This window comes from Dama dama, chromosome 10 (assembly GCF_033118175.1).
Source record: "Dama dama isolate Ldn47 chromosome 10, ASM3311817v1, whole genome shotgun sequence".
In the NCBI taxonomy this organism is placed as follows: Eukaryota; Metazoa; Chordata; class Mammalia; order Artiodactyla; family Cervidae; genus Dama; species Dama dama.
In genome coordinates, this window is record NC_083690.1 from 26,768,951 (window position 1) to 26,837,963 (window position 69,013).

Here is a 69,013-nt window from a genome sequence, read left to right on the forward strand (position 1 = left end):
GAGTTTGGGGGGCACAGACAAGGGGTTATGCGTGCTGGGGGTCACATCACCAGGCGCCTCCACCTGGCCGAGCACCCACCCACCTTCTTAGGCCAGTATCAAGCCTTTCAGAGCTGGCTGGCCTGACCCTGCCACCACCTGGAGGAGTGACAGGGCCACTGTCTTAAAGGAGCAGGAATGCCCAAACATGGAGAAGGGGGAGAAGACTGGACAGGTCGCAGCTTCAAGGGACTCAGAACATGAGGCTGAGGGAAGGACACAGGCTTTACAGGGCACCGCTGCCAACGAGGCCCTTTAAGGTTATTCACTTCTGCCTCCCCCAACTTCTCAGAGGGGAAACGGCAGCCAGGAAGGGAAAGCCACCAGCCAAGAGCTGCAAAAGGATCACCGTCAGGGAGGCTGGGTGTGAACTGGGATGGAGGCGCATCTCTTGGAGCACCACCCCCACACACACACCACTACGCTAGGGTCTCCAGGCCCAGAGTTGGAAGGTGTTCATCCCATCCTGAGGGCTGGGGCTGAGAATGGGAGCGGTGGATTTCTGAGGGACCACTGAGGCACAGCCTGGCCATTCCCCATCAGTTCAGAACTTCGGCCAAAACATCCGTAGACAGGCTTAGAGGGAAACAGTTTCCTAGGCTCCTCCAGCCAAGACTTGCACATCTTGGGGGGGTGGGGGAGGGGGAGCTCAGGGGTCCTGGTACCCTTTGCCCACCCCTCTTCAGAAAGCAAGGCCCTGAAGGCTGGCAGGGTTTGGGGGGGGGGGGGGGGAGCCTCGCAGCACCAGTTGCTGCTAGATTAAGGGAGGATGAGTTCCTGCTTACCCTGGGGCGCCACAGCCTTCTCTCGCCACCTCACTCTGAGAACACAGCATCCAGATCCCCAATCCATCCCCCTCCCTCTGCAAGGCCAATTCTATCCCTAGGCTCCAGAGGCCCAGGTTTGGGGGAGCCCCAGGGATGAGACCAAACCAGAAGAGCTTCCCTCGGCGAGCCCCCAGGCTGGGTGGCCCGTGAGCCCAGCTGTCTCCTGTCCATCTCCCAACAGGACGCAAAGCCCAGAATAGCAAGGTCATGAGCATGGGTAGGGCCTCCTGGAGGTGGGGGCAGAGGCTGAGGGGCGTGAGCGTGGAGCCTCCACACTGCCCGGGAGGGAGGGGAAGTGGGAGGCAGAATGGGAAGGGGTCCAGCCGGATGGAGGTGGGGGAGGGAGAGGGCCAACAGAACAGGTGGGATTCTCCAGAACCTGGCTCCTCCTTGTTGGCACCTGCGGAGCTGGGAAGCCCGGGATGCCCTCAGTTGGAGGAGGGCACAGCCACAATTCAGTCCAGAGACCAGAGAGCAGAGACTAGGTGCTGTGGGGGGAGGGGTACAGTGAGCAGAGGGAGACGTCGCAAATTCAAACGCTCACAGACAGCCATGTGCCTCCTGTGAGTAAAGTGGGCCGGTGGGCATGGAGTAGATGTGGAAGGCGGGTACCAGGTGAGGCTGGATCTTCTGACTTTTGGGAAGAACCAGTGATCTGAACTTTCATGTGAAGTTCCAATGGAAACACCATCCAGACCAAGTAAACCATGTCAGCGGCTTCAACCTAGATGAACCTTCCCATTTTACAGATGAGGCTACTGAGGTCTGGAGAGGTTACACCTTGCCCAGGACACACCGCAAATGAGAAGCAAAGGCAAGAGTGGAAGCCAGCACTCTTGTATCATCCAGCCTTCAGCTTTCCAGCTTGGCTCTGAGAAGGGGGACGGGTCAGGCTGCCCCTGGGCCCCTCTGCAGCTAGGCTGTGGTGGCCACGTTCAACCTCTCCCAACACAGCCATCGTGCCCCTTGCCCAGCCCCTCACAATCTCTCCCAGCCTGCTTTCTCCCCAGGGTAGGAAGCCTCAACTGAAGAATTCAGAGCAGGAAGGTCTGAACTGATTGGAGATCATCGATCATGCTGTTGACGGTCCTGTCCCATTAAGCGAACTTGGCTGGAGACCCCAAGAAGCACCATTTGGCTCTGCACTTAACCCTCAAGAAACAGGACAGTCCCTTGGGGAGCAGTGGGTCAAAAGCTCAAGTCTGGGAGCAACAGGGACTCAAGCTGACCCAAGCCTCTGGCCTCTCAGCTCTGACTTTGGCAACACTGAGTGGGCTACCTTCCTGACCCACCTGTTCCAGCCCCTCACTGCAAACACTGGCCACAGCCGTCACAATGGAACTGAGATAAACCCTTTTATTTATTTATGCTTCTCCATTTTGTTTAAAACAACAAGAACAACAACCTTAACATAACTGACAGCCCTTCCCCCTCACCCTTCCTTGGGCTGAGGGGTGGTTAATGGGGAAATGGCCCCCAGGGATGGGGCTGACCATAAGAGCCCCTTCGGGAGGTAATGGCGCCTGAATCCCCTGCCCAGGGGATGGGGCACCTGTAGTGTACGAACTGGGGAGTTAGGGCTCTTGAACCTTTTTGTACCAACAAACATGCCCTTGGCCGTCAAGGGTCAGGAAGCATGTGGGGAGGGGATTCCCACCACTCCTGTGTCTCGGCCCAGCCCCGATCTCACCAACCGAGGGCTGGGGAGCAAGAGGAGAGAGGGTGGGGTAGGGCATCTCACACAAAGGAGTACTGGTTATTTATGGCTCTGGGATGGCCCCCTTCTTCTCCGTCGCCCCCTAGTGGTAACTGCTGGAGCTGCACCATCAGGGTCGCCCCAGGGGCCCCAGCAGATCCAGCGACTCCCTGGGCCTCTGTGCCTGGGGCTACGGCCTCTTCCAATTCAACCACGGGGACCAGCTCAACCACGGGGACCAGCTCTTCCTGGATCCCTCCACTGCCCGCTTTCTCTTTCTCTTGCCTCTCTTTGGCTGCTGCGGCTGCTGCTGCCGCCACTTCTGGCGCCCCCGACGCCTCTTCTGCCCCAGGATGTGGGGGATCTGTCCATGAAGGGGGTTCAGGGGGCTGGGGTGGGTCATGGGAGGTGCTCGATTCTGGATAGGAATGGTAAGAAGACAGACTGATGGTGGAGGGAGGCAAGCTCTTGGAGCAGCCTCCCCTTCGCTCATCCCCTCCCCGGAGCCATGTGCTATCTCCCCCAGATCCCGTCTCCTGAGCAATACCCCCATCCATGGAAGATGGATCATGGGCGGTGGTGAGAGGAGGACCACACTTACACACAGTCACTCGCTCCGAAGGGCATGAGGGTGGAGGAGGCATCGGGGTAGCATCGATCTCCCTCGCACACCCCTGCATGGTTCCCGGCCTGCTCCCGGCCTGGGGGGGTAGGGGAGGGGCAACGTGGGGACAGATGGGACATTGGGGGTGGGGAAAAGGGAGAGATCAGACAGGGACATCAGACATCAAGGGAGAAGGGAGGGGGATCAGACCGAGCACCCCCAAGAAGGGCAGGCCCAAGGCGAGGCTGTGATGGAGGGCAAAGACAAGGCCAGGGAGGACGCGTCTAGGAGACAGACAGACGATGGAACAGACGGGCCGATGGAATGGGAATGCACGAAACCCAGCTCTCCACTTCCTCCCGGCTCCAGCACGGAGCCCACTGCCTTCCTACGTCCCCATGGGCTCCTTTCCCCCGAGAGACCCAACACACAGGCACCTCCTCTGCCCCCGCTCTCCTCCTTGGGCCCCCCACCCCGTCTTGCTGGCACACACACCTCCTCACTTCTTGGGTGCACGGGCACCTCCTCCCCTGCAGACCTGCTCTGCTCACCCTGCTGTCGCTGGGAGGACACGACATAGCTGACAAGGACAACGTCACTGGAGCCTCCAGACTCCAGAGGGATGGGGTGCATCCGGAAATGCTCGAGCATATCAAAGATGGACTGGAACCACAGGTGCTGGACCCGGCACTGACCTTCCTCATTCAGTGACAGACGCAGGTGCTGAGGGCGGGAAGAGTGGGATAAAACGGGAGCCTGAGCCCTACCAGTCATAGAACCCTCCTCCCCGATGGCAGCACTCTCCCACTCGACCCGCAGGCCCGCTGCCTGCAATGGAGCCTCCTCGTCAGGCACTCACCTTGGCCTTGCCCTGGAAGTTGAAAGTGAGGACATATTCACCCCGCCTCGTCTCACTCTGACGTACCAGGAAAACCCCGTGGGAGCCAGGGCCTCCAGCCAGCACTAGCTGGGCGGCCTTGAGTCGAGAGAGCATCCCGTGGAACCAAGGATACCCTGAAAGGGGCTGGTCCCCCTCACCTCCCTCTGGCTCTCCTTGGAACAGTAAGGACCCTTCAGGAAAGAGAGAGGGAAGGAAACTGGGTGTCAGGGAAGCCATCCCAATCCCAAGGAGAAGAGAAGCCTTACTTTTCCCTCATGGGTCACTCCTGAGACCCCCTGGTCGGACCCCTGAGGATCCCAAGACGAGGCGGGTGGGCACCAGGCCTGAAAGCACACACACTCACACCTCTGGTACCTGTGGCTGTTTCCGGAGTGTCCAGGGGTGGGTAAGGGGCTGCGAGGGGATGAACGGTCCCTGCTGGGGGTCCCTCTTCAATGGGGATCCGGGGGGGCAACTCTGGGGGAAGTAGTTCCATTGAGTCAAAATGGGAGGCGGCGATGGAAGCGGAACTGGGGGAGATGGATGCTGAGGGGCGATCTGACAGGCCCCCGTAGGCCCCTGGAAGAAAAAGGGGAGAGCAAAACTGAGAACTTGAAGCTTCTTTTTGGGAGGACTGGTCTGCCAGACCCACTTCCCCAGCAGCCAGGCTACCCTGTGGGCACTGACGTCAGCTGGCCGAAATGCTGGCTCTTTCTTCAGCCACTGAGCCTGATGGCTTTCGTTGGTGGCTCCTAACTTATGCTTCACACACTGCTGAAAGGGCTGCAGTGATTCCAACAAGGTCTTAGAATCCAAATGTGCCCACATCTCTTCTGAATCAACAGTTGAAATTACAGCAACTCTCTAGTTGCAGAATTGTGGGGGGCAGAACCTCTCAAATACTTTCACATTAAAAATAGGTACTTTCTTTGCCTATAGCACAAAGCCCTCAACTCTCAGGGGCATCAAAGATTCTCCTTCTGTGAATTCTCTCAACCTAACCAACCTGATCTTCATGTTAACCTGTATTCCTGTGTCCTCTGATTTAGCCCAATTATCCCCCCTAACTTTTTCAATGTCCAGGGCTCTCCCCACCTCAGGTCTCTGCTCTTGCCATCTCCTTTCTCCAAGACACATTCTCTTCTCCTCCCCTGTGCGGGATTCCCCATCTATCCCACCTCCCCTGATTCTCTTCCTCTTGAGTTCCCAAGGCCTCCTGCTGGTGCTGCTCAGGCTCACCAGGTGGGAGCCCAGCTTTTGAGGAGTGATGTCAACTCAGCTAGACCGTGGGCCCACAGGGCAGCTCTGAGCTCCTCATCCCGCCCAGAGCCGAGCACAGGGTCAAGGATGTACTAGGAGAGTTGCTGAGTGTCTGCTGAGCAGCAGGCAGGAGCCTATAGGCGTGTCGTACATATCAGTGCTCAGAGGACAGGAATATGCGGGGTGCAGGGCACTGTGGCTCAGGAACAAGCTGGCATAGCCTGTGTCAGTGATCCTCGGATGACCTCAGAAAAGCCATTTCTCTTCTCTGCTCTTAGCTGCTTGAGAAATGAGGAGATCAGAATTGATGACCCGGTAAGGTCCATTCTAGCCCCTAGATTCTTTAATCCATTTGTTTACTCACTGCACACAGGATGTGTGCAAGGCACAGTGAAACTGAAGCTCGGAATGGAGGATCAGAAGAGTGTAGTGGAGTCTAGAAAGGTGAGCTGGGGCCAGGTAGATACATCCTTTTGTGTTTATGTGTGCGGGCAGCGTATGTATGTGTTTAAAAGTTGGGACTCAAAAGAAATCCTAGTACCATCAACATATGTATGGGATGCAGAGTAAGAATACAACAAAGATGTGCACAGTGTTCTGCGAGCCTGGAGAAGAGAACCATTATCTCCAGCCAGAGCGGTGGCCAGCACAAGGCTTATGGAAAAGGTGACAGGGCGGGGATAGAAGGCTGGAGAAGGGCTGGCTTGGGGCTTGGGTCGGGGTGGTGATGACGACAGTTCTAACTGGTAAACCGTGGCTGGGCCTGTTCAGGGACAAAAGTCAGATGTTTGGTGGGTGGCAGCTGAGGTGCACAGCGGAACCTGGAGAGCGGGCTAGGGCCTGGGCCTGCCGGCCGGGGGGCTTATATAACAGATCCCAGGGTCCTCAGCTCTCTAAGGCCCCACCCTTACCCTGCGAAAGGCGGTTGCTGCTCTCACTGGGCCCCAGCAGCAGGCCCTGGCTGGGCAGACTCTCCGAGTGGTTCAGGCAGGGCGGCTCCAGGCTGTCTGTGTTCTCCCGTGTCAGGAAGGAGGTCCCAGGGGCCAGGGGGAGGGTCATGGGGCGTGGACTGGTAGCAGGGTAGGGTCTGCACAGACAGGGAAAACGGTGCTGGGAGGACAAGTCACGGCGGACAGGCAGACAGCTGCTCCCCACCCCCACCCCTGGGCCCCTCAGTGGCAGAAGTCAGGCTCCTCACCCCGGGCTCAGGCATTCTTGGATGTCAGACACCCAGGCCTTCACGTGTAGCGCATCGGCTGTCTCCAGGATGTACTCCAAGGGGCCTTCCACCTATGGGGACGAGAGGAGGCCCACAGGCCACTTCCAGGTCTCGAGGCCTTAATGCACCCCTAACAGCAGCAAGGACATCCTCCTGCTCACCCCTCCTCCCAGAAAAGCCGCCGCCCTGGGGACACATTCTCAAGGCACCTGGCATCCGTGCCCCTCCTTGCACATGTATCCCTTGCTTCAATGTCCGAAAAGAGCTTTCTCTCTAACATGAGTGCTCTGAGAAGGCAGGGAGCCCAGGCCTCCTACCTTAACCACAAAGGTGTTCTCCCGGTCAGGCATCTCCAGGGCTGTGGTTGTCCGCACGTCGGTGATGGTGGAGCAGGGAATGCTCAGTCGAGGCCGAGACGCCTAGGTCGCAAGAGAGAACAAGACCCAGACTGTTGGTGTTGGAGAGACAACCCTTCCCCACCCTCCAGAGATTCGGCCTTCCTTCCACACCCAAAGGGAGTTAGACAAATAACACTGCTTTCTTTGTCCTGCCCATGGCGACTAACCCAGAGTCAGGAGCTAGCTTTAAGAAACCCAGGCCCTCCCGGATGGCTCAGTGGTAAAGAATCCGCCTGCCAGTGCAGGAGACACAGGTTCGATCCCTGGTCCGGGAGGATCCCACATGCTGCGGGACAACTCAGTCCATGCGCCACAACTACTAAGTCTGTGCTCTAGAGCCCACAAGCCAACACTACGGAAGCCAGAGCGCTCTAGAGCCGCGTGCTCTGCAATGAGAAAAGCCACTGCAGTGAGAAGCCTGCAAACCACAACGAGAGTAGCCCCCATTTGCCGCAACCAGAGGAAAGTCCACGCAGCAACGAAGACCCAGCACAGCCAAATAAATAAATAAAAATTATTAAAAAACAAACAAACAAACAACAAAATAAGTAAGCAAAGCTCGGTATGGGGGCCAAGCCACCACCCTGGTTGCTCAACCCCTTGTTCCCAGCCGCCCCACCTCCGCTGGGCCTCACCTTGGGGGGTACAAAGAACTCCAGCCAACTTCCTCCTCCTTCTCCTTCACTTCGAAGCAGCAAGCGACACTTCTGCCACTGAGGCTGCCCCCCGCCCCCTGAGGTAGGCCCCGCTGCCCCTCCTCCCCGGCCCACTCCGGCGGGGTCAGGGGCGGCCTCTTCAGCCCCCATGAAACTCAGCAGCTCTTCCCGCTGCACCACGCCTGTGCCATCCTTCAAGGCCCCCCCTCCCCGACTGAGTCTCAGCCTCTCGAAACGGTGAGTCCATCTGTCCCCGGGGGACGTCCCGTCGCTGACCAGTCCCCTGCTGACGGTCCCAGCCCCGCCAGAGGAGTTGGAGTTGCTGTTCCCACCTAACGCCGGGGGCCCCGAAGCCGTCTCCAGGGGCCCCGCTGGAGAGGGCGGGTCAACGGTCCCCCGCCACTGCAGGATGCCGCGGACGGAACCGCGGACCGAGCGACCCACTGAGCGGAGGGAGAAGCGCTTCTTGAGCTTCGGCTTCGAGGAGGTTGCAGAAGAGGAAGAGACCGAGGAAGGGAGGGGGCCGGCCAGGTCCTCAGATGAGCGAGAAGGGCCCAGCACAGCCAGGGGCCCGCCCGCCCTGCAGCTCTCAAGGGACAGGTCGTGTGGCGGGACCTCCACACCAGGACTCAGAGGAGCCCGGAGGGGTGGCGACAGGAAGCCGGAGGCCCGGGCCACCTCTGCTTCAAAGTGCTGCAGGAAGAGCTCGGCAAAACGGCGGGAGAAGGCGGCCTCGGCCCCTGGCCCCGCGTACTGGGGGTGAGAGGCCAGGTAGAGGCGAAAACGGCAGGCAAAATCCAGGGCGGCTGCCCGGGCGTGGGACTCGCAGAACTCCCGCCAACACGGGGGAGGCGGTGGAGGCAACGAGGGAGGGGAGGGCGAGGCCCCATCCTCCGGGGAAGGGGCATCATTCATGATGGCCCCCAGGAGGTGGAGATGGGGAGCCTGTGGGGAGGGGTGGCAAAGAGGGAAGCGGCCAGAAGACACGGGGTGAGCGGCAGCAGCTGCAGAAGGAAGAGGCACATATATGGAGTCACTGCTGAGGTGGGACGGGGCCAGACCCCCTCCTCTGGTCTAGACTCCTTAGAGCGCACCTGGGACACACACCACACTGTCTCCCTGCCCTTCCCCAGGTCCTTGCGCCCCACAAGCCCCAGCCAATCAACCACCCCCCACTCCAATGTCTAGCCTGCACCCCTCCTCCTGCTACCTCCCCAATCCACATTCCCTGGTTTCAACTCCAGGTGTGATGAACGGCTGGACAGCGCCTTCCTCTAAACAGGAATCTCTTCCACGTTCCCTCCCTTCTCTAAAATGATCCTTTGATATTTATCACCTGCTTTCCAACTGCCGTTCTTACCTTTCCCTGCGGGAGGTTTTAACCTCTGTTAACAGAAGAGGAACCCGGAGCTCAGAAAGTTTCAGAACTCCAAGTCTCCTGTTTTTCCCACCGCACAGTCCTCGTCCCCAGGCACTGACTGTGCCAGTCTCAAGTCACTGCCCCTCACTGCCCCAGCTCGCAGGGGAGCCAGCCCTGCAGAGCTTAAGAGACCCTGCCTCCCATGGCCCATCACTGAGGACAGAGGTTGCTCACTAACGCCAGATCAATGAAAGCCAACCCCAGGGACCAGTACCCAAGCACTGCGTGAAGGAGGCTTGGAAGGGCCAGAGCCCCCTTCTTGGGTGGCCCTCCAGTCTGGGGCCCAGAGGCAGCAGCAGAGTGTGGGCTGGGTCTGGGCCAGTCTTTGCTGGCCACAAAGTAAAACAAAACAGGGAGCTGGGGCCTTGGGTTTCTCACCTTCCTCTTCTCTCACAGAGGAATGTGCCCTAAAGGCTGGTTAGCTTGGTGGTTAAGGCCATAGGTTCTGGAGTTAGACTTAGGACGAAATTCCATCACTGCCACTTATTAGCTGGGTGATCTTGAACAAATTACACGTCCTCTATGAACTTTGGTTTTCGTATTTATAAAACAGGACTAATGATCCCTAACCTCTAGAACTGTTGGGAGAATTAAACCGGACGTGTCCCGGCTTGACACAAAGTAAGCACACAACAAATGACAGTCGTTATTACTATCTTTATGGGGTTCTGATTTTCTCAAAGAGAAATCAGCAAAAGGAAGAGCCTTCCCAAGGTCTTACAACTAGCAAGTGGCAAAGCTGGGCAGGGAATTTACACACCCATGGCTCGTCTGTTAGTGTTCCTCCCCCATGTTATACTTGAAGATGACTGGCACCAAGAAGGGGGTGAAGGCAGTTCAGGCAAATCTCCCCAAACCCCAGACTCCTGTTCAGACCCAGGTCAGCGCCCCCTCCCCTTTCTCTTCGGCTTAGACCTACACACTCAGATGGCTCCAACCATAGGGGCAATTCCAAACCAAAGAAAAGACGCTAGGAGATGAAAGAGTCATGGAGCACGGGGGAACCGAGCCAAGAGGTGTAGACACAGCAGAGAGCCCAATCTCCAGGCAGAGGCCACCTCAGCTCACACCGGCCCACCCAACCCTCTGCACCACAGGCAGACCCAGCCCCCTGCAGGCCCGCTGACCCGCGGGTCCTAAGCTGGTGACTCAGTTTCTCTTTCGCCAAGCGGGACTCAGACACATTTTCCCACTGCACCTGCCTCTTGGCTCAGTTCTGATATTTCCCGAAGGGCGGGTGGTGGAGGGTGCAGGCTCCGCTCCCGGCTCGAACCCTCCGGACCCGGTGATCAATCCACTCCGACCCGACCCTCCTCCCCGGACACCCTCTACCCGCCCATTCCCTGGGGCCGCAGCCCCCAGGGAAGCAGCCCTGTCTGCTGCACTCTCCGGGGCCGGACGCCCCTCCTGCCTCTAGCCCCCACGCCCGCCCCCACCCAGGGATCCTCGCAAACGCCGGGGCCGGGTCGCGGAGAGGGAAGAGGGACTTGAAGAGGGGGGTTCCGGTTCCGGTCCCACCTGCATCTCGGTCCCCGCGGTTAGCTCCGGCGGCGGCGGCAGCTCCCGCTCCCTGCCCCACCCCCCCTCCGCGACTAGCTCCCAGCCCGGTTCTGCGCAGGCGCCGGGACCCCCTTTTTCCCGTCACCGTAGGAAGCGACCATAGAGAAGAGCGGGGAGAAGGAAGGGCACCTTCACACTCACTTCCGCCATCCTCCCACTCCGTGCAGCCCTTTCAGAGCTGAGAGTATGTGAGTCTCGGAGGGCTCAGTGACTTCTCCAGTTGCGCCTACCAGGGTCGGCAGGAGCAGCCATAAGAAAGGGTTGGGTCCTACCAGAACATCCTCCCGGAGGAAAGTCGGGACAAAGGGGAGCTGTTAACCATAGAGAAGGAACTTTAGGGGAGTAGTCTCGAGGGCCTGACGGAGGCTAGAGGAGCCAGGTACCGGAAACCAGCGAGTTGAGAAGGCTTTTTGAAGGGCCCGCCGCAGCCTAGAGCGCCGTCCTGGGCCGCTGAGGGATTCGAGGACACCGCCCCCAAGGAGCTGGGGGAGGGAAAATGCGGGTGACCTTGGTGAGGCCCTGGGAGGAGGCGGAGCCTGAACTTACGACCTTGGTGGTTTCTTTGACGAAAGTACTGGAGGTTCCAGGAGATTCCATCTCTGAGCTTGGGAAATGGATGTGGGGGCGGTAGGAATAATGAGGTCAGTTTTGGGCGTGTTTGTGGGACGTCAGGAGACAGGTGGACACAGTCTGGAGCGCAGGAGAGACATCAAGGCCAAATATAGAAATTGAGACGGTATTAAGGTGTAGTTGAGGGCAGTTGAAATCATGAGCACGAGAGTCTAGTCACTCAGCTCTGTCATTGACCCAGCTCCACTGGCCTAAGCAATAAGGGACTCTGGACTCAAGCCATTGAAAAGAATAGATCAAGTTTCCTCAGGAACAGCTGAATAAACAGGCCAAAAGCTATCAGGAACCTGTGGTTTACCTCTAGATTGAGCTCTCCCCGTGCTTCTCTTAGTGGCAAAATAGATTTCTACAGCTCCAAACTTAAGTCCTAATAGCCTAGAAACTGTTAGGGGCATGTTTTTCCTCTGAGATTTGCAGTAAAATTTCCAGAACTGACTTCAGTTGATTGGCTTGGATCACTTGCTATTCCTGAAACACAAAGTCTTGGCCTAGCCAGTCTTAGTCCCCATCTCTCCCCCAGCTCTAACCGAATTAGCATCAGCTCACCAGATGGCCTTTGTTAAGGTCTTCATCACCATCTTTGTCCATCCATCTTTCCAGTTCAGAAGATGTCAGTGGAAAGGACTCTAGTTCTGTGATCAACCCCCTCCTCCCTGACAGGTTCACACACCCATTCTCTGTAGTTGGCCCACTGTTGTCCAGAAGAGAGACAAGGTGAGGAATACAGAAAGGGGCTGGTGATGAAGAACTAGGTTTGGAAGTATTGTCTAAACTGTCCAATAAACTGTGCAGTGACTGAAGTGCTGTCTATCAGGACTGCCTAGTATGGTAGCCACTAGCCACATGTGGGTTTTGAGCACTTGTAATGTGGCTAGTGTGACTAAGGAACTGAAGTTTTCTTTTTAGTTAATTAAAGTAGTCACATGTGCCTAGTGACTTACTGTATTGATGTAAGAGATGTCTGAGGACAACTAGGTGGAGCTGTCCAGCAAAGACGGATCTAACAGTCTCAGCAGTGTGGTCGTGATCAGACACAAGTAGTGGTTAAAGCCATGGACATGAATTAGATTGTCCTGGTAATACCTGTAGAGAGAAGAGGGCCTAGAACTTAATTTTGGGAAACAAACCACATTTAACGGGCAGGCAAAAAAAAAAAGAGAGTAGAAAGTGCCGGGATGATGTCTTGGATCAGGTTTTCCAGAAGCACACCCAGAGATGAGAATTTGTGTGCAAATGATTTTTTTTTTGTTTTAAGTGCTACCAGGAGAAATTAGTAAAGGAGTGGGAGGGGCAGGAGAGGAAACTAAGAGAACATGTGATCTCAGAGAACTTGTGACAGTAGTTCAGCTTGATTCCTCAGGGAAGTTCTGGATGTAAGTTGTGACTCAGATTTATCCAGAAACAAGGGAGCTGGGCCTTTCCTGTAGCAACATTCTTCAGCTGTTAACTAGGGCTTCCCCTGGGAGATGTCAATTCTCAGGCACTTCATCAAGGCAAAGCTTCCAGTAGCCTGAGGACAGGACAGTTCTCAAAAAAAAGAAAAAACATCTAGAAGGTCTAATTGTTTGAAAAAACAACACACACCAAAGACCAGGGGGTGTGGTAATAGAGCATGTGTATGTATGCATGAGCATAATTGGGTGGGGTGGGGTGGTTTGGGCAAACACTTCATACACAAATGATAAGGGATCCATGGGACTCGGCATTGCTATTGTCTCCTATAGAAAACATTGACTTAGATTGCTTAGTGACTTTGTTGAGAGTCATTTTTAGGGAAGTGAAAGAAGCAGAAGCCAATGGTAGCAGACTGAGGGATGAATGGAAGGTGAACAAGTGGGGGTAGGAATGTGAAGAGTTGTCCTACACAGTTTGGCCAAAAAGGGAAGGAGAGATGGAGGGTTGTAGAGGATGGAAAGGTTTGCTTGTTTGTTTATATCCTGAGGGAAGCCGGATTTTATGTTTGAAGTCATAGGAGAAAGGAGCCAGTAGAAGGGATGGTAATTGAAGGAGTGAAGTTTCAATTACCATCCCAGGGGAAGGATGGGTCCAAAGCCCAAGTTAAGCAAGTTGTTAATGTGAAAAGCAAAACACTTCTTCCTTCTTACGAACAAGGGATGTAATATTCAGGATGCTTTCAGCTACAAGTAATAGGACCACCGCCTCCCCTACTCTATTTAAGGTCCTAAAAGAGGGGGAGTTTGTTGGTTCACAAAATTAAAAAGTAAGAGGTATGGACTTCCCTGGCAGTCCAGCGGTTAAGACTCCGTGCTTCCACTGCAGGGGGCACGGTTCCATCCCTGGTCTAGGAAGACCTCATGTGGCATGGCCAAAATATATATATATATATATATCAGAGATAGAATGACATGAGGTATGGCAGGAGCCAGAGCCTCAAACAGGGTCCATGTGAACTTGCTCTGTCTCTTAGCTCTGCTTTCCTCTAGGTTATCTTCCTTCTCAAGCAGACTGTTCCCTTCTAGGGAGCAAGATGGCCACCAGAGTTCCAAGCTTACATTCTACTCGCTTCATGATCCCAGCAGAGATAGATCATAGCTTTTCCAATAATTTTAGCTCAAGTGCAATAGGGCTGCATCTCATCAGCTCAGCTTGGGTCACCCAGTACCCATCTTTTGTATAATAAAGAATCTGTCTGGTCTTTGTTGCAGGTTCCTAGCACAGAGCTTTTAAAATTCTTGGAATTTCCTGAGTGACAGAAGTGTCTGTTACTTATGAGCCCATTCAATCACACCTGAGTCTTTGCTGATGAAATGACTAATGGCAAGCCTCTACATAGCTTCAAGATGGGGGCTTGTCAGCAGAAGCCCCAACTTTATGTTTAGAGGGTTGGGATTTTGAGCCAGTTTGATCTCCAAGGAGGGAAGGGGACTTGAAGATTGAGTTCAGTCACACGGCAGTGATTTACTCCATCGTGCCTAAGTGATGAAACCCCTAATAAACACTTTGGACACTGAAGCTCAGTGGGGCTTCTGTTGGTGAATACACTGATGTGTGGGGAGAGTGATATGCCCCAGGTCTATGTGGACCCTCAGGACTTCTCCCTATGCAGCTCTTCATTTAGCTGTTCCTGATGTATCCTTAATTATAAAATGTAATTGTAATTGTACTAAAATGTAAATATAGTGCTTTCCTGTATTCTATGAATTGTTCTAGCAAATTATCAAACCTTAGGGGGCTCATGGACACTCCCGGATCTGTAGGCACTTGGCATGAAGGATAGATGGCCAGGGGACCCCACTTGCAGCTGGCATCTGAAGTGGGGGCAGTCTTGTGGAGTGAGCCCTTACCTTGTGCTAACTCTGGGCAGTTAAGTGCCAGAACTGAGCTTCGGGTCACCACTGGGGGCTGAAACACAATACTGATCCTGAATGGACAACTGTGACTGTGAAGGATAGATTAGGTGGATCGGTAAACACTGGATCATGGACCAATCAATCATCTGAGTTTGGAATGGGCTGAGCTGCAATCAAACTCCATGGGCTGAGCACAGCAGAGGGTGGCTCTTCAAAGGAAAACCAGAGTCTGTCACTGAGGGGGAAGTGGTTGCTTATGGGCTTCTTCTGGAGGTCATCTGGACCCTCCCCCACCCCAAGAGATGAAGATGTTTCATTTTTCTGAGATGTCAAATTCAGCCTTGGTGTTTTGGCCAGAACTTCCTGCCCCTCCAAGCAAATCATGCTTTGCTTAATCAGAACATTCTGACAGCAAAAATATTCCACCTTCACTTAGGTTTGTCTCTGATATTACACACGCAATTTCCCCCAGTTCTGCCAGTCTTCCTCCCTCTGGTTTCAGGCTCCAAAGTATAGCCTCCTCTAGGAAGCTATGCAAGGCCAATGCACCTAAGCGGCCTCTCAAGTGCCTTTTATTTAGTAGCTTTTGTGTGACCTTCACAGAGTGTTTCCAACTGGAATGTCTCCAGTCACATCTGAGTGACATGAGTGTGATCGGAGTTCTGTGTTTGGAAGGATATTCAGGGCCAGTAGGGGAGTGTTGAGACGACATAGAGAGGAGATGGGTGCAGTGGTCCAGGAGGGGCGAGATGCTGACCTGGCCAAGGCAGTGCAGCAGGGTTAATCCCAAGGAGAATATCCAGAGGGATTTCTGAGGAGACACTGCCAGGCTGGCTGGTGGTGGAAAGAGTGAAGGATGCCCCTGAGCTTCCAATAAGTCTGTTGAGTGGTACCAAGGACAAGGCTCTAAGTCCTAGTCCCCAATTTGCCACTAAGTTATAGGTCAGCCCAGAACCCATTTCAATTACAGCAGACCCCACCTCCTTTTAGAAGTTACAGCTACAAAAAATCCTTACAGGTCATAAAGTTTAACCTCTTCACTCACCCCCATTTTATAAAGCAGAGGCCCCCGAAGTTACAGTGACTCACTTGTATTTTTTAGATGAATGTGAATACAAAATTTGCTTTCCACTGAAAAACACTTAAAAACTTAAGCCCAACACAATGCTTCACTGAATGATCAACTGAAAGGATTCAGCAAATTCTTCCTTCAACAAATGTTTCTTGCCCTAAGTGTTAGGCACTATTCCTAAAATGAAAAATAAGCTCTTAGTGTCATGAGCTGGTGAGAGAGAAAAAAATAACAAAAAACAAAACCCAACAAACAAGCAAACTACTAAGATAATTTTGGATATTTAGGTGCTCTGAAGAAAATAAGAAGGCCATTGGTAAGAGGGTATCTGAAGAGGTGACATGTGAGGTTGGAGGATGAGAAGGAACAAGCCGTGGGGAAAGCTCCAGGGAAGAACATTCCAGGAAGACAGAAGCACATTTGCAAAGACCCTGAGGTAAAAGCAATCGTGGGGTGTTTGTAGAGCAGAAGGATGCCCAGTGTGGCTGGAGAGAGGGAGAGGAAAGTACCAGATGGGGATCAGAGAGGTGGGCAGGGGCTAGATCATGCCCATGCCAGATCACAGGCCACAGGGAGAACATCGGATTTTTTTTTTTAATAATAGGTTTACTGAGATATAAATTACCTGCCATACAATTCACCCATTTAAAGTAGGAGGCTGGATTTTATTCCACGTGTACTAAGGAGTCATTGAGGGAGGATTCATTTCCGATTCACATTTTAAAGACTGATCTGGTTGTGTGGAAGATGGATTTGACAGATATTGGGAATAAGGACAGAAGTTGGAGGACCCACTGGAGAGGTCATGAGGTAACTTAGGCAAGAGATGATCCCAGTTTGAACCACAGTGTTGACAGCGGAGAGAGAGAAGCGGTCACATTGAGATTTATTTTGGAGAGAGAACCAGTGGGACTGGGTAATGGATTGATGTGGGGATGGGTAGAAAGGAAAAGGTGGTGCCATTTATTCAGATGTGTAAGAAGAATGTGGGAGAAACAAAGTGTCCTGTTTGGGATATGTTAGGTTCATAGCATCACAGAGGTAGCACCCTTCAATTTGGAAGGCTCATGAACAGTTCAACTGCAAACATTCATACAGGCCTGCTGTGGCAAGGCACAGAGTATATGGAGATAAAAGAAGCCCAGTCCTCACCCGACTCAAGTCACTTAGTCTCAGACAAGTGACACCAAGAAATACATCCAAGTGCTGTAAGGCAGACTTATCTGTTAGGGTATATTTGGTTGCAAGTAACAGACAACTCTGACACCATCTGGCTTAAACAATAAAGATACTTGTCATCTCACACTATGTAGAGTCCAGGCTTCTAAGATCCTCTTCGCTTTGCCCACTTCTGGATTTTGGCTTCACCATGGATGGGGAGCATTATGGGCATGGTAGTTCCAGGCTTCCCATCCTGAACAACAACTCCCAGAGTCAGAAGGTGGTCTGTCTCCTCGGTGTCTCCTTCTTCTTTTTAAAGTATTTATTCATTTATGGCTGTGTCGGGTCTTAGTTGTGGCACATGGGATCCTTGTTGTGGCTTACAGGCTCCAGAGCACTCCACTGGCTCAGTAGTTGTAGCACATGGGCCCAGTTGCCCTGCGGCATGTAGGATCTTAGTTCCCCAACCAGGGATTGAACTCAAGTCCCCTGCACTGGAAGTCAGATTCTTAACCACTGGGCCACCAGGAAGTCCCAAAGATCACTTTCTTGATGTAGAAGTAGCTTCAGGACCCTGAGCAGTCGCTGTTGCAGACAAGTCTAAGTCCTGGCATTTAGTGTCTGGTGGCGGTGGCGGTAGAAGCAGTTTTCTTATCAGGTCAGATCAGACCTATGGCTTAGGATCCATTTCTCCAGCCCACCCCACAATTCTGTAAGCTGCCTACCACCTTGACACAAATCCCCTCTTTTCCAACCAGCCCATGTAAATTCTGTTATCTGCAAATCAAGACATAGGGTGCAACAGTCAACAGCTCTACAAAAAATTCTCTCCCTCTGGGCTCTTTTCTGAGCACTGTATTTTGCAAATTTCAGTTATTCATGTACACCTTTCCCCAGATTTGTCATATATTCATATCACCCATTTTATCTACCAAGTGTTGTTTTTTTAAACTGACTCATTTTTAAAAACACATTTACAATGCCAACCTTTCTTTCAAACTGATACACATTAAAATAAATATAGCACCACTAAAAAAGAAAGCATTAATTTAAGTACCAGCCCCCAATATTTCATATCCTGGTCGTGGCTGATAGTGTCTTAGGATAAATTTCTAGAAGTGGAATGACTAAGGTTCAGGTTGGGGACAAGGAGAACCCTTTCATATTGTACAAGCCCTTCCTTGTCAAAGCTGATGGGTTTAGAGGGCCAAGAAGACAGAAGTCTTAGCAAGTTTCTCATTATAAAATGACAGTTAAATTACAGTATGGTGAAGTGGCTAAGTGCACACTTTTTTGGAGTTTAGCTGTGTTGGGTTCCTTGTTTACCTTAATGCTCAGTTTTCTCACTAATAAAATGGGGTCCTATCACACAGGATAACACTGAATGTGACAATATTGAATGTGAAGCAATATGAAGCACAAGGCCTGAACTATAAAAAGCTCTGAGTTCCCCAAACTCCTCTGAGTTTAAGAAGAGTGTTTGTTAAAAATAAATATGGTTTCCTTGTCTGTACCCAGACACTACTGAATCATAATCTCCAAGGGAGGAATTAAGGAATCTATTTGAAACAGACACCATCAACTGAGTCTTAGGAGCTGGAGCTGATGAGTTTCGGAAACATTAATCAAGGTTAAGCAGCTGCTATTATCATCCCAGGGTGATGAGATGATGGATGTGAAAGTTAAAGGTCATTTACTATCCTTGCACTCATTCATTCAGTCAACAGACATTTATTGAGCACTCACTGAGTGCCCCGCCCTGTGGCAGGTGCCAGGGACACAGCGGGAACAAGGAAGACTCAGGCTGCCCTTAAAGGCACAAGAAGTTGGTCCCTCACCTGGTCATCTGTAAAACTGGGTGGGGAGAACGACGATCGAGAGAATTACTCTCTGGCCTGCTGAGGGGCTACAGGGGTGGACGGGAAACTCTGTCCCCGCAGGCTGTGAGCCAGCGGGGAGGGCATTTGAGCCAGGGGAGGGTCCCAAAGACTGTGGGACCCGGAAGGCTTTTGGACCCCTTTTCTGTCTCTTGCCCAGCTCATTTCCTCTCAGAGCCAGATGTCAGGGTCTTCCTGTGAAGTAGATACTATTCTCACTTTACAGACAAGAAAACAAAGGCTCAGAAGAGAGATGGGTCACACTAGAGACCCACCCCCAACAGGTTCCCGGGAGAGTCTTCCTCAGCCTGGCCGCAGCGGCTGGTCCTACCTCCAGCTGCGACACAAGGCCGCCAGATCTGTCGCCAGACCCGCCCGGCGGGTCGGACTGGACTTCAAATGGTTCGGGGCCAAGATGTTCCGGAGTCATCCACGCCGGGGCCGCTGCCTCTGCTTCAAGAAGGCCTGGACCGTCCCTCCGGACCTGGCCTCGCCTTCCCACGATACGTGCCAGCACAGCTCGCAGCCCTGGGAACTACAACGCCCATGAGCCTCGGGGGCGTAGGCGCGCTATGAGATGCTCCACATCGCCCCCCGGCGCCACCAGAGAGAACTGCGTGGCTCCTGAGCCCGCGAGATCGGAGTGCTTTTTGGAAAGCTTCCCCACCCTTAGCACCCTCAGCACTTTCCTGGACGTGTTCCGTCCCGCGCCCGGAAGTTGACAGGGCCATAGAAATTGGAGGCTAGAGGCGCCCCGACTTGCCCTCTCGGCCCTAACTTCCGCCGGAAGCGCCGTCCATCCGCAATTGCCCTTTCGCTACTGCACGCGCCGGCGCCCGTGCCCGGTGCACCTCTCTACGGGCGCCAGTACGACCACAATGGCGGCCGCTACCCTGCTGCGCGCGACGCCCCTTTTCAGCGGTGAGGGGGCGGGGAGGGCTATGGCAGCCCGGGTTCACGTGGGGGTCGTCGGGAGCGGCCGGGCTCAGACCCGCGCCGTGACTCCAGGCATCTGCCCCGGCAGGTCTCGGCGCCGGCCCGGCACCACTATTGCAAGGTCTTTTGCGGCCGCTGAAGGCCCCGGCGCTGCCCATCTTGTGCCGCGGCCTGGCTGTGGAGGCCAAGAAGGCCTATGTGCGTGACAAGCCCCATGTGAACGTGGGCACCATCGGCCATGTAGACCATGGCAAGACCACCCTGACCGCGGCCATCACGAAAAGTAAGGGGGGTTGGGGTGGGGGGCTTCCGGCAGCGCCTGCTCTGCTGGCGGGACTTGCAGCCAGGGAGGCGGGGCCCGCGGAGCAACTGCTTAGGTGTTTAGTGCGGCCCCACGGGGACAGGTGGCTTCCCAGGTGGCGCTAGTGGTAAAGAACCCGCTTGCCAATGCAGGTTAGGCGTAAGAGACGCCGGTTCGATCCCTGGGGTCGGGGAGATCCCCTGGAGAAGGGAATGGCAGTCTACTCCAGTATTCTTGCCTGGAGAATCCCACGGACAGAGGAGCCGGTCCATAGACTGTCCTTTTCTAAAGTGGAAAGGGCCTTGCTGAAAAGTTTGTTCACTTCCTTCCCTTAGTTTTAGCAGGCTACAGTCCATAGGGTTGCACAGAGTCGGACACGACTGAAGCGACTTAGCAGGGCACAAGGCGCCAGAAATTGGCCGGACAGTACACTGCAGGATGCAGAAGACAGATTTCCCGTGAACACGAAGTTTTTGATGCATAAGTTGGGGGATTCGCCCCCCCCCCCCAACCAGTGGCCTCCCTCCAGCCCTGGGAAGGTGCCCTGTAAGCAGAACTGTTAGCCTAGAGAAGTCACAGGGCTAGCCCTTGAGGCTCTATAACCCTTCTTTCTGACCTGAAGTTACTAGCCCCAGGAGTTGAAGGAGGGTGTCTTGGAAGGTTGCTTCTCCTAGACTGTCCTTTTCTAAAGTAGAAAGGGCCTTGCTGAAAAGTGTGTTCCCTTCCTTCCCTTAGTTTTAGCAGAGGGAGGTGGGGCCAAGTTTAAGAAGTACGAAGAGATTGACAACGCCCCAGAGGAGCGAGCCCGAGGTATCACAATCAACGCAGCTCATGTGGAGTACAGCACAGCCGCCCGCCACTATGCCCACACGGACTGCCCCGGTCATGCAGATTACGTGAAGGTGAGAGCCGCTGGGGCGGGGCTTGGGAACCGCCCCGCTCAGGAAAAACGTTAGAGTTGTGGGGAGCAGGTTAAGATACTTGAGGTGTATGGGTTGGAGATCCTGGCTTTGTGGGCCTGGCCAGCCACAGCAGGTGGTAAAGAAGTGTCTGTGCTTAGCTAGGTGACTGGGGAGCGGAGGAGGTCATGGAATTACACTACTTCCTTTCCTGTCTCTCCCCAGAATATGATCACAGGCACTGCCCCCCTCGACGGCTGCATCCTGGTGGTGGCAGCCAATGATGGCCCCATGCCCCAGACCCGAGAACACTTACTGCTAGCCAGACAGGTACTCAAGAGCCTGGGAAAGGGTGGAAGGGGGCGGAGGGTGTTGGGCCATTTAGGACACCATCTGTGTCTCCTTCTCACCTGCAGATTGGCGTCGAGCATGTGGTGGTGTATGTGAACAAGGCGGACGCCGTGCAGGACTCTGAGATGGTGGAGCTGGTGGAGCTGGAGATCAGGGAACTGCTGACTGAGTTTGGCTACAAAGGGGAGGAGACTCCGATCATCGTTGGCTCTGCTCTCTGTGCCCTTGAGGTAAAGGCGGGGTCAGGCTGGGGATGGGGCTGGATGGACACCCAGAGCTCTGCTCTGAGTCCGGGGCCTGGCTCTGGGCAAGTAAGAGGAGCAGAATGGAAGTTTCAGAGTCCTGTCACCTCCCACTCATAGCAACGTGACCCCGAGCTAGGCCTGAAGTCCGTGCAGAAGCTGCTGGATGCTGTGGACACGTACATCCCTGTACCCACCCGGGACCTGGAGAAGCCTTTCCTCCTGCCCGTGGAGTCGGTGTACTCGATCCCCGGTGAGGACTCGGCTCACACGCACTCCCTTCCCCTCACTGCCGCTTCATCCGGCATCCCTGATGTCCTGTCCTGTTCCCTCCCAGGCCGGGGCACAGTGGTGACAGGCACGCTCGAACGTGGTATTTTGAAGAAGGGAGATGAGTGTGAATTCCTGGGACATAGCAAGAATATTCGCACTGTGGTGACAGGTACAGGAGGCGGCCTTGGGACCCAGAGCCTCCAGGATGACATCTCCTCCCCGCAGACCCCCCATTCCTTCCCTCTGCCCACACCCTTCTCTCGCGTGTCTCCCCTCTCTTAGGCATTGAGATGTTCCACAAGAGCCTGGATAGGGCAGAGGCGGGTGACAACCTTGGGGCCCTGGTCCGAGGCTTGAAGCGGGAGGACCTGAGACGTGGCCTGGTCATGGCCAAGCCAGGTTCAATCCAGCCTCACCAGAAGGTGGAGGCACAGGTGAGGGCTCCAGGTGATGATGGGCAGGCGCTGTGGAGGGTCGGTGCTTCCAGCCAGGCCCAGCTCCACCCATGTTCTCGTACCCTCTCATAGGTGTACATACTCAGCAAGGAAGAGGGTGGCCGCCACAAGCCTTTTGTATCCCACTTCATGCCTGTCATGTTCTCCCTGACTTGGGACATGGCCTGTCGGATTATCTTGCCTCCAGGGAAGGTATGATGTATGTGACAGCGGGGGTGACCTTTCCCTGGTAAAGAAAGCCTGGCTGATGGTGTAGGGAGAGAGCTGGTGATGGAAGGGTCGGATCAGTGGGTTCAGGTGGAACGAATCCTCATCCGGGGTTTCTTAGCTGTGTTAGCGTTGACCCACAAAGATTCCCCAGCAGGGTTCCTATAGTAGAGAGTTCCACTGTATTTTACATAAAGGCTCAAAAGAAGTCTTGAGCCCAAGACCTGCATTACCCAAAATTTTATAAACATTTTTTTCTCAAGAAAAACTTTATAGAGACGCTAATCGCTAGTCCTTTTTTATTTTTATCTGTATAATTTACTTGTTTATTGGCTGCCCTGGTCTTCGTTGCACTGCACAGGCTTTCTTGTTGGGAGAGTGGGGGCTCCTCATTTCGGTGGCGTCTCCTATTGCAGAGCACAGGCTCCAGGGCACATGGGCTTTAGTAGTTGTGGCACGGGGGCTTAGTTGCCCCGCGGCATGTGGGATCTTGTTTCCCAGATCAGGGATCAAATCCATGTCCCCTACATTGACAGGCGGATTCCTAACCACTGGAACCCCAAGGAAGTCCAGTCAGTCCTTTTCTGCCTTTGCATATGCTGTTTGCATGCGCCTAACAGCTGGGACAGAAGTTTCCCCAGAAAGAATCACCCTGCTGCATTTTCCCATAACCTTTAACCTTGGTAACCAACAGTTAGGAAGTGAAGGTTCCCTGAATCATGCATGATCTTAGTCTCTGCCTTTCAGGAGCTTGCCATGCCCGGGGAGGACCTGAAGCTCACTCTCATCTTGCGGCAGCCAATGATCTTAGAGAAAGGCCAGCGTTTCACCCTGCGGGATGGCAACCGGACCATCGGCACCGGCCTCGTCACTGACACGCCAGCCATGACCGAGGAGGACAAGAACATCAAGTGGAGTTGAGTCTGGACCTCTGCTGGGGCTCTCTTGTGCTCAGGGCCGCACTGGCCAGCGTTCTCTCCTGCCTCTGTGGCCCTCTTTGCAGGGCAGAGGCTGTGGCCCAGCCAAATTACAGCTAGACTGATACTTCCCCTGGCCCAAGGGCCGTGTGGCCGGCCAGGTGAGGTAGGTCAGTAAACTGTTCTGTGAATAGAAAGCTAGCCTGCGTGTCTTGTGTCATTTGTACTCTGAGAGAGTGGGGGATATAGAAATGGAGCTGAAGTCCAGGATACGTGAGCTTGGGAGTGATCCCTGAGCCATTTGAACTGACAGTACTTTTCTAGCCTCAAGAGTTCATCACTGGTACATGGTGGAAGAGCTCTTGCCTTAAAGCAGTGCTGTGGTAACATGAGGAAGGTAGAGAAGCTAAAGGCCTGAAAGCTATCCCCGTGAGCTTTGCATGATTGCTTCAGTTCAGTTCAGTGTGTTGCTCAGTGGTGTCTGACTCTGCGACCCCACGGACTGCAGCACACCAGGCTTCCCTGTTCACCAACTCCCAGAGCTTGCTCAGACTCGTGTCTGTCGAGTCGGTGATGTCATCCAACCATCTCATCCTCTGTCGTCCCCTTGTCCTCCTGCCCTCAATCTTTCCCAGCATCAGCGTTTTTTCCAGGGTGTCAGCTCTTCCCATCAAGTGGCCAAAGTATTGGAGCTTCAGTATCAGTCCTTCCAATGAATATTCAGGACTGATTTCCTTGAGGATTGACTGGTTTGATCTTGCTGTCCAAGGGACATAGTTCAAAAGCATCAATTCTTCGGTGCTCAGCTTTCTTTATGGTCCAACTCTCACATCCATACATGACTACTGGAAAAACCATAGCTTTGACTATATGGACCTGTAAAGTCAAGTCTGCTTTTTAATATGCTGTCTAGGCTTGTCATAGCTTTTCTTCCCAAGGAGTGTCTCTTAATTTTGATTGCTTAGCAAAATGCTACATATAACAGGCTAAATGTTGGATATTCCTAGAGATACTGGTCAAACGGTTATAGCTTGGGCCCAGTTTAGGTGCCTGGTCTCTGAGTAGTCACCAGGCTGTTCATGTCTAGCTACCCTTATTTAAAGTTGATACTGGGCATTCTATTTCGCTTTTAGACCCAGCACATAGATTATACTTGGTAAATAATTTGTAGGCTTGGTGGGTTATCCCCACCATATCACTAAGTCCAAACAGGAGTGAGAAATTGTAGAATGAAAGTTTCATTTTTAATGTCAATTACTGAGATTTAAAATGAAAAGGTCTGTTTATCAAATACACAGGGAGTAAAATGCTGAGATTTTGGGATGACCCCCAGTAACAGGTAGCATTCAGCAGGGATCAATGGCACCCTTTCAAATATTAAGAGGGCTACCCAGGAACACCTGCAATCACCTATGTCTCCAGCACTACAGAAACCGGTCTCCATCTGCACTGCAGACATCCAGAGCCCACCTGAAGGCTTTCCTGCTGCTACTTCCATCAAGGCCTCCCAGCCCCAGTTGGAGCTTGATCACTTGGGACCGCAAGTCTTTTTTAAAACGTTTGGCTGCACCGGGTCTTAGTTGCAGCATGTGGGATCTAGTTCCCTGACCAGGGATCGAACCCAGGGCCTCCTGCATTGGAAACAGTCTTAGCCACTGGACCACCAGAAAAGTCCCAAACCTGTCCCCTTTCAACAACCAATTAAGAGGCTACCGATCAGTCCCATCCTCTACCAGTGAAATCTCCACTTTACAGGTAAGAAACCAATGTCAGGTCTTACTAGTAAAGAATTACAAACTGTTTTTAAAAAACACCTCCTGAAGCCTGTTTCTCCATCCCATCCTGGCCCGCATCTTTCTAAGCCCCTGCTTCCCTCAGGCTGGCTCAATCCAGCCCTCCCCCCTTTCACTAGCAGCTTCATCCTACAGCTCTCACCCACACCCAAGACTTCTCAGCTGTGCACCACCCTGGCCCTTATTTCAGGTGGCCCAAAACACAATTGTACTTTTTAGTGCAAAGAGCTAGACATCATTCACGAAGTACTTATATTAGAAATGAAAACCTCATTACATCTCACAATGAGGCCCGTTTTGAGGTGAGAAAACAGCCTTTGAGACAATGGTGGGCCTGCATGGCAGAGCGCCAAAAAGGGCATCTCTGGATATTCTGGATGGGCACCTACAGTGCCCCACCTTGGAAACCTCATAAAACCAACCGCTCCCGTCTTACTATTCTTCAAAGAGAAAACTACAGGCAGGTTAAGTTAGTTTAAAATTTTATTTTTTTTAAATTTTTTTAAATATTTTTATGTAATAAAAAGTAAAAGTCCTTGTCCAACCATCCTTGCGGGGCATGTCTGTTTCTCTTACGCAGGTGACTCAAGTTAATGGGAAAGAAAGAACAGGGGGCCCAAGGTTATAAATAATAGAAAATAAAAGATCTTCGTCTCCAGCGGGGGCGGGGGGGGGAGGATAGATGAGAGGACGGGAGGGCAAGATGGGGTGGGATGGGCAGGGGCAGAGCAGGAACCCCCCCACCCCCGCTGGACCCTGGCCCTACCCACTTTGAGGCCCTTCCCATTCAAGGTGCTTGGCAGGAATTCCCCAGCTCCCCAGGGGCGGGGAAAGGGGGTGGGGGGCTGGGACTGGTCCGAGCTGCTGGGGGAAGAGACATAGATCACTCTTCCCTCCACTCATGGAGGTCTCAGGTCGCGGCCAGGACAATCTTCAGTTCCCCGGGGGGTGGAAGGGGAGCTGCTGGGAGGGATGAGATTGAACTGGTTGGAGGGGAAAGAGAAGAGAGCAGGAGCATTAGAACCCAAGCAGCTGTCCCTTCATCCAATGCCGTCCAGTGTGGGGTGTGGGGGGAGTGTTGGTAGGAGCGGCCGCCTCGAGGTGTCTCACGGGGCTGTCAGAAGCACAGATCAATCGCCGTTTCCCCGTGAGCCAAAGCCCTTCCTCACGTGCCCAGCTCAGCCCCCCACACCCCAGCCTGGCCCTGTCTACTGCGCTGACCTTACCTCGGCTAAGTCAGGAGACAGTCGGGGTCACTGAGAGCTGGGGAGGCAGTGGGGAGGGGGGCTGCTGGATCACAACTGAGCGAGGACGGAGGGAAGCAAAGGACAGAGCCAGGAGCAAGCCCCTGGCGGCGGCGACTGTGGCTTCTGCCCACCCTACATACTTCACAGACAGGTGCAGGTCGGCAGGCGCCCTGTGGGACAGCCCTGCCTCCAAGACCCCTCACTCCCCGCCCAGAACCCGTGCATCCTGCCCCACCTGCAGCCCATCAGCTCTTCCATGCCAAATACCCCCAGCTAACGAGAACTCACGAATCCTGTCATCGGCTCCTCCTGGAAATCCAGGCGCCTGGCCAGGCTGCTCACCTTGGGGGTGTCCGATGTAGGGGTAGGGTGAGGGTGTGGAAGCTGAGAGTGCAGGCACCCCACTCTGGGGCACCGCGCCTTGGGGGGGGCCCCCATGGCTCTGGGGTGGGTGCAGCAGCATCACCTGGGGCGGGTGGGGAGCCCCAGGGTGAGGGGGCGGGGCTGCTGTGATTCCAGTTTGGACATGGGCCTGTAGAGAACAGAAAAGGAGCTGTGAGCACCACAGGGTCAGAGAGCCCAAGGCAGCAGCACGGAGCGCAAAGGTGCGCCGACGACTCCGGGATGGGGTACCCCTCGGCTCAGAGCAAGCAGCGTGGGCTCTTACCTGGGTAACATGGGCCATGTTGGTGAAGCCGTGGGGCAGCTGCTGGTGGGCATGGATGGCATATACAGCGGCTGGTTGGGGGAAGCTGCTCTGAGGGGACTGGGCAGAAGGTCCCGGTGGCAGAGAAGGCGGCGTGCCTGTCAGGGCCCCTGGGTGGTACAGGTTCTGCTGCGGCTGTCCACTGCCCAGGTGTGGGGCCTGCCCCGCCTGGTGCTGCCATCAGGGCAAGGGGAACGGTGAGTGCCACTTCCAGTACCACCTCTGACCCCCAGGTTCTCCCCGCTAGGAAATGACCCCGAGCCCTAGTCCTCTCTCTCAGCCACCCACCCCTGCTCCACCCACGTGGATGCCCCACAGCAGGCACCTGGACAGGACTGGGGGCCGCATGCTGGGACGGCGGCTGGCTCCCAGTAGGCGTGGTGGCCGGCTGCGGCTGGTGGGCATGGAGCTGCGTGGCATGGTGTGGATAGGACTGGTGAACGGTGGCTACAGCAGGAAAGGGGAGAGAATCAGTGACAGGCACCCCAGAGGGGCTGAGCAGCACAGCCTGGGTGGGGGGACAGGACAAAACTCACCATAAAGGGCCTGGGGGGTGGGCTGCTCTGCAGAAGGGTACTGAGGGGTGGAGGATGACACGATGGCCTGGGGATGGCTCCCCGACGTCAGCATGCGTGGGTTGCTTTGAAGCATGGGGGCAAACACCGGCTGGAGGAGGAGCAGAGAAGCGGTTGGCCCGGCAGAGGGCCCGGGAGAGTATCCTGCTGCCAAACCACCCAGGCACAGGACTACTCTGCTCTCATCACGACCACCTTACTTCACATTCTCAACCACCTTATTGAGGAGGCGCTACACTTTACACAAGGAAAAAACAAAGGCGCCAGAATCCACTGCCTCCCTGGGGTCCTACTACAGCCAAGACTGAAGCCCAAGTTGGACCCCATCACCCAGAACTCTAGGCTGGCTTCTCCTGCCAGCTCCTGAGTGTGGGAGGTGGAGGCTTGCTAAGATGCCAGGGCTCTGTACCAGACCTTCCTCCCCACCTCAGTCACCTGCGAGGGGTAGTGGGCCATGGGCTGCATCATGGCGGGCTGGCCTGGGAACTGCTGTGGGTTGTAGGGGATGTAGGAAGAGTAAGGGGTGGCGGCCACCAGAGGTGGACCAGCGGCGGCAGCAGCGGCCTGCATCATGGGAGGGGCGGAGGCTGGCTGGTGTTGGTCCGAGCGCTGGGGGGGCAGGGAGCCTGCAGGTGGGGGGAAGACGGGGCAGAGCTCAAGCTCCATCCACCGGCAGGCCCTGGGCGGCGCACACGGCCCCTCCTGACCCTGCTCACCTTTGGCGCCCCGGTACTTGCCCTGCTGTCCAGGCACAGAGTTGGACACAGGGTATGGATACATCTGAGGTGCCTAGGGACCAGAACACAGGCGCGGCTCAATGACGCACTCACCAATGCTCAGGACAGGCAGGATTTGGTCCCTCAGGCAGCCCAGGCACACCTCTGACCCTGGGCCCACCCAGTCTCCTCTCACCTGAACAGCTGGTCCCATGTGGATCTGAGGTATGTAGGAAATGTACTGGGGGCTATAGAGCCCACTCTGGCCTGCTGTCAGCACCGGGATGGAGGGAGTTGAATGAGTCCGGGGCCCAGGAGAAGTCGGAGTACTGGTGGATTTATTCTGTAAGAGGCCAAGGGGTACATGCACAAGGTAACTCAATGACTTCCATACCACCCTCCTCTCCCAGCCAAGGGCATCCAGAGTGCTGTGCACCAAACATATCCTACACTTTATATTGGTTAAACCCCACATCAACCAGGAGATGAGCACCCTTAAATTACAGGCGAGGAAACTGAGGCAGAGAAGGTAAGTGGTTCATCCAAGATAACAAAGCTTCCAAGTAGAGGTTCAAGCGCAGTCAGTGTGCCCAAATGAAGCCCAAGCTCCTGACTGCCAGACTCCGACTCCCCCGAACCAAATGCCAAGTCCCAGTAAGGAACCCATAATTATGTCAGATACTTCACGATCCCCGGGCAGCCACTGCTAAGACCTGCTTCCTCAACTGCTGAAGTCCTGACACACTTGTGTAACTGCTCCTCACTCCCCCCAACACCCAGCTCCCAAGTCTCCTCATAGAGACCCCAGCCCACCTTCCCCTGTCCCATCTCACCACAGAGAGCAGGGGCTTAGTGGGATTGAACTCCTTGGCATTGGGGTTCAATGTCGACTTCTTCACTTGTCTATGAGAGAAAAGTGGAGTCATTCTCACAGCCTGCCTCTCGTCACCAGACACCCGCCCAGCTCCCCACCCCACTCACTCAGCAACTGGGCCCTCATCCTTGTCATCTCCCTTGATGAGGCCCACTGGGGGGCTGCCAGTTTGGCTTGGGCAAGGTGGGGGAGGCTGCTCCGGCCCCTCGGCACCCCCTGCTGGTGGCAAGGGCGGTTTGTCCTCCTTGTCTGATACTGATTCGGCCTTCGAGGAAACAGGAGACCCCAGGGGCTCTGAAGCCAAAAGACCATCCACCTCCTTCTCCTTCCCTTTGGCCTCCTCTTTCAGGATCCGTGGAGGAAAAGGATCCAAGCTGGTCTCAGGGGAGCTACTGGGCTGAAGCTAGAAGGACAGAAACACACAACATAGAGACTACTCTCCTATCTCAACCCCAGACTCACCTTCCTTCATCTTTGCATCCTCTAATCTCTCAATGCCACCCAGTGCCTATTCCATAAACCTCTCCCCCGACTCCCCAACATTCATCTCTTTCCCGCTAACATCCTAGTCACTCCCACACGTCGCTCACCTTAAACTGGGCCCCAAACTTTCTCAGTTCTTCCAGCTGAGAACGCTTCTGTTCGTTCTGAAGGCCAGGGACTATGAAAAAGAGCAAAAAAGGAGAAAATACACGTTTGTTTTCTTGAAGGTGGCTACACAGCAACCCAAAGAACAAAGAAACCAAGGGAAAAAAGCTGAGCTTAATAGAACCCTTTAAGTTAGGATCACAGGGCTGATCCACGTCATCTGTTTCTGAATTTCAACACTTCCCTATCTGAGATGCTCCCCTAATCAAAGGGGCACAAGGCCCTGGCAGGAAAAACAACAATCCTCACCTTTCCCTGCAATCCGGGACAACTCCTGGGACTCCAGCGTCCTTCCAGGTTCCTTGGCAGGAAGTTCTTTTACTGAGCAAGAAAAAAGAGGCACGTGAAGACACTTCTGTCCGGAAGCACACCGCCCACTGTCGGCAGTCCCCACCAGGTGGCTCTTACCATCTGTGGGGGCCAGTGAGATCTTTGGAGAAGCTGGGGAAACGGAGCCCACTCCAGGATCCCCAACTGCTGACGTCACTGGGATGGAAGCTGAAGAGGTCAGTACTGCTGAGCCAATGGGAGGCTCAGGACAGGAAGCTGAGATTGGGGCGGGGGCAGCTGATTTGGGAGAGCGTGGCGGGTACATCCGGCCCACTGGAAGAAAAGGGAGAGTGATTTGTGTTGGTCACTGCTGGTCACTGAGCAGGGACTCACTAGAAACACCAAGGAGAGTTTATCTACAAGGTGACAAACCTAAATGTTTAGAAGGGCAAGGCAGGTAAGGTAAGCAGGTAAAATGGCCTCATGGGTACCATGAAAGACTGGACTGCTCCAAGGAGCAGTCAAGACTCAGTTCCAGTCAACCAGAGCTATACAGCAAGACAGGTTCTGGGCTGGCAGAACTTCCTGTATTTCAAAAGAAATTAGATACTTTCTATTATTTCTCCTCCCTTAAAATTAGTTGCCAACTAATTTATTTATTTATTTAGTTGTTGTTGCCAACTAATTTAAACAAAAGGCACCAGCCATCCAGACACAACGCATGGATTGCCATGCTGGAATTTCTCTCTGAGGGAAACTGAAAAATTCTTTCCTGAAAAGCATAAATCCAAGCCTCCAAAACACCTTTATCTTGGAACTCTCCCAGTCCAGCATTCTAACAATTGACATATCTACACCCTTATCCATTTCTTCATGTAACACCACTGGAATCTTACCTGCAGGAGGAGGTGGAACAGAAGCTTCTCCAGAAGGCCTGCTGCTGGGGGAAGACAGACTCTTGGCACCTCTCAGAGGTCGCTGGGCCTTAGGGGACATGCGGGAAGGGCCTATTTTTTTTTTTTTTTTAAGATGGGAAAAAAGAGGCAGAGTTCCTGCTATTACATGACCATCAATGCACCTTCCATCCAACCCACCTAGATCTTTTTCCTTGCCACCTACCATCATCCCCTTCCCTGCCACCAACAAGTCGGCTTCCTAACTCACCTCCATTGATACCGCGTGCCTCAGAACCTGGGCCAGGGCTGCTATTGTCAAGATGGTGAGGGCCACGAGGCGGCAAAGAGCTAAGGCCAGGCCGGCCGCCCCGAGAACTACTGCAGCGAACGCCTCCCCGGGGACCTTCCCGAACTCGCTGGGGTAGAGGGATATACTTCCCCTCCCTGGGGGAGAGAGTTCAAATAACATCAAGCAGCCACAAAACACACGTTTTCCAAGGTGAAGCCCTCCTTATCAAAGTCCACCTCCTGCCTCAATGCACACACACAGAGATATGCCTGACTTCAGCTTTCTGCACTATTTCTCTTGAGAAACTCACTGTCCTGTGGTTCCAGGATGATGACCCTACACTGCAGCTAGCCCTGACCAGACCAAAGCAGCCAGGGCTCCATAATCCTACCCCACTCCTGACCTTCAAGACAGGTAGTATCACATTGTGGTTTAAGGTACAATACACTTCAGTTTCATTTTCATAAAAGGAGAAGTTAAGACATACACAGGAATGAAAATGCAGGAAAAAAAAAAGAATATGGGGAATTCCCTAGGGGTAGGACCCTGAGCTTTCAATGCTGAGGGCCTAGGTTCCTGGTTGGGGAACTAAAATCCTGTAAGTTGCAGAGTGCAGCAGAAAGCAATCCTCTAAGTTGCAGAGTGCAGCAGAAAGCAAAAAAAGGAAAAGAAAAAAAAAGTATCAAAAATCTGGGGTGGGGGGAAACCTGTCTTAATCCCTAATCTTTAGCCTTGTTACTTCAGACAAATTAATAGTTCTAGGCTTCAGCGTCCTAAACCCCAAGATTTGGAATAACTGTATTAACCTATGATTGTGAGGCTTCAACAAGCGTATGTAACAAGCTCTCGGCCCTAACCTAAACCAAAAAATTGGGAATAACTACATGTTAACCTATGTGGCTTGGAGGCGTCAACAGAAGTAAACACCAAGCTCCCCGCCCAAACACTGAGCCCCGCCCGGACCAGCCGCCCCCAGCAATCACCTGGCTGCCAAGCTGGGGCTCTCACGCCCTGAGCCCTGTCGCTGAACCGCACTGTGCTTCTCCTCCTCTGTGCGCCCGTCATCATTCTCCATGGCGATCCGCAGGCGGTACTGGGGGCTCGATTCAATCTCTCGGGCCAACTGGGCAGCACGAAGCTCCCGCTGACGGAATTCTTCTGAATTGTCCTTCTCTAAGGGCACCCTGTGAGGACCGCCGTCACCCCAGGGCCACGGGACAACAAGAAGGAAAAATGAAGACATTTCCATCAGTCCTATCACCAGCTCAGACATGTGGGTATTTAAACCCTCAATAAGTCAGCATACACTGATCTGGCATGTAGCAGGGTCCTAGGCAGAGCAGCAAGGCATCTCTCTGAATCTGAGGTACACCGAGACACACATACAAATTTGTTAAGATTTTACAGGATAAGTATGGACCAAAAAAGCAGTTAATTCCACCCATGGAATCAAGGTTATAAGAAGGAGAAAAACCTGTGCAGAAAGAGTTCACAAGGCAGATGAGGAATGGGGAGAGGGCAACCCAGATGCCCAGGAAAACGTGTACAAAAGCTATGCTCCACCTAAAGGCCTCCCTTCTGTTGATGACCCCATACCTCAAACTGTACCACCTGGGAAGTACCAAAAGACACTCACGTGTAAGAAGAGAGACTGCTGTCATAGGTGGTCTTTACACCATAGTTCTCCTCATTGAACTTGAACATTTCGTTGGGGTCCCATCCATTAGACTAGAGGGAGAGGGAGAATGTTTCAAAGTCCAGCAAGGAAAGCAATAATAACCAATCCTTCTCTTCCCTCAGGTTGAAAGATTAAAAAATCTGACCAAACCAAGAGTGGGGTAAAAACGAACAGGGCTCATGGGAAGGTCATCTAGTACTACTGACTGCAGCACAAACTGGTAGTTTCCGAGACAGAGACGTCTTTAGGACCTAACATCCATTTCCAGATTTATATCCCAGGGAAATTCTGACCTAAGTGCATGAGGATACACATTCTAAAAATTCAGTAAGGCACTATTTTTAATATCAAAACAATGGCCCAGAAACACCAATAAGAAAAGGGATAAAGACAATTTATTGTGTATACACACAAGTATACACATACAAATAGCACAATACATTTAGTTAAAAGCAATGAGTAGGAGCTATATACCAAAATGAAATATCCAAAAATAGGTAGGAAAAGAAAATTAAAAAAAAAAAAAATTAACACAATGAAGTAACAATTCACTGATAAATTTTAAATCAATGTAGTTGTTCGGAAGAAGGGAAATGGGCCCATACAATACTCAATCTCATCTATATCTTTTTCCCAAGGCTGGGAAAAAACTGATTTGAAGCAAATTTTAACAGTTATCAATCACTGATGGTAGAAAAACGGGTTATTTCTGTTTGAGTATGTTCTATACCTTTCCATTGGAATCTGACTGCCATCAACAGGTAATAGTAAGACTTCTCCCCTGCCCACCCCAGCAACTCTTGGCTCCAAGAATGATGTCACTGTCAACAACCCACAGTTCAGCAGCAGAGCCCCCCAGCTCTAGGGTTCTCCAGAAGGGAGACTGTACCATGTCAGATTCCAGGTCGTAGTCATCACTGTTGCTGTCGCCCCCCTCCCAGCGCTGAAGCACCTTCTCTTTGTGTTCCCCATTCACCTTCGAGTTCATGGCAATGGCTGAGTCAGTGAACTTATCTGTGAGGGCAGATTGAAGATCAGGAGTCAGGTGGTATTGCATAGCCTTCTATCCAACACCCTTCACACCACAGAAGCAAAGAAAAGCTTTTGTGTGTCAGAGTTTGGGGGTGCAGGGCAGCATAAGACTTGTTCCAAGAGTTCAAAAGAAGCAAGGAGTTGAAAACAAAGCAGGAAAAGTATGAACCACAACACAGGCTGGAATTCATCCCACTGCATCTTAGACATTAACACATGTTCTCAAGAAAAAAAATTCCAGTCATCCTCCTCAGAAATACGGTGATAAAGAACAGGAAGGAGGAGAATCAGATCATCACATTCTCTGCCTTCTACTCAAGCACTGGATCTGACACAACAGCCTGCACCAATAAATACCTTTAGTAGCATAATTGAAGTCGACATTTCGGAAGTGGACAAGCATGACATCACTCGGCTTAAACACCATGGTGTCCACTATGTCTTCCCGACGAGGGCCACCTGCTGGCTCCGATACCTTCCGGTGCACAGCGTCCACTGCTAGTTCAAACTACAGAAGTCCCATTTCCCAACAACCGAGGGTCAGTATTAAGAAACGTGAAGACAAAAATATGACTACTTTTAATTTTACCCTTCCTAAACTTTCCCCAACATCACATTCTCATGTGCACTGTCTTGTCAACATCACCCACAGGATTTAGCCAAAGCCCCAAACTTAAAACTTCACATCAAAATTCCCAGCCCTCACATTTCAAACCCCCATCTTTAATTGCATGCAGCACTCTTCCAGCACAGGCCTACAAAAATAAGGCTAGCCACCATGTTGTCCAAAACCACTCAACTTTGCATATTCAATGAACCTATTTCCACTCTCTTCTTTCTCCCATGAAACTCCAAAACGTAAGCTAATTTGAGCACACTCACCTTTGAGCTCAGCGTCTTGAAGATACCTTCATAGGTGGTACCATTCTTCACCTTTACATCACAAGTGGAACCCTGAAAGAGCAGAGGAAAACAGAAGAGTGCCTCCAGCAACTGATGCATTACATTCCTCAACCTAGCAGTAAGGGGCCCACTTACCACAACAGCGGTAAGGAAATGCAGCATTCTGGAATTGTTGTAGACACCCTCAAACACCTGTCAGTAACACAGGAGAGAGATAAAAATAAAGAAATAGCCAATCAACATCTTACCCTCCTTCATAACGTCCACACTCCACTCATAACCACCTCCTACGTGTGGGATACTTGCCCTTTGGAACGCATCTATTTCTGCACCTAGTCTGCCCTCTATCCCCACATATGTATCTTTTAAGTATCTGTGCCTTAGACGGGGGAGAAAAGGCACTCACCGGTGACTGTGGAGGTCCCTTTCCTGTGCTTTGTCCCCTATAAGAGAAGGAAACAAGAAACTAGTTATTTAAGTACGGTCAAGCCCTCTTATTCAATGCTTTCAAAAGACTCTATGCTAGGACCACAGACTATGCGAGGATGACGACTTAGGTTACAAATCATTAACCAACAACCGATTTTCAAATTCTCACTTCACAGAGGAAGAAAAGCACTAAAAGTCATTTCCTCCAAATGCCAGTAAAAGAGGCTCAATCATCAAAGTCTGTCAATTGCTTTAAAAGCCAATTCAACACAACGTTTCTGCAAGAGGGCCAGGGCTGCATGCTTCCAAATGACAAACGTTACGACATTCGACAATAACCCACGCCAAATATAACAGTTGAAGCTCAGAGAGCGCAACTTTTGAACTACCTAGCTCAGGTAAATTACCTCCGAAACAGGAAAGACCATCATTTCCCACAGCCTTAGGCCCCAAACTAGGAGTGAAGGTGCTCCCTCTACAATCTACCCTTCTCGACCTCTTTACTCATTCAGCCTGTTACCCACTCTGGGAGGGGTCACCAATCTCCCAGTAACCCTGCTTCTCGCTGGCTGATGTAACCGGCGGTTGAAGAGGGCGATCAGGGGGCCGTTGGCAGGGCTGGGGGACAGCGCAGCCGCAAAAGCTATCCACCCGGAGGCCTCGCCCGGTCTGCGCCTGCGCACTAAAGCCCACGGGCCTCTTCAAAATCCCCCCTCCCGCGATCAGAACCCACTGCGCCTGCGTGTACCTCCACTCTCAATTCCATAAACCCACAAACAGAAGAAACCGAGCCGGGTGTCCACCACTCATCCAAAGCCACCACGCGAACCCGTCCACGAGCACTCCCAGGCGCTGCCCTATGTGTTACCCGAGGCTGGAGAATGGCCGGGTCATAAGACACAGCATCCGCGCGCACGTACGGCAAGAGCGCGCGCGCGCTCGCGCGCTGGAGGTTCCCAGCCCGCAGTCCTCCCAGCCCCTCCTTCCGTCCCCCCGCCCACCCTGCTCCCCTCCTACTGGCCAAACTGGGACAGGGAGGTAGCAACTCGCTACCAAGTCCCTCCCTCCCCATTGGCCAAACTGTGGGCCGCGCGCCCCCCTCCATTGGCTACGGCCAGGGACCCCTTCCCGCAGCTGACTCCCCATTGGCTGAAGACGGGAACCGCGAGACCCTTCGTGGTAATGGAGCCGGGGACCCCGATCACCTCTTCACCCCCCCCCCAACTCCTCGTTCGGACGCCGCCGGCGGGATGCGCTCTGCCTGCCCTTAAGGCCCAGGTCCCGAGCCCTGACTACGCTCGCAGAACTGAGCACTGCCCCTGAATACCCCGGTGGCCACCAGGGACCCTCTGCCTCTGACCTGTTAGGACCTGAGGGCCCACCCCCAGCTTCACGGGGCTTTCCCACTCCCCCTGGCGCCCCTCGAAGGTGGCCAGGCTAGAAGTCCGCCTGGCGCGGTGTACAGGTCTCGGCCACCTGGGCTCTAGCGCCCGGAAACCCACCATCCTCACCTGGCGCTGCCGATGGCCGCTGCCCCTTGTCTCTCCTGATGTTGCTGCTGTGGTGGCGGCGGTTGAGGTGCCAAGATGCCCTCCGCTCCCCGACGGAGCCCGCTCCCGGCAGCGGCTGCAGGCCCTAGGCAGGGGGAGGCGGCCGCAGGAGGTCCTGGGGGAGCCGAGGTGGAGGCCAGGGGCCCCGGGAGACCGCCGTTGGGCGGGCTGGTGCCCCCGGGAGGCCGACGGGCCACGGCCTGTTGCGTGGGGGGCGGCTGCTGGGGCTGGGAGGTCTGTTGTGGCGGCTGAGGCTTCAACATGATGGCAGCGTCCGGAAGGGGAATTAGGGGGAAGGGAGGGAGAGAGGAGGCCGGGGCTGGGCCCCCGCCGGAGAGCGCGGGAAGCGAAGGGGACTGGGAAGCTGGGGACCCGCCGTTGGCGGGCGGGGGCAAGCCCCGCGGTGTCGGGGGTGGATAGAGAAGACCGCGGCGCGAGGGAGCACCGCGAGGCGGAAGGGGAGGGGGTCTCGCGGGCCGGAGGAAAGCGAGAGGGCGCGAGCCGGCTTGGCGCGCGTGCGCGTCGCCGGGGAAAGGGGAGGAGGAGGAGCGCGCGGGCGGGAGCTCCCGAAGGGGGAGGGGCGGGGAGGAGGGAGCGGCGGCCCGAGATGTCCGCGCGCACCGGGGCGGTTAGCTCCGGGCGGGAGAAGAAAGAATAAAGAAAGGTGAATCTCGCGCCCCTCGCCTTTGGAGTGGGGAAGGAGCAGCGCGGGGCGCTTCCGCGCGGCAAGGACTTAGGGTCTCTAGGTCTCAGGCAGCCTTGAAGACTGCCTGCCGCTGTCGCTTCACAATGAGCGTGTGAAGCGCTGGGGGTGGAGCCGAAGAAGCAGAGAGGAAGGAAGAGCCGGCCGCCCCGCCTACGCCGGCGGCGTAGCGTCGGGATACCTCCGCAGTAGTGTGAGAAGTCACCACGTAGCGTGCAGTTCTTCCGCCATTTGGGGGCCCATGGGCGGAGTCTTGAGTACAAAAAAAGTCCCGGCACGAGAACTGGTGCTTATTTTAGGCTTGTGGTAGGTTTCGTGCGGCCTTTATCTGCTTTTCATAAAAGGTTGATAGGCATTAATGTTATCAGTTTGAGCATGCTGATCTTTGGAGATAACTCTATACCTAATTCTAAATTATTTTAATGATTTTCAAACTAATGGTTTTTCCATGCCCTAGAATGAACCCTTAAAGTGGAAGTGGCAAGTGAAAGTGTAGTCGGTCAGTTGTGTCCGACTCTTTGCGACCCCATGGACTGACTGTAGCCCCCCAGGCTCCTCTGTCCATGGAATTCTCCAGGCAAGAATATTGAAGTGGGTAGCCTATCCCTTCTCCAGAGGGTCTCTCCCATATTGCAGGCAGATTTTTTTTTTTTTTTTTTGCAGGCAGATTCTTTACCATCTGAACCACCAGAGAAGCCCAGAATGAACCTTAAACTGTAGTGACAAAGAGGCTGAAGACCAGAGTTCCTAGGGTCTAGTTCAAAATCCTCCACCCAACTCTACAATGAAAACAGCTTTCAGTCATTGAAATTAGTTGAGCATTTAGGACGTGGGACTTCCCTGGTGGCTCAGACAATAAAGAATCTGTCAGCAATGCAGGAGACCCGGGTTTGATCCCTGGGTCAGGAAGATCCGCTGGAGAAGAGAATGGCAGCCCACTCCAGTATTCTTGCCTGGAGAATTCCACGGACAGAGGAGCCTGGCAGGTTGCAGTCCATGGGGTCACAAAAAGTCAGACACAGCTGAGCAACTACACTGTCTTTAGGACATTAGACTAGGTGCCTTGGATATGACTACTAATAATTAAACCATTTCCTACCCTCAAGGAGTTTAAACTAGCGGTAGATTCAGACAGATGCGATCTATTAGGTGAAGCACAGAGCCCTAAGAGTAGATAAGAGTGACACCTACTTCAGTGTTGGGTGATGGATTGCTAGGCAGGGGGAATAGGACATGACAACATAAAAAATGTTCAGCATGTCTGTAGTATAAAATAAGAGGAAGGAGGTTTTAACAATAGAAACGGAAAAGATAGGTAACCTGGGACCAGGGGGGGGAGCCTTTTTCAGAAAATGAAGAGGACAGATTTGCATTTTTAAAGGATTCTCTTTGCAAGGTGGAGAATGGAGTGCAGGAGTGACAGGTCTTAGTCCAGGTGAAACTTTCAATATCAGTCTCTTCCCTCCAGGTGTTAGCATTGGAACTCTTCCAGCTTCAACTCTCCCCTGAACATGCACACACTTAGCTACAAGTCTGCCTTACTCTTTGAGAAGTGTTCCTTCGTCCAGCCTCACTCCTAGTTTTGAGAGTTTGGGGTTCCCAAAACTGCTGTTTGGCCAGCAGTTTTCCGCCACTTTATTCTGTGAGCTCCTTTCATTATGTGTTACTGCTGGTGTGTGGGCTTAGTCGCTCAGTCATGCCCGACTCTTTACGACCCCATGGACTGTAGCCCGCCAGGGTCCTCTCCCCTGGGGATTCTCCAGGCAAGAATACTGGAGTGGGTTGCCATGCCCTCCTCCAGGGGACCGTCCCAATCCAGGGATCAAACCCAGGTCTCCTGCGTTGCAGGTGGATTCTTTACCGTCTGAGCCACCAGGGAAGCTGGTATCTGCTCCCTAATAGTTGGGATCTTACTCACCGCTCCTTCTGTGATACCTAGCATAATACAGGCAGTCAGTTAAATACCTGTGCAGTGAATGGATTCAAGTGTTATTTTGAAGACCGTGTCTCCTGGGTGTCTGAATAACTGTCCAGCTTTTTCCTGGCATTAACTGTACCACATGCTGCCTTGCCACCTCTTCAGCATCATTATGGGCACTCCCATCTCCCCACTCACATACTGCTCCCACACTCTGTTATGTTTCAGCCCATTAAACTCTAATTTTCGCAACCTGCCTTGCCCTTGTTCAACTCTGCCTTTGAAAGTGCTGTTTAAGATCACCAGCCCAGGTTGGATGCATGAGACAAGTGCTCGGGCCTGGCGCACTGGGAAGACCCAGAGGGATCGGGTAGAGAGGGAGGTGGGAGGGGGGATCGGGATGAGGAATACATGTAAATCCATGGCTGATTCATGTCAATGTATGACAAAAACCACTACAATATTGTAAAGTAATTAGCCTCCAACTAATAAAAATAAATGAAAAAAATAATAATAAAGAACAATAGAAAAAAAAAAAAGTGCGTGCTGTTTATTCACCTAGTTCTTATTATTCAAGCTCAGGTGTTAGTCCTTTTGAACAACTTGTTATCGACGCCCTCCTCTCAGTCCCCAGAGCACTGTGATGATTGTTGCTCTTGTTGTTTGTATGTATGATTTCCCTTTCTGTCGGAGCGTGAGGTCATTAAGGTCAGGGGCGGTATTTTACTCATTTCTCTCTCCTTCCTGTCTAGCTCAGTGGCTGGCACAGTCATTCAATAAATTGATAAAGGAATGAAATATTGTCACCTTATATACAATTTAGAAATGATAGGGACTTGGTGGTGGTTCAGTGGCTAAGACTCTGGGCTCCCAATGCAGGGGGCTCAGGTTCGATCCTTGGTCGGGGAACTAGATCTCACATGCCACAACTAAATGTCCCAAGTGCCTCAGCTAAGACCTGGCATAGCCAAATGAATACGTACTTTTTAAAGAGAAAAATGGTATCACTGTGATTTGTTCTAGAGTGATTTCCAGGATATATTTTAAGTGAAGAAAGTATAAAGAGTACTTCCTTGTGTGCAAGGAAGAAAGGGAAATAAAACAAATGTATCCACAAATTCTTGCAAGGAAGAACCAGAAGGGTAAACCAAAAACTAATAAAATCGGGCACCCTTGAGGGGTAGGGGAAAATAAAGGTTCCTTGGTTGTTGGGTTACATCCCTCTTGCTGAGAGAAACAACAGAGCCCTGAATGGGGAGAGGGAGACACATCTTTGAGCCTTTTCATATAGTTTTGGCTTTTCAAGTAATGTTAATGGTCAACATGCTCAATTAAATCAACAAAAACAGAGTACCTAAAATCTGAATACAGATGTAAATAAATGAAGCCAACTCTATGGTAGATGAGTAAAAAATAACACCCTGAAGGGCAAAACAGAAAAAAATGGAACTAATTCAAGTCACTTTCAAGCACCTGCTGAAGAAAAAAAAAATATCTCTACACCTTGAATTCTTAAGTCGGTTTGTTCTAGTAAGGGCATGGCAATTCTGAAGCTATATGGAGTGTATTGTAGGATTGAACACATGAGTAAATGTGCACACAGGTTGGGTCCTAGGGTTCTCGCTGAGGAAGTATGGAACAGCAAATGTGGGATGAGAGAAGTGAGCAAAAATGGGGGATTGGAATGGAAAGCAACAGTATAAAATTTATAGGAGGGATTTGTGGTCCAGGGGCTAAGACACCATGCTCCCCCAATGCAGGGGACTCAGGTTCGAACCCTGGTCAGGGAACTTGATTCCACATGCTTCAACTAGAGATCCCATATGCCACAACTAAGACCTGATGTAGCCAAATAATATATGAATAATTTTTAAGTAAAATAAAATTTATGGGAAAAAATTAGATAGATACACTGATGTTTACAGAATTTCCCCAGATCTTGTTTTCTAAATATCCCACAGAAACAAACCAGGGCTCCTTGAAGAAAGTAAGTGTTAAACACATTTATTGGGACATCCCCGCTGGCTCAGTGGTACAGAATCCTGCTGCCAATGCAGGAGAATAGTTCAATCCCTGGTCTGGGAAGATCCCACACACTATTAAGCCTGTGTTCACAACTACTGAGCCCACGTGCAGCAGCTACTCAACTACCGAAGCCCGTGCGATTTAGAGCCCCTGCTCAGCAACAAGAGGCCCTCGCACCACAACTAGAGAGTAGCCCCTGCTTGCCACAACTAGAGAAAGTCCCCATGGAGTAACAAAGACCTAGCACAGCCAAAAATAAATATAATCAAGTTTAAAAACATAAGAAAGCATCAAAGAGCCACAGCAGCCATCTTGAAGAGGACAAATCTGGCACAAGTGGAGCATTTAAACAAAAGTAGTAGGTTGATTATAGTTCATTGGTGGTTTCCCAGGTGGCACTAGTGGTAAAAAAAAAAATGCCTGCCAAGGTAGGAGATGTGAGACGTGGGTTTGATCCCTGGGTGGGGAAGATCCCCTGGGGAAGGGAATGGCAACCCACTCCAGTATTCTTGCCTGGAAAACCCCATAGACAGAGGAGCCTGGCAGACTACAGTCCATAGGGTTTCAAAGAGAATTCCATGAACCGAGGAGCCTGATGGGCTACATTCCATAGAGTCAAAAAGAGTTGGACACGACTGAGGGATTTAGCACGCGTGCATAGCTCATTGAATGAATGAATCCATGAATCCGTACTGTTAACATATAAATGTACATGCTTACAAAACTGAAAAAAAAAATGTAGAAATGACTGTATTTTTCAAAACTGTCTATGGCATGAAACACAAAGGCTGAGGAACTGTTTCAGATTAAAGGAGGCTAAAGTGACTAAAAGCTAGATGCATTACTTGATCCTGGCCTAAATCCTGAACAAAACTGCCATAAAAGGCATTGTGGGGAAATTGATTAATTTGGAAAATAGACTATGAAGTGTTACATGCAGATAAATTTCCTAAATGTGCTAACTCTGTAGATGTGTTAAAGTGTATTATAGGCAAAGGAACATGACTTATGCAATCTACTATTAAATAGTTCAAGTTATGGGACTTCCCTGGTGATCCAGTGATTCTGTGCTTCCAAGGCAGAGGGTGAAGGTTTGATCCCTGATTGAAAAACTAAGATCTCCCATGCCATGTGGTGCAGCCAGAAAATAAATAATTCAAGTTATAGATATTCTTTATACACAGGCAGAGAAAATGATGAGGCAAATTGGCAAAATGTTAAGTTTGTGAATCTGGGTAAACATTATGTTTCTTTGCAGTAGCCTTTTAATGTCTCTGTAAGTTTGAAATTATTTTAAAAATAATGAATTTACATGTAATTAAAGTTATTTGATACCCCTAAAGTCAGGAAAAGGCGTGAGAATAAACCATCTAATTATATATACTAAACACTCATAAACTCATTGATAAATTAGATGAGGAGTTTGTAGCTCATGAGAGTCCTTAGGCAGTACCCAGGTGTTCACTGCATTTTATTCAAGTATATCTGGGAAGCTAAGGTTACAGGGTCAAGAATCTGCCTGCCAAGCCAGAGATGTGGGTTCCATCCCTGGGTTGGCAATATCTGGAGAAGGAAATGGCAACCCACCCCAGTATTCTTGCCTGGGATATCCCATGGACAGAGGAGCCTGGTGGGCTACAGTCCATGGGGTTGCAAAGAGTCGGACATGACTGAGGGACTAAACAACAACAACATCTGGGAAGCAATTCCAGTTTGAGATTCAGGGGTTACCGACTCCATTGATACCAAACAGAGGCCACATTCTCACTTAAGACTTGTCAAGAGAGTGGCTGGGGCAGCAAGAGATGTTCATTATGATTAAGTCCAAACTCGTACATCTCCCTGACAATCCTGCGGAGGAAGTTTCCCCTCACAAAGGCCTGAACATTTCCCAAAAAGAGGCAGCATCTGGTAGCAGAAGAAAGAAAGGGTATGTCCCAGAAGACAAGAGTTCTGGCTCTGCCTTTGTCTCATTAGCACTAATGAAGGGCAGGTGATTGGACTTCTGGGACAACCCCACCCCCCACCCCAGTCTCAATCTGTAAAAGGAGAGGCTAGATTAGAGGAAGGATCCCAAACTCAAATTCCTGCATGAGATGGGTGATACAACAGAGTGAAGCAAAGAGCCACCATGAAACTGGAAAGCATGTTCCCTATCTAAAAGGGGTGCCTACTTCTCAGCTTCAACCAACTTCTGCCAGTCAGGGATGTATCCCAGTGTTCCCAAAGATCTCAAGGAAAATTAAAAAAAAAAAAAAGGACCTCCCTGGTGGTCCAGTGGTTAGAAATCTGCCAACTCGAGGGATACAGGTTTGATCCCTAGTCAGGGAACTGGATCCCACATGCTGCAACTGAAAGATGGCGTGTGCCACAACCAAGATCCAGTGCAGTCAAATATATTAATGTTTTTAAAAAAACATTTCTTAAAATTAAAAAGAAAGCATTTCTTCACTTTCCACTTCTAGGATCTGGCTCTCTTTGTCTCCCTTGACCAGTCTCTCCTGTTTATTTCTATCTTCCTGATCATAGCCTCAAAGATTGAGCTCATTTGCTCCCACAAATCCAAGCTCACTCCTGCCATCTCCTTCCAGGAACCTCTCCATTCTTCAAAACCCCCCTCTCTCTCTCCCATCGCAGTGTCTGGCCCCCAATCCCTTTGCACTTTCCTGGGCTTTGCACTTCAGTATTTACCTATCATGTTTTCATCTCTCCCCACCTTCCACTAATCCAGAGAACCACAGGGTCTAGCACTCCCATCTCCTGGGAGCTCCAGCCGATGTGATTACAGGGACTCTGCTTCCAAGTCTACTGCAAGGACAGGAACTCAGTTCTCTGTGGCATCTCTTCCTTGTCCCCTCCGAATGCTGCTTTTCAGATCTTGGAGACTGGGCTATGTAAGGATGCTAGAGTAGTTTCTCCTTCAAAAGAAACAATTTTCTGGGATTTCCTTGGTGGCTCAGTGGCTAGGAATCTGCCTGCCAATGCTGGGGACATGGGTTTGATCCCTTGTCCAGGAGAATTCCACATGCCATGGAATACACCACAACTACTGAGCCTGTGCTCTAGGACCCAAGAGCACTGAGCCCATGTGCTGCAACTACTGAAGCCCGAGCACCTAGAACCCATGCTCCACAACAAGAGAAGCCACTGCGATGAGAAGCCTGAGCGCTGCAACTAGAGAGTAGCCCCTGCACACTGCAACTGGAGAAAGCCCACGTGCAGCAATGAAAACCCAGGGCAGCCAAAAATAAAATAAACAATTTTAAATAAACAATTGCCTAATTTTCTCCTCTCCCTGTCTAGAATCCCAGGATTTCCACAAGAAAGGCAGCAAGGTTCCAGTCTTTTTCAAGCGGCCCTGAAGCTCCCAGTCCATGTCACCGTGGTGGCAGTGTTTATTTCTTGTCTCATGCTGGGCGCTTCACCTTGCTCCTTCTCTACCCCAGATACCTCCGTGCTTCTTTAGATGTAGAAAATCACATGGCCAGGGCGGTGATGCTCAGCAAAATAGTCCCGATAATATCCCTCTGGTTCATCATCACCCTGAAAACCCTGTCGCCAGTCTCCTGACCATGGAAGATGGAAAAAATGGAGTCAGTTTCCTGAAACCTCTGGAGCAGACTCTTCTCCCCGGAAACTTACTCACTTGTTCCAAGGAGAAAGCCCTTCCCCTAGCTAAGTATTTAAATCCTTTAGAAATGACCCCTCTCTTGAGTATCCCCCAAATCTCTGACTGTCCAGCTGCTTCTTGATGTTGGCTGGGTGAACCCACATTCAGAAACATTCCTTGTCCAGTCCTGAAGCCCAGACTTTTCTCCATGAACACCCTCTTCTGCCTCTCAGACCTGAGTTCATTCCTGCAGTGCCCTCCTGTCTCTCAAGCCTAAAAGGCCACAGGCTGACTTAGAGTTAGTTTTTCATTCACTTCCCCAGGTACCTTCTGTTCTCTTTTCCCCGTCTGCTTCCTCTTTTCTGGTTCTCTGCCAACTTCTACCTTCTCTCCTCTTTCAACCTTTCCAATTCTCTTTTAGTTGGACTCACTTCATACCCATGTCCCTATCTCCTCACTTCTAGTCCATCCCGTTTCTCATTCATTCATTCACTTATGCATCAGCATTAATGAAGTGTCTATTATATGCCCACAACCAGAGCAATGAAGGGTGGATTTGAAACTGAGAAGCAATAAATTGATAACCATCAACGCAGCCACCTTTTTGGCCACTCAGCTTTTGTATGCTCCCCTCCTTTTTTTAAAAAAATACATTAGGGCACCCATACCACTATTTTCACAATATAAAATACAGCTAGCCTTCATACAAGTGAAGTTCTTTCCTGTTGCCTAAAAGGAGGGAAACATTATTGTATAACTTGCTGGTTATATGAATGACTCCTCAAAGTCAGTCACAATCCTCCAGAATATCCTACCACCTAAACACTAATTATAAAGTTAACCCCCAACAACTTGTATAAAAATAAAAATGACAGAAAAAGAAATTGGCTAGCATATACAAATAAACATGTGGATATATTAAAGGAAGAGAAAATATGCCAAGCTTCTGCAACTGTCATTTCTGTAATTGGTCATGAGGCTGTAATTGATAGGGATTCCCAGGTGGTTCAGTAGTAAAGAATCCGCCTGCCAACCCAGGAGACTCGAGTTTGGTCCCTGGGGTGTGAAGATCCCCTGGAGAAGGATATGGCAACCTTCTCCAGTATGCTTGCCTGGGAAATAACATGCACAGAGGGGCATGGCAGGCTACAGTCCATGGGGTCACAAAAGAGTCGGAAACGACTGAGCAACTAAAGAACAACAACATTCCAAGTTCAGGATCCAGTTCTTTCCCAAACAGTGCCCAGAATCACATGGAAGAAATTTGTGAAACTGAATTTAACTATCATTGTAATTCATTAACTCAAATAATTCATTTTTAAACCAGCGTAATTGAGGTCTAATTAAAATACAATAAATTGTATAAAGCGCAAAATTTGGTATGTTTTGACACATGTATACAACCATGAAACAGTTACCACAATCACAATAGTGAACATATCCATTACTTCAAAAGTTTGTGATCCTCTGTCATCTCTCCCACCTGCCCCTCTCCAAGCTCTCCCATCCCCCCAAAACTACTGATCTGCTTCTTGTCACTATAAATTGTTTACTTCTGCACCCTCCCCCCAACCACTGCCATTAGGCATTTGGGATCTTATTAATAGTTCCTTGACCAGGGATTAAACCCATGCCCCCTGCAGTGGAAGCACAGTCTTAACCACTGGACCAGCAGGGAAGCCCTTGTTTGCATTTTCTAGAGCAGGAATTGACAAACATTTTCTGTAAAGAACCAAATAGTACATATTTTAGGCTTTGGTGGGACAACAGGCAAATATGAGGATATTATAAGTACTTGTGTAACAAGAGAGAAAAACTATTTTTCACTTGTCAGATTAAAAATATAATAACAATAATTGAGTACACTTTTATAATACAAGTCTACTCATGGAATTTTTTGTGTAACAATTTTTATTTAATTAGGGTTCAAAGTGTGTGTTCTCTATCATCAGAATCTTTCACAAATATTTATGTTAATTCAGATTTATAAAGATATCTTGTTAAACTATTTATTCATTTGGCCTTGCTGGATCTTAGTTGTAGCACTCAGGATCTTCGATCTTTGTTGCAGCGTGCTAGATCGTTAGCTGCAGCATGTGGGATCTAGTTCCCTGACCAGGGATTGAACCCAGGCCCCCTGTGTTGGGAGTGTAGAGTCTTCACCACTGGACCATCAAGGAAGTCCCTGTAATGCTATTTTTAATCTGTGTATTTCACATAGATAGGTACTGCCAAATACAGATATCAGTACATAAGCATATTTTATTTGAGCATATTCATCTTTTGAAAGGCATGAATTGTATAGAAGAATTCTGTTACAAGTTTTCTCTTTACATTTGCTTTTTTAAAAAAAAAATTCTTGTTATTTGCTTTGTAGCATGTCACAACACTGCAGATTGATCACTTCCAATGGAAGGTTGCGTGAAATTCCCTCAATCACACAGTTCAATGGATTTTGAGATATGGAAATTTCCTCTGTACTGCCCATATTAAAGTTCTAAAAAAATGCTGCTGAAACTATAGTTTGAGCTTGCAAAATAACTGCTCTTACAAATCGGTGTGAGAATGGAGATGTTGCTGCTTCTTGTTTTAATTTTTGACATCGTCTGTAGAATGCAGTTTGACATTACTTGTGATTCCAACAATGTTGTCATTGAAATTACTTTACAACATTATAATGTATGTATATAAGTGCTATTCTGCTTTGTAATTTTAGGTTTAATTCATTAATAAACATTGTCAAGTCTGCAAATAAGCTAGTTACTAAAGCCATTCAGTGTCGGGTAGCAGTGTTTGAGTATGATTCTTTCCATTCAAGAAAAATTTCAATCTAAATCCCGAGTTCAAAAAACCACAATGAAGTTTTAGCACTGCTAAGACATCAAACTGCTATCTTGTAGGTTAAGACAGGACATTTAGCTTTCATTTCTAGCAAAAATTCATGATGGTTAAGTCCACAGGAGCAAATGAAGTTCACAATAGACAGTGCTAGTTCCTTTTCATGTAACAGATTCAAATAACTTCTGAAAAGTACCTGTTGATGAATCATACAGTTAATAATTACAGGCTTTAAATACCTCACATTTACACAAGCCTTCTGAATTTATCCAACTAGGGCTTTTCCTACTCCACAAATATTTTACCAGTATCATTTATAACACATCTTAGCAGATTCCACGTCGTCTGTGCTGAATTAGTGTTTTCTCAATTTCTTTAACAGTCTTGTGTGTGTGGTTTAGTCATTCAGTCGTGTCCGACTCTTTGTGACCCCAAGGGCTGCAGCCAGGCAGGCTCCTCTGCCCATGGGATTCTTCAGGCAAGAACACTGGCGTGAGTAGCCATTCCCTTTTTCAGGGGATCTTCCCAACCCAGGGATTGAACCTGTGTTTCCTGCATTCCAGACAGATTCTTTACCATCTGAGGCGCCAGGGAAGCCCCTCCCCCCAAATATTCTTAGCTGTAGTTATTTTACACAGACTATTCATAGAGACTAATTTTGAGTTACTGCAAACTCATCGATTCCTCAAATTAACAACACGAACTAAACAGTACTGGCAACATCTGTTAAATCATCAAGAGGTAAGAAAAATCACTTGAAATCAATCACCTTGTTTTTATTTTTTTATTTATTTATTTTTTTTCCCAAGCCACACGGCTTTCAGGATCTTAGTTCCCCAACCAGGGATTGAACCCTGGGCCCTTGGGAGTAACAGCATGGCATTCTAACCACTGGACCACCAGGGAATTCCTTCTAGTTTCTTAAGGTAGAAATTTAGCTTGTTGATTTAAGATCTTTCTTTTTTAAATATAGACATTAATATTTATAGCTATAAATTTCCCTCTAAGTATTGACTTTGATGATTTCCCTAAGTTTTGGTATGTTATATTTTTGCTTTCATTTAAGTACTTTCAAATTTCCTTTGTAATTACTTCTATTCATCGATCTTTTTAGAAGTGTGGTCTTAAATTTCCACATATTTGTGAATTTCCCAAATTTCCTTCCTTCTGTTTTTGACCTCTAATCCTTTTATGGGTGGATAAGATATTTTGTGTGATTTCAGTCTTTTTAAATGTATTGAAGTTTGTTTCATGGCCTAATATATGTTCTGTCAAGAAGAATGTTCCAAATAAACTTGAAAAGAATATTTATTCTGCTATTGTTGGGTCAATTCAGCTCAGTTCAGTTCAGTCACTCAGTCGTGTCCAACTCTTTGTGACCCCATGAATCGCAGCACACCAGGCCTCCCTGTCTATCACCAGCTCCCGAAGTTTACTCAAACTCATGCCCATCGAGTCGGTGATGCCATCCAGCCATCTCATCCTCTGTCGTCCCCTTCTCCTCCTGCCCCCAACCCCTCTCAGCATCAGGGTCTTTTCCAGTGAGTCAACTCTTCGCATGAGGTGGCCAAAGTACTGGAGTTTCAGCTTCAGCATCAGTCCTTCCAATGAACACCCAGGACTGATCTCCTTCAGGGTGGACTGGTTGGATCTCTTTGCAGTCCAAGGGACTCTCAAGAGTCTTCTCCAGCACCACAGTTCAAAAGCATCAATTCTTCGGTGCTCAGCTTTCTTTATAGTCCAGCTCTCACAACCATACATGACCACTGGAAAAACCATAGCCATGACCAGACGGACCTTTGTTGGCAAAGTAATGTCTCTGCTTTTTAATATGCTGTCTAGGTTGGTCATAACTTTCCTTCCAAGGAGTAAGTGTCTTTTAATTTCATGGCTGCAGTCACCATCTGCAGTGATTTTGGAGCCCAAAAAAATGAAGTCTGACACTGTTTCTACTGTCTCCCCATCTATTTCCCATGAGGTGATGGGACCAGATGCCATGATCTTAGTTTTCTGAATGTTAAGCTTTAAGAGTGTTCTATAGATGTCTGTTGGGCCTAGTTGGCTATGTGTTGTTCAAATCTTCTATTTCTATTAATCTTCTGCCTAGTTATTTATACATTACTGAAGTGAGGTTTCCAAGTTGTCAACTATTATTGCTGAACTGTCTGTCTCTCTCTTCAATGCTGTCAGTTTTTGCTTGGTAAGGCTCTAATGTTTTTGTTTAGTCACTAAGTCATGTCTGATTCTTTTGTGACCCCATGTAGCCTGCCAGGCTCCTCTGCCATGGAATTTCCTAGGCAAGAATACTGGAGTGGGTTGCCATTTCCTTCTCCAGGGGATCTTCCCGATCCAGGCATCAAACGCGTCTCCTGCACTGGCAGATGAGTTCTTTACCACTGAGCCACTGGGAACCCCGCCCAAAGAGTGAGGCTCTGATATTAGGTGCTTATATGTTTTTAACTGTTATATCTCCATAATGATATCCTTCTATGTTATAAAATAACATCTTTGTCTCTAAAACCATTTTGTTGTTGTTGTTGTTGAAGTTTATCTTGCCTCAGTTTACTATAAGCACTTCAGCTTTCCTTTTTGCATAGTATCCTTTATAATCTACAAAGTGGGTCTTGGGCTGTGTTTGTTAAGGAATGGCACCCCCTAGGGAAATAGAAGTGGTACAGAAGGTGAAGACAGACACTAGGTCAAGAAAGGAAGTCAGTTCAGAGTGAGGACTGAAAGGCAGCAAAATTGACTCTTCTGCACTCAGACTTGAGGAATCTGGGGCTTGGTGGCTGGGTCTGAGGGGATCCTGGGTCCTGAAGAGGGGACCAAAGGCTTGCTTTGTTTTCTTGGCTGTGGTCTTGGTTGTGGTGCACAGGCTCTAGAGCACAAGGGCTCAGTTGCTGCCAGATGTGGGCTTAGCAGTTGTGGAGAGCGAGCTCTCTGTTGTGGCCTGGGGGGACGTGGGATCTTAATTCCCTGACAAGGGATAAAACCTGCGTCCCCTGCATTGGAAGGCAGAGTCTTAACCACTGGACTACCAGGGAAGTCCCCTAAGGCTTGCTTGTGACAACTGTCTGGACCATCCTGACCATCTTTCTCATCTCTTCTGACTACAGATCTGTTCTCCAGAGCCCAGGATGGCTCTTCCCTTCCCTGGTCTCCGGAGAGTAAGACCTTGTTCATATGTATCCACAGGGGCTGGATCAGGGGCTCGCACAGAGAAAGTGCACCAAAAATGACTGTTTAAATGAATGACATTTACTGAATCTAGCCCCAGTGCCTTCCACAAAGCCGTGAGTGAAAGCCTTAATAAACTGTGGCTGAATGCTTAACTAATTCTTACTAACTGCACGATGAGAGCAGAATTTAACAAACTGAGAGCCCTGGGGCTGAACCTAATCAAAATTTCTGTTTCTCCTGAAAAATCAGCTTTGGCAACACCAGGCCTGTACTCTGAAGGCCTGCCTCCTGAAACGGCAAAGCTCTCCAGTTTCTCACCTTTCCACCGTTCCCTATTGCCATCCTCATTATCTTGTGTCATTGCATTATTTACTCGTCACTGGTCCCTATAGGCATTGTCTTATGATCCCTAGACTAGAATGAAGTAAGACATTCTGACTCCTGACCCCTAGTAAGACACTGAGAAGTGAAATATCATTCCCAGAAGTGGTTACCCAGGTCTCAGGGAACAAACTGTCCCGTTAAAAAGACTGTGACTCAGGCACTCCCTTGGTAGTCCAGTGGTGAAGACTCTGAGCTTCTGGACTTCCCTGGTGGTGCAGTGGATAAGAATCTACCTGCCAATGCAGGGGACACAGGTTCAACTCCTGGTCTGGGAAGATTCCACATCCTGCGGGGCATCTAATGCTGGCACTCTAGAGCCGGTATGCCTAGAGCCTGTGTTCTGCCACAAGAGAAGCCAACAAAGAGTAGCCCCTGCTCTCTGCAACTAGAGAAAGGCCCTGTGCAACAATGAAGACCCAGTGCAATGAAAAATAAATTTTAAAAAAACTCCAAGCTTCCAATGCACAGGGGTATGAGTTTGATCCTTGGTCAGGAACTAGGTTCCCATGTCTCAAGCCAAAAAAAAAAAAAAAGCGCAACATGACTCAGAGCAGAAATCCTAGAAGCCAGGTCAGAAATTCCCCTGGAAAGATACTGTCGCTATTATCCAGAGGCCAAGAAAACACACCCATGTGTGTACCAAGCCCCTCCTGCTGGCCCACCCCACTCACTGGAGAGTTATATAGGATGATCCCAATCAGTAGTAAATTAATATAGACATGGCAGAAAAAAGGGGCACTAAAATGTTAAAGTGTTTATTTCCTCCAGGTAGTGGGAGGTATTTATTTATTTATTTCATTTTTATTAATTGGAGGCTAATTACTTTACAATATTGTAGTGGTTTTTGCCATACATTGACATGAATCAGCCATGGATTTACATGTGTTCCCCATCTTGATCCCCCCTCCCTTATTTTTTAAATATAGGTGATTTTATTGTTATTATACTTTCTCATGTCTTCCAAGTCTCCTACAATAAGCAAGAGTGACTTTTATAGTCCAAGTGTTTACTCTGAAGTATCACTTGGATTGCATGTTCATTGGCGGGTCTGCCACACCTATAGACTACATGCTCCTTCCTACCACATTCCATACCTCCTGCAGCCCCAGAGCCTGGAAGGAACCCAAGTGGTGGCTTGACATTTGTTAGCAAAGCCCTTAGCTTTTAATTGGCCATAGTCTTTCTCTCTACCTGTCCAAAACACACCTTGGTCTTCAGATCAAATGTTTGGGCTCTGTAGCCACTTTCTACCGTAAACAAGGCTGCTGCTCATTTTCAGGCTCCAGAATTTGTTTCTTAGGTCAAGAAGTGTCAAGACAAGGGTGAGGAAACCTGCTTGTTTTCTGAGGGATGCCAGCCCAGGAATTGTGGCAGAGATTCCAGGAGAGGCATCTGTAACTTGTGTGTGTCTATGTGTGCTCAGTCGTGTCCGACTCTCTGTGACCCCATGGACTGAAGCCTGCCAGGCTCCTCTGTCCAAGGGATTTCCCAGGCAAGAATACTCGAGTGGACTGCCATTTCCTTCCCCAGGGGATCCTCCCGACCCAGGGATTGAATCCAGGTCTCTTATGTCTCCTGCACGGGCAGGTGAATTCTACCACTGAGCCACATGGGAAGTCTCACATCCCTATGTGACTCCCACCAATGATCACACCATGATTCTCTCCCCCTTTAGTATGGAAAAGAATCTCAGCCCCAAGTTATCATCTTCCTCCTACAAGTTATGGGCTTCCCAGGTGGCGCAATGGTAAACAATCTGCCTGCCAATGCAGAAGACACAAGACATGGATCTGAATCCTGGGTCCGGAAAATCCCCTGGGGAAGGAAATGGCAACCCACTCCAGTGTTCTTGCCTGGAGAATCCCTTGGACAGAGGAGCCTGGCGGGCCATAGTCCAAGGGTTCATAAAGAGTTGGATGTGACTGAGCACACACAAATGGATGCAAAAGACCTTGGAAAATAGCTCTCATTGTATTTTAAATTACTCATCTGGCAAATGTCAGAATTAACAACATCTGAAAAGCCCTTCAAGTTCTAATATTACGTATTTCTTTTGTATTTCTTTTGAATGTTTTATTATTTTTTTTTAATGAATTGTCTAGCTTTTTAAAAAAATTAATCGATTTTTATTTTTGGTTGCGCTGGGTCTTCGTTGCTGCACAGCTTTCTCTAGTTGCTGAGAACAAGGGCTGCTCTTTGTTGCAGAGCTCGAGCTTCTCCTTGCAGTGGCTCGTTGCTGAGCATGGGCTGGAGGCGCACAGGCTCAAAGTCGTGGCACACTGGCTTAGCTGCTTCGAGGCATGTGGAATCTTCCTGGACCAGTGCCCCCTGCATTGGCAGGCGGATTCCTATCCACTGTGCCACTAGAGAATCCCATTTCTTTTAAATTTAAAAGCTGTATGACCTCAAGCAAGTACTGAAAACTCCCTGACATTCATAATAGCATAGTGTATTTCATGCTTAAATAGCTTTTTACAACCATACTATCACAGATCTTATTAAATCTTCGTGTGTCAGTGACGGAGCCATGGAGAAACTGAGGCTCAGTGCGGATGAGAGAAATCTAACCTAGATCACAACTACACAGAAGTGGTGGCAGAGAAACCAAAGCCAGGTTCTGGCCCTGCTCTCTTTCACATCTCTCTGTCCTTCCTATCCACAGGGTTTTCACCAGCCCAGGGAAGGCAAACAAACCATGGAAAGTATTACAAATGGGTGTCCTCAGAGCTCTAAACCTCTTGAGGTCTCTGTCTGTATGGTGGCTCTTCTCTTTTTAAGATCAAGTGCCCAACTGTTTTCCAGAGTGGTTATGCCATTTTACATTTCCATCAACAGTGTATGAGAGTTCCGGCTCCTCCACATCCCCCCCAACACTTATTACTGTCTGTGTAATTTTGGACATTCTCATTAGGTACATAGTGGTTATCTCATGGTAATAACCAATGACGTTAAGCCTCCTTCTAATGTGCTTATTGACCATTGACCATTCACCAGCTTCTTTGGTGAAGTGTCTCTTCAAATCTTTTACTCATTTTTAGATTGGGTAATTTTCTTAAGAGTTTCGAGAGTTCCTTATATATTCAGGATACAAGTCCTTTGTCAGATAAATGATTTGCAAATTTCACCCAGTCTGTAGCTTGTCTTTTCGTTCTCCTTATCAGCGACTTTTGAATAGTTCTCAGTTTTGATGGTCCAATTTATCAACTTCTTTTTTCTTTGAAGTATGCTTTTGGTATTATATCTAATACCTCTTTGCTTAACTCATGGTCACAAAGGTTTCTGACCAGTGTTTTCTTCTAACAATTTTATAGTTTCACATTTAGGCCCTTGATTCATTTTTTTATTGTGGTAAAATATACATAAGATGAAGTTTACTGTAGAAAAATAGACAGTATTTTTATGAAGTGTTAAGGGTTTTCTGGGTTTTTTTTTTTTGGCCATGCTGAACAGCTTGTGGGATTCTAGGTTCCCAGACCAGGAACTGAACCTGGGCCCTCAGCAGTGAGAGCAGAGAGTTCCAACCAATGGGCCACCAGGGAATTCACATTAAGAGCAACTTTAGGTTCACAGCCAAATTGTGCAGAAGGTACAGAAATTTCCAATATACCCCTTGCTCCCACACAGGTACAGCCTCCCTATCAGCATCCCCTCACCCCCTGTACATTTATTATAATTGATGAACCTACAGTGATACATCATTGTCACCCAAGGCACATCATTTACATCAGGGTTCATTCTTGATGTTATACATTCTGTGGGTTTGGAGGAATGTTTAATGACATGTATTCATCATTGTAGTATCACACAGAATAGTTTCACTGCCCTAAAAATTCTTTGTGCTCCATCTATTCTTCCATCTCCCCCAATCCCTGGCAACCACTGATCTTTTTAGTTGCCATAACTGTGCCTTTTACAGAATGTCACATAGTTGGAATCATACAATACGTAAAAACTTTCCTTCTTAGGAATGTATTTTATGTTTCCTCCACATCTTCTCATGGCTTGATAGTTATTTCTTTTTAGTGCTGAAAAAACCTCTTGTCTGGATGTACCACAGTTTATTTATACATTCACTTGCTGAAGGACATTTTGGTTGCTTCCAAGTTTTGGCAATTATGAATAAAGCTGCTATAAATACCCAGGGGCTGGTTTTTGTGTAGAGGTAAGTTTTCAACTCCTTTGGTAAATACCAAGGAGCACGATTGGTGGATGGTACGGTAAGAACATGTTTTGTTTTGTACATAATTGCCAAAATTGTCTTCCAAAGTGGCTGTGCTATTTTGCTTTCCCGCCAGCAATGAATCCAATTTCCTGTTGCTCTACATCTGGCCAGCATTTGGTGTTGTCAGTGTTCTGTAATTTGGTTATTTCAAGAGGTGTACAAAAGATGGTACTTTTTAACCATTATTAAGTACACAATTCAGTGGCATTAAATACATTAAATATTATGTAACCATCACTACAATCTATTTCCAAAACTTTTTCTTTCATCACCCAAAACAGAAACTCTTTAGCCATTAGCAGTAACTCCATCTCCCCTGCCTCAGCCTCTGAAAACCTCTATTTTCGGTCCCTATGAAGCTGTCCATTCTTGATTCCTCATGTAAGAGGACTAACAGAATTATTTGTCCTTTGTGTCTGGCTTTTCCCTTAGCATGTTTTCAAGGTTCATCCATATACCACATTTTGTTTATCCGTATCTTTTAGCTATTTTGAACAATGCTGAATCAACATTGGTGTGCAAGAGTTCGATATTTCCAATTCTTTGGGGGTTATATACCTAGGAGTGGAACTGCTAGGTCACACAGTAACCATTTAGCTTTCAGAGAAACCACCAAACTGTCTTCCGCAGTTGCCTATTTTACATTCCAACAATTACAGCAACATAGAAGGGTTCCAATTTCCTTACACCCTCACCAACACTTATCTTCTGAGATAGCAGCCATCCTAATGGGTGTGAAGGCGTATCTTGATGTGGTTTTGATTTGCATTTCCCTAAAGTTTTAATAATGTTGAGCATCTTTTCACGTGCTTATTGGCCATTTGTTTACCTTCTTTGGACAAGTACCTTCAAGTCCTCACTTAAAAATCTTTTTGTTTTTTAAGGGTTCTTCATATATTCTAAAAAAATAGTATCTCATCAGATATATAATTTGCAAGCAATTCCCATTCTGTGGGTGGTGTCCTGTGATGCACATACTACTGACTTTTGTGTTATCTGTGTACTCTTTGATTTTGCTGAATTCATTTGATCAAGTAGTTTTCTTGTGGATTCTTCGGAATTTTTTCTATATAGGATCACCTCATCGGTGAATATTTTACTTTTTCCTTTCCAATTTGGATGTCGTTTCTCTTTCCTGTCTAGTTCATTTGGCTCAACCTTCTAGTACAATGTTCAATAGCAATGGTGATAGTAGGTGTCCTTGTCTTGTTCCTGATCTTGGGGGAAAAACTTTCAGTCTTTAACCAGAGGATATTGGCTGTCAGCTCTTCATAAATACTCTTTGTCAGGTAAGGACATTCCCTTCTATTCCTAGTTTTCTAGCGTTTTATCACAAAAGGGCATTGCTTTGTCAAATGCCTTTTCTGCATCATTTGAACTCCTCATATGAGTTTTTCTTTGTCCTATTAATGTGGTACATTGTCTGATTTTCTTATGCTGAATCATGCTTGCATTTCTGCCATAAGCCCTTTTGATCATCACGTATAATCCTTCTAACATGCTGTTGGATTTAGTTTGCTTGTATTTTGTTGCTAAAAAATGTCTCTCTCTCCACCCACTTAAAAGTATGTTTATATTCATTTCATGCAGTACTGAGAGCTGGCATCTTGTCAATGGACTTCATCCTTGAGAACTGGTTACATGGTAATTCTGGATAGTCTCCTGGACGTTTTGATTATGTTGTGAGACTCTAGATTCTGTCTAAATCCCCTCAAGAATATTTTTGTTTTAGCAGGCAATTTTTTTTTTTAAGCAGGCAATTTAATCTGTCAGAAAGATAGTGCTCCTTAGACCTTTTAGCTGCCTATGCCACCGAAACAGCTCTAGCTCTACGATGGGGCCATACTTGGGCCAGAACAGGAGAAATACAATGGCGATTCCCCTTCTTTGGTCTAGTGTCCCCCTTTCCTGGTTCCTCTACCCAGAAGGTAACAGTTTTAGCTGTCAGAGCTAAACTGCTAGAGCCTTGCAACTTTGCCTGCTCTTAAGGACCAGGAAAGGAAAAAAGTGGGATTTTCTATTATGTTCTCCAGCTCACAGGGTCCCTTTTTCTGGTCCTCTGGTCAAAGCTAAGCTGGGTTCTTTTAGGGGTCTTGCAGCCACATGTCAGAGGTGAAAGTCATGAAAAGGAAAAATGCCAGGAAACTCAGCCCTGTAGGGACTATGTAAGTTTTTGCTTTTAGTTTTCAGAATCCTCAGGTTAACTTTTGGTGTTTTTTCCAATTTTTGGTTATAATCAATTGGAGATAGGCTGTAGTGGATTTAAATCTTGACCAGCAGGGACTTCCCTGGTGGTCCAGTGGTTAAGATTCTCTGCCTCCAATGCAAGGGACTCGGGTTAGATCCTTGGTTGAGGAGCTTAAGATCCCACATGCCACAGAACTTTTTTTTTGGTGTGCCCCACCCCTCCACCCTGCAAAAAAAAAAAATCTTGACCAGCATCAGAAGCTGGGAAGCATCAATTGAGAACTCATGAGTTTGTGTTTTATACACAATTTCACAAGAGCCACTACTGTTTTCCATCTAAATTTGCTCAAACTAAAGCTAGAAGTTACATCAGAAAACAGTGTGAACTGGAGCTTGTTTTCACAAAAATGTCTGTCTCAAATTCATAATAGGAAAATTTATGAATCAGCTTAACTTTCACAAAAACTGCTTCATTCTTATTTCATCCAGATTTGTTTGAACATATTTTTGAGATATTTTTGAAATCCAAAGTTACCACTATATCTAAACAAGTAGCAAAAACTACTAAATAAGAGAAACATCCAACCCAAGTTAAGATATAAAAAATGATTTGTGGCGAACAGACTTTGAGTGAGTGAGTGAAGTCACTCAGTTGTGTCTGACTCTTTGTGACCCCATGGACTAATGTAGCCCACCAGGCTCCTCTGTCCATGGGATTCTCCAGGCAAGAATACCGGAGTGGGTTGCCATTTCTTTCTCCATGAGATATTTCTAATTGGAGTTTCTTTTAATAAAAATTATTTTTTAACCTCTAGGTTTGTCAAAATACTGCTGGCGTCTTAAAAACTTTTAAATCTGACCTTATTTTCGTAAGACTATTGTTTCAGCTAGATTTGTTCAAGTAACTCATCTTGGGAAATTTGATGAACTCTAGAAAATTTTAAGAAAAACTTGTCAATTTGAGCTTCTCACCAAAACTGAAGGGCATGCATTGGTAGAAGCCATGTTTTGTCTCCCTCCACAAGGGTAAGGCTGAGGCAAAACCATGTGGAACGTATTCTAGGCCTCTGCCAATAATGCCATGTGGTACAATTCCAAGAGGCACCAATCACTTTGTAGGACAGGTATTGGGACAAACCTGGTCCATGGACTGTTTTTTGAAGTTAGCCAAAAATGGATTTTATACGTTTGAACAGTTGCTCAAAAGAAAAAAGGTGTATGTGACAGATCATATAGGGCCTACAAAGTTTAAAATATCTACCATCTAGCTCCAGACAGAAAAAGCTTTGACAACGCTGTTCTAGACTGGAAAATGGAAGTTACCTCCTGGAAATGGACAACACAACGGCTCTACCTTCTGCCCAAGGGTGCTAAGCTGGCCAAATTTAGCACAGGACAGCCTTGTCTATAGAGATAACTCTTCAGCCTTTCTCTCACCCTTTCTCCCCTGGTTCTGCTACCTCTGTGGCCACAAATCTCCCTGGCTTCCCTTTCACCTACCACTCCCATCTTGAGAGTTCAGTCATTAGCTCTCTCCTCCTCTATGCTGCCCATCCCAGAAATGTAAGTACCACTAAGTACAGAGGTTAAGGGCTAGGATCACAGAGTCAAGTTGCCTCATTGTGCATCTATCTACCTCATTTCCTTGTTATGTGATCTCCAACAAATCACTTAATGTCAGTTCCCCAACTATAAAGTAGGGTTATCGCTGGACTGTAAAGTATTTTGTTTGAATCACTGTTTTGGAGTCCCTTTGTTATAGCAACCTTAGCCTATAGTCTGATTAATATGCATTGTAAACACTTAACCTCCAACTGCTTTAGGTCCCAAAGGCACCTCCAACTCCACATTTATAAAACCAACCTCATTATAAAGCCCACTCTGCATCCCGGCTCTTCTTTATTTCTGAACACAAAGACTAAATTGCTAACAGGCCTATTACATTTATCCCCACACAGATTTAGACTAACTCTCCCACTTCCCTGCCTTGTGAACCACCACCCATCTACCTGAAATGTCCATTACTATTGCCTCCATTATGCTGCCCCTGCCGTTTATGCCTCATTGTGCTGTGCTGTGCTTAGCTGCTCAGTCGTGTCTGACTCTTTGTGACCCCACGAACTGTAGCCTGCCAGGCTTCTCTGTCCAAGGAGATTCTCCAGGCAAGAATTATGGAGTGGGTTGCCATGCCCTCCTCCATGGGATCTTCCCAACCCAGGGATCGAACCCAGGTCTCCTGCATCGCAGGCAGATTCTTTACCGTCTGAGCCACCAGGGAAGCCCCTTTATGGCCCATAGTCACATCCTATTCAATACTTCCACCACCTTAAAAAAAAAAAACTAAACCCTGTTATAACTTATCATGTTTTCACAATTTTCTGCCAACTGTCAAACAGCAGTAAGCTCATGAAGTCAGGAATATGCCCAAGTATACCCTGAATCTCAACCCCTGTGCCTGTCATGTGACAGAAACTTAGAAACATAATTAGCAAATAAATGCAACCCACACACCTCTGGCAACATGCGGACACACAGGAACTACAATAACTCTAAACAGACTTTTAATGACAGACCTTTAATGCAGTGTGGTTGGACCTAAAGGGTGAATGGTCTAGGGCATTGGGGACAAAAGTCAGGTCATCAGTAGGCCGTCTGAGACTGCTGCTGGCGGTAGCCACCCCGGCGCATGTAGCCCTCATTTTTCCGGTAGCCGTCTTTCTGGTCTGCAGGAGAGAGATGGGGAGGGGAAGTGGTGAGAGCCAGTGGAGGGGCAGGAAGGGGGCCAAGATCCTGAGAGCGAACAGGGGGTGGGAGCGCTCACCTCGGAAGTAGCCACCATAGGTACCCTGCTTGTGGTCAAAGACCCGCTCGTTGTTCTCCACTAGGCTGCCCAGCTTCTCAGCCAGCTGCAGGGCCAGGTTCTGCTGGGCAGTGGGCTCCGTGCGGTGCATCACCACAGTCTGTGTCGGCTGGTCCAGGGAGGCCTGACAGGAGGGAGGCAGAGCGAGGGTCAGATCAGTCTCCTCCATGCTGGACTCTCCATGACACCACCTGCCCTGGCGCCACCCCTGGCCCTCACCATCAACTCCTCGTTAATGATCATCTTGCTGATGATGGAGTGTACCGTTGGCAGGTCCAGCTCAAACATGTCGGACAGCGTCTCCATGCTGGGGAGAAAGAAGACCCAGAGCGGGGAGCGATGAGAAACTGTCACCACAACCCGGGGCTCCTGTGCCTTCCCAGGGCCCATCCTACCTGATGGAGTCGTAGACACTGCTATAGGTGAACAGGTAGGTCCGCAGCGACTCTTCCTGGATCTTCCTGTGGGGAGAAGGAAGAAAAGGGGGAGATTGTCAGAGAGAAGACCAACTGGTTTTGTCTTCTCTCCCCACCAGGATCTCACTCTCGGCTCACCTAACCAGCATGGTTCTGACTTTGTCGGCCTCTGGGAAAAGGTCCCACACTTTGCCGTTCATCTTCTCATTGATGATAAAACTGTGGCAGGTCTTCCAGTCGCCCATCTTCATGGCCTTGGAGGCAGCGACCACATGTTCCCGCATGGACTCAGGGGGGCCTGAAAGGTTGGGAATGAGGCAGGAACTAGGGAGACTTGGGACAAGGGCTCCTGTACCCACAAGCACTGTTTAAGGAGGAACCCAGGCCAGGAGAGCCAACAGCCAGACTGAGACTCTCCCTGCTCTCGGTTAAGTAGCCATGTGACTGTACAAGTCACTTAGTATCAGAATAAATTTATTTAGACTAAATCAGTCCATGACATGCCTCAGGGGATTGGTCAGTTCCCTGAAAATGTTGCCAAATTGCTGTGTGCACCCTTATGTACCTTTTCCTAGGAAAGGGTCCATAGATTTCATCAGATTCTTACAAGATTCACTGACCTAAAAAAAAATCTAACATCTTAATTGTCCTCTACTTTTGGTTTCACTGCAGGCAATAGTAGAGAGAAGTGGGGAACGAACCAAGAAGCCCTAAGAGATGCTGGACATACAGATTTTCACTGGAAATTTTCCAATTAGAAAAAAAGCAAAGCACCACTACAGAGCCCAAACAAAATTTGCCTCAAGTGCACATGCACTTAACATGACCACACACACAGTCGGCAGAGGGCAAATGTGTAAGGGGACGTGGCTGTGGGCAGTGAGCCTGGCTCATTCACCAAGTCCTTCCATGCACCAGCCTCACAGGAAGGATGCAATTCAAATTCTTTTCCCAGTGAAATCGCAAAAACCTCTGTACTGAGTGACTGGATCTTTCAAAGTAATCAAAGCAGCCAATGCTAGACTCGTAATGCCCTGGGTCTAGTTAATTAGCTGAAAAATATGCATAAAAGAAGAAAATGTCAGAGAGACACATATCAGCTGTGTTTACCCTGGGTAAAGTCACTTAACTTTTGTGCCTTGGTTTCTTAATCAGGAAAAACGGGGTCATAATAGTATCTACATCATATGGTTATTACTAATGAAAAAAATTATTATTTATAAAACATCTAGCACCAGGAAGTACTATGTAAGTTTACACTAATTTAAAAATATTGTTGGAATCAGGTCACAGAAAGTTTAAACCATCCTGTGGGAAAGTTACTCCCTTTAGCGTCTCTTAACCCTCTGATCACAAGTAGTGAAGGAGCAAACGCGCAGAGTCTGCCGCTGCACCAGAGCCCCCCACTCACCCAGCAAGGGCTGCCGCTCGCCCACCCGCAGCTGGTGATGGAACTGCTTGCTGATCATGCGTCGGCGGGCATCACTCTCGTGGGCGGCCATGTAGGGGATCTCCAGGAGCATGGCCGACACCAGGTAAACACATTCCAGCAGTTCCAGATTTATGTGCAGGTGGAAGGGCACCTGCCGGCGCCGCTCCACCTTCTCCTGCTCCTGGTTGCGCTCCTGCAGGCTGCGCAGCAGCAGACCCTGGCCCAGAAGCTCCTTGGCCCGGCCGCTTGACTGGATGTCCAGCAGGGCGTTGTGCGCATCCTTGGTCAGGCCTTGGCGGAAGGCACAGATGCCCAGCTGCACCATGGTGCGGTTGTACAGGATCTAGGAGTGAAGGGCGATGCACTCAGAGGTGATGGCCACAGGCAATCGTCACACATCCAACAGACATCAAGGACTATGCTGTAGGCTAGGACAGACAGCAAAACAGACCAAGTCCTCCCCTTCCATGGAGTCTACGCTCTAGAAATAGGGGTGTGGAGGACAAAATAGCCATAATACACAGGTGGTGATTCATGCTAAGGAGAAAAATAAAGCAGAGGAGTTAAGAAGGGAGTTTGTAAAAAAAAAAAAAAGAAGGGAGTCTGTGCAGTGGTAGCAGAGGTGGGAACTCGCAATTTTATGTAGGATAACTAGGGAAGGCCTCATTTTGAAGGTGATGTTTAAAAATAAAGACCTAACAGAAAAAGAGCAAGTCATGCAAATATCTGGGGAAAGAATATTTTAGAAAAAAGGAAAAGTAAGTGCAAAGGCCCTGTGGAAGAACTATGCCAGACACATCCAAGGAACAAGGAGTTCCATATGGCTACAACTGGTAAAAGATGTGATCAGAAACAGGGCAAGTACAGGATCTTGTGAACCATGTTAAGGATTTTAAGATGATAAACTACAGGAAAGTTCTGAGTAAATAAAGTGACATAATTTGACTTTATTAACAGGATTACCCTGGCTCTGTATTAATGACAGCCTGAGGAGATGTAAGGGCAGAAGCAGAGAGACCAGAAAGCTAACAGTGTCTTAGACCAGAGGGCAGGAGTGGAAGTCATAATAAGTGATCAGATATGGATTTTCAACACAAATGCTTGGGGAATCAGATGTGGAATATGAGAAAAAAAACAAGAATCAAGGATGACTCTCAAGGTTTCTGGCCTAGGCAATTGAAAATATGGACTTGTCAATAATTAAGATAACTTATACTGTAGGCAGTATAAGTACAGATTTTGGTAGAGGGGAGAGACCAACAAAAATATAAACATCAATATCAGTCATGAACTTAAATACAAAGCGCCTTAAAAAACACTAGCAAGCAGAATCCAGCAATATATGAAAGAGGTAATATAGCAAGACCAAGAAGGATATATCTCAGGAAAGAAAGGCTGGTATAAAAACCTAAAATCATGGTTATTCACCATATAAACAGAATAATGGTGAAATAACTATGCATTATTTCAATAGATACAGGAAAAGATTTTAACAAAATTCAACACCTATTAAGGACAAAAATTCCCAGCCAACTAGGGCCAGAAGAGAACTTCATCAATCTGAGAATGTCTATCTACAAAAATACTACAGCTAACATTATTTTAAACGGTGAGATGTTCACTGCTTCCTTGCTAAGACTGGGAACAAGCCAAGATGGCTGCTCTCACTTCTATTCAGCCCTAAGTATTAGAGATTTGAACAATTATAATATGGTAAAAGAGAAATTAAAAACAAAGAAGTCATAAAGACTGGTACAGTAGTAAAACTGTTCCTGTGTGCAGAAAACATAATTCAGTGAAAAGTCTTAAGTGATCTATAAAATACTAGACCCAATACTGTTGCCCCTCAGTGTCCATGGGGGATGGTTCCTGGATCCCCCCCAGACACCAAAACCTGCAGATGCTCAAGTCTCTTACGTGAAATGACAGAGTATTTGTATATTTATAGTGGGTGTGATCTCAGTTGTCTGATTCTTTGCAACTCTATGGACTACAGCCCGCCAGGCTCCTCTGTCCATGGAATTTTTTTCAGGCAAAAATACTGGAGTGGGTTGTCATTTCCTCCTCCAGGGGATCTGCCCGACCAAGGGACTGAACCTGTGTCTCCTACACTGGCAAGACGATTCTTTATTACTGAGCCATCTGGGAAATCCATATATATGGTACATCCTCCCAAATAATTTAAATCATCTCTAGATTATTTATAACAACTAATACAATGTAAGTGCTTTGTAAATATTACCAGTTAAGGCAAATTCTGGTTTTTTGGAACTTTCTGGATTTCCCTCCCACAATGTCTTCAATCTGCAGTTGGTTGAATCCTTGAATATAGAGGGCTAGACTAAAAGCGAATTTAGCAAAATGGCAGGATCCAAGGCCAAATGTAAAAAAAAAAGTAACTGTTTTTAAATACCTGTAGATAACAATGAAAAAATGAAATTAAGAGGAGTTTCCTGGTGGTCCAGTATACACTGCCATGGCCCAGATTTAATCCTTGGTTGGGGAACTGAGATTCCACAAGTCATACAGCCAAACTAAAAAGTTTAATTAAATTAAAAATTACATTTATAAAAGCATCAAAAATCATAATTCTCAGGAATAAATTTTTAAAGGATGTGTAATATCTCTGCAGTGAAAACCACAAGACACTGCAGACAAGTTGTACAAATTAAATGAAGAGATAACATGTCAGATTGAAAGGTTCAAACTTGTTAAGGTGTTCATTCTCCCAAAATTGATTTACAGATTCAATATAATCTCAGCAGGTACTTTTGCAAATCGACAAGCTGATTCTGAAGCTTATGTGGAAATGCAATGTCACAGAACATTCAAAGCATGCTTTAAAAAAAAGAAAGTCAGAGGAGTCATATGGCTTGACATCAAAGACTTACTCTAAAAGAACAGCAATCAAGACAGTATGGGACTGGCATAAGGAAAGACAAAAAAATGAAGAAATGGAATAGAATAAAGAGCCCAAAAATACACTTAAAAGGTCATGTAGTTTTTCATATGGTTTTCCAAAGGCACCAAAGCAATACAATGGGGAAAGAATACAGTCTGACCCTGACTTCACACCATTTGCAAAAATCATAGCTCTAAATGTGAAAGCTAAAACCATAAGAACTTCCAAAAGATAAAAAAAGATCTTTATGAATTGCAAGTAAGCAAAGGTTTCTTTACACAGAACTCCCAAAATAATAACCGTAAGTGAAAAAAACTGATATTTTGACTACATACATTTAAAACACATGGTTAAAAAAGTGAACAGGAAAACCACAGACTGGAGAAAATATCTGGAAAACATTTATCTGAGAAAGGACTAATCTCCAGGATATATATAGATTTCCTACAACTCAATAAGGTAAACAATCTTTCTAAAAAAGGGGTGGAGGAGTTGACGAGACATTTTATGAAAGAAATATAAAAGGCCAATAAACCTTAAAAAGTAGTCAATTTCAACAGTTATCAGGGATATACAAACTGATATGAGATGCCATTAGATAACAACTACTGTGGCCAAAACTGAAAAGACCAACAACACTAAATATTGACAAAGTTGTTCAGCTGCTAAGTTGTTTCCTACTCTTTGCAACCCTATGGACGGCAGCCCTCCAGGCTCCTTTGTCCAATGGATTCTCCAGGCAAAAATACTAGAGTGGGTTGCCATTTCCTTCTTGATGGGATCTCCCCAACCCAGGGATCAAACCCTTTTCTCCTGCATTGGCATGTGGACTCTTTACCACTGTGCCACCTAGGAAGCCCCATGCAGGAGAACCAGAGAATGCTGACACCTGGGAAGAACCAAGTGTCTCCCTGTATCTGCATCAGCCAGACAAGAGGCTAATCCAACTGAGCCATCCTGCCTGAACAGAGAGAGAAGACAGGGGCCCAGCCTGGTCTTCCCAGGGCCAGAGTGCCTCCTTGCCATCTTACCTGGACTGGTGGGTCTGCATGCTGAATGTTGTCCTGCAAGTGGCTCATGAGCATGAGGTCCCGGGCCTGGTACCAGCGGGAGTGCAGGGCATGATGGTAGATATGGCAGAGGATGGCACACGTGCGGATTCGGTCTGTGCGGTCCTTGGCATAGATGTACTTGCACAGTCTCTCCATTAGCACAGCTGAGTCCTCACCCTCATTTTCGGCCTGATCTTGCTCAGACTGGAGGGATGGGGTGGGGAGATATTGTTGGAGGAGGAGATATGGCAAAGATAATGGTTCTAAATGGCTCTGGCTTCAGCAACCAAAGACAAGACTCCATCCTGCCTCATCCGAGTCCCTCCGGGTTTCCGTCTCTGCTCCATCAGACAATCCCCAGGCAACAGGAGATCTGCCATCAAGTCCCAACAGACGTGCAGAACCAACGGACACAGCCCCTGCCCTTGGGTGTCGCAGCCGAGCACTCACCTTTGAGGAGCCCTCAGGCGGGGTAAGCTGCCGCTGATGAGCCTTGTAATCAAACTTGTAGTAGGTGTGGAGAATGCGCCTCAGGTAGATGCGGCAGATCTCCTCAGTGGTGCCCTTCTCCTCCAGGTAGCGCTGCACACGCTCAATGATGGCACACACCTGGGCCTCATCCTTCAGGTGCTCCACGTACTCTGGCACGGAGAGCACCCACCCTCTGCTTAGCCAGGCACCCAGGCCTCCCCAACCATACGTCCCTCATCAACCCAATGACCTCTCCCTGTGTTTTCTGTACCCATCAGAAAAGTGCACCCATTGTGCGCTCAAAATACCATCCTCTCCTGGGACATGTTAAGCTCACTTTCCAAGCCTTCTGTCAGGCACTCTCTTCTGCTAACTCCTCCCGATGAACTCCTCGCCCTCCGCATTCGGCTCACCCCTCAAAGGGGTCCTACCTACAGATGCTTTCTTCAAGCATTATTTCAAGCCGGCCACCACCTGGGTCATCCTCTATTACAGGCCCTGATCTGAATTTTTATATTATCTATAACTGACTGGTTCATTTTAAAAATTTATTTATTGGGCTGTTCTGGGTCTTAGGTGCAGCATGTGGAATCTAGTTCCCCGACCATTTAAACCCAGAACCCCTACACTGAGAGTGTGGAGTCTTAGCCACTGAACCACCAGGGAAAACCATCATTTTTTTTTTTTTTTTGGTAAAACTGCCTTTCTTTAGCACCGAAATGTAAGCTTCATGAGCATGAAAGCCATAGGCTTTCTCATTCATAGTTACACTATTTACTTGGTGGGCATAGGTGGACACTCACATTTTACTATGTAAATGTCCTGTATTTCTCCATCCTAGAGCCTAAGGCATCCAAACCAAACAAGTCAAATCAACAGAGATCATACCCCAATGGTTTTCAAAGTGGCAGATAGCATCACCACTTAGGAACATGTTAGAAATACAACATGTGAGGCCTCACCCAGACCTATTGAATCACAAGCTGTGGGAGTGGGGTCTGGTATCTTAAAGATATCGGTGTGGTGTGAATGCTGGGGTAAGGAAGGGCTGGCTTCCCAAACACTCTATGTACAATTCTTCGCTTTAACCCCTGTACTCTCCTTTCCACTGATGCCCACGCCTGCTCAGGCTCACCTTGGGAGTGAGGATCAGTGTTCTGCATTATTTTGGTAAATTCTTCATCCATTCGTTCCACCAGAGTTAAGATGCAGCCACGAACACGCAGTGGCTGAAGAGAAGGCAAAAGAGGAAATAAATTAGTCCAGATTCCAGTCTCAGCCTTCAATCCTTCTGTCTCCAAAGGGCCTTCCCAAAGCAGACAAAACACGCCTCCAGTTAGCTGCCAAATCCCCTCCTTACCTGGTCTGCATTATGCAGGTTCTCACTCTCTTCCAGAATGTTCTCTCCGACAAAGATGTTAGGGTTTGCAAACAGGATGTCCATCAGCTCATTGATGCAGTCCAGACACTTCTGCCACATCTCAGGCTGCCAAAAGAAAGCAGTCAAGGTGTGCATGTGGAATGAACAGATGCCTCCAAAGCACCTTTCCCCAGGAATCCAGGGGCCTTCCTCAGCCACTGAGTCCTGAGACATGAGGCCCCTTCCCACGACCCATCAGCTCCACCCTGGGATGCTCAGTATCGCTCTTACCTTCATGTATGTGGCCAGGTTGGGGTTGTAGTCATAAAGAGAGGCAATGATGTTGAACTTGATCTTGACGATGACGCCCTCTCCTAGGTTGTTTTCAGAGGCAATCTGAACCAGCAGCTGCAGCAGCTCAATCTGGGCTGCACTGTAGAGGGGAGAGAATTGGGTGAGGAGGAGGAGACACATTAAAAAGCCTCATCTTGTCCTCTTCAAACAAGCAAGGCAACCTTATTTCCAACACCCACCCCCAACCTTACCACCTGTACACTTGCTTCTCCTTCATAAATTTCAAAGAGAAATAGGAATAATGCAAACTACATCCTCTTTAGTCATGGAACAACTAAAGAAGGTGAGCATTACTCCCACTT

At 48.9% G+C, this 69,013-nt stretch overlaps 4 protein-coding genes across 29 annotated transcripts in view; 1 reads left to right on the forward strand and 3 right to left on the reverse strand.

The window, feature by feature from the left end:
• Positions 1–2,208: 2,208 nt before the first annotated feature.
• SH2B1 (SH2B adaptor protein 1) lies at positions 2,209–10,990 on the reverse strand. Of its 5 annotated transcripts, none has more exons than XM_061153095.1 (10): positions 10,518–10,663; positions 7,559–8,583; positions 6,843–6,944; positions 6,505–6,596; positions 6,218–6,393; positions 4,422–4,625; positions 4,026–4,237; positions 3,718–3,889; positions 3,164–3,263; positions 2,827–2,980 (listed from the first exon to the last, which is right to left on the reverse strand). In XM_061153095.1, exons 2-10 carry the CDS (start codon positions 8,492–8,494, stop codon positions 2,962–2,964), a joined length of 2,013 nt encoding a protein of 670 aa, XP_061009078.1. In that variant the 5' UTR covers positions 8,495–8,583; positions 10,518–10,663; the 3' UTR covers positions 2,827–2,961. The 5 variants fall into 5 exon arrangements, with proteins under 5 accessions (XP_061009079.1, XP_061009078.1, XP_061009077.1 ...); XM_061153094.1 differs by lacking the exon at positions 10,518–10,663 and adding an exon at positions 10,701–10,990 and having other exon boundaries at positions 2,841–2,980; positions 3,662–3,889; XM_061153092.1 differs by having other exon boundaries at positions 2,841–2,980; positions 3,662–3,889.
• An 8,342-nt stretch (positions 10,991–19,332) lies between these two features.
• On the forward strand, positions 19,333–23,388 carry TUFM (Tu translation elongation factor, mitochondrial; the record flags this gene model as incomplete). Its single annotated transcript, XM_061153117.1, has 10 exons — positions 19,333–19,531; positions 19,635–19,829; positions 20,583–20,749; positions 20,972–21,076; positions 21,163–21,327; positions 21,460–21,592; positions 21,677–21,781; positions 21,895–22,046; positions 22,140–22,259; positions 23,022–23,388. Coding segments are annotated over 10 exons (1,515 nt in total), but the record flags the coding sequence as incomplete, so codon positions are not given.
• A 2,061-nt stretch (positions 23,389–25,449) lies between these two features.
• ATXN2L (ataxin 2 like) lies at positions 25,450–37,606 on the reverse strand. Of its 20 annotated transcripts, none has more exons than XM_061153108.1 (24): positions 36,759–37,598; positions 35,225–35,261; positions 34,954–35,010; positions 34,798–34,869; positions 34,273–34,423; positions 33,773–33,897; positions 32,842–32,933; positions 32,189–32,389; positions 31,185–31,360; positions 30,917–31,027; positions 30,159–30,353; positions 30,000–30,071; positions 29,693–29,763; positions 29,210–29,505; positions 29,062–29,131; positions 28,425–28,571; positions 28,229–28,301; positions 27,948–28,138; positions 27,474–27,603; positions 27,263–27,384; positions 26,899–27,111; positions 26,574–26,763; positions 26,211–26,247; positions 25,450–25,944 (listed from the first exon to the last, which is right to left on the reverse strand). In XM_061153108.1, exons 1-23 carry the CDS (start codon positions 37,058–37,060, stop codon positions 26,216–26,218), a joined length of 3,126 nt encoding a protein of 1,041 aa, XP_061009091.1. In that variant the 5' UTR covers positions 37,061–37,598; the 3' UTR covers positions 25,450–25,944; positions 26,211–26,215. The 20 variants fall into 20 exon arrangements, 18 of the variants coding, with proteins under 18 accessions (XP_061009091.1, XP_061009090.1, XP_061009086.1 ...); XM_061153107.1 differs by having other exon boundaries at positions 25,450–25,967; XM_061153103.1 differs by having other exon boundaries at positions 26,520–26,763.
• A 22,814-nt stretch (positions 37,607–60,420) lies between these two features.
• The window catches only part of LOC133063577 (eukaryotic translation initiation factor 3 subunit C), an 18,831-nt gene continuing 10,238 nt past the window's right edge, over positions 60,421–69,013 (reverse strand). For all 3 annotated transcript variants that reach the window (XM_061153118.1, XM_061153120.1, XM_061153121.1), the window contains exons 11-21: positions 68,649–68,790; positions 68,358–68,483; positions 68,133–68,226; positions 66,977–67,167; positions 66,506–66,730; positions 62,552–62,915; positions 61,279–61,438; positions 61,120–61,185; positions 60,944–61,031; positions 60,686–60,848; positions 60,421–60,587 (exon numbers count right to left, since the gene is read on the reverse strand). In XM_061153118.1, coding sequence (XP_061009101.1) covers positions 60,505–60,587; positions 60,686–60,848; positions 60,944–61,031; positions 61,120–61,185; positions 61,279–61,438; positions 62,552–62,915; positions 66,506–66,730; positions 66,977–67,167; positions 68,133–68,226; positions 68,358–68,483; positions 68,649–68,790 — 1,702 coding nt within the window. In that variant the 3' untranslated portion in view covers positions 60,421–60,504. The remainder of the gene's footprint in view (positions 60,588–60,685; positions 60,849–60,943; positions 61,032–61,119; positions 61,186–61,278; positions 61,439–62,551; positions 62,916–66,505; positions 66,731–66,976; positions 67,168–68,132; positions 68,227–68,357; positions 68,484–68,648; positions 68,791–69,013) is intronic.

What these genes read in the sequence shown, in the direction of transcription:
- SH2B1 (XM_061153096.1), bottom strand. Translation starts at nt 8,494, where the DNA reads ATGAATGATGCCCCTTCCCCGGAGGATGGGGCCTCGCCCTCCCCTCCC. An exon ending in CAGCAACCGCCTTTCGCAGG is followed by an intron (nt 4,626 to 6,217) that starts GTAAGGGTGGGG and finishes TTTTTCTTCCAG; the next exon opens with GGGCCTACGGGGGCCTGTCA. An exon ending in ACTTCCAGGGCAAGGCCAAG is followed by an intron (nt 3,890 to 4,025) that starts GTGAGTGCCTGA and finishes TCCCGCCCTCAG; the next exon opens with CACCTGCGTCTGTCACTGAA.
- ATXN2L (XM_061153113.1), bottom strand. Translation starts at nt 37,060, where the DNA reads ATGTTGAAGCCTCAGCCGCCACAACAGACCTCCCAGCCCCAGCAGCCG. An exon ending in CTTCAATTATGCTACTAAAG is followed by an intron (nt 33,898 to 34,272) that starts GTATTTATTGGT and finishes CTGCCCTCACAG; the next exon opens with ATAAGTTCACTGACTCAGCC. An exon ending in AGCAGTCTCTCTTCTTACAC is followed by an intron (nt 32,390 to 32,841) that starts GTGAGTGTCTTT and finishes CGGTCCTCACAG; the next exon opens with GGTGCCCTTAGAGAAGGACA.